Source organism: Schistocerca americana, chromosome 7, assembly GCF_021461395.2.
Source record: "Schistocerca americana isolate TAMUIC-IGC-003095 chromosome 7, iqSchAmer2.1, whole genome shotgun sequence".
Lineage (NCBI taxonomy): Eukaryota > Metazoa > Arthropoda > Insecta > Orthoptera > Acrididae > Schistocerca > Schistocerca americana.
In genome coordinates this window covers 68,840,576-68,912,664 of record NC_060125.1, presented here as the reverse complement: position 1 = coordinate 68,912,664, position 72,089 = coordinate 68,840,576, and the positions used below count along the sequence as shown (strand labels likewise).

General features: G+C 42.8%; 1 protein-coding gene across 1 annotated transcript; it reads left to right on the top strand.

The window, feature by feature from the left end:
* The first annotated feature begins 12,343 nt into the window (after nucleotides 1-12,343).
* LOC124622706 (protein enabled homolog) lies at nucleotides 12,344-67,239 on the top strand. Its single transcript, XM_047148496.1, has 3 exons — nucleotides 12,344-13,050; nucleotides 44,394-44,555; nucleotides 66,945-67,239. Exons 1-3 carry the CDS (start codon nucleotides 12,344-12,346, stop codon nucleotides 67,237-67,239), a joined length of 1,164 nt encoding a protein of 387 aa, XP_047004452.1.
* The last annotated feature ends 4,850 nt before the right edge of the window (nucleotides 67,240-72,089 follow it).

Below are 72,089 nucleotides of genomic sequence, written 5' to 3'. Positions count from 1 at the left end.
AACGAGTCCAATGATCATCCGTGTAACAATTCCATCATATGCATTCCATCAGGCTTTATTCTCCCATGAATATTGCCTCATACTTACGAGATCTGCCTGTGATAATTTATCCCAACTTCGAAGTATAACCTGTCTATGTGATGGTGACTTGTGTGCTGATTTATGGAGTTCTTGAACAGCTGTCTACGTAATTGTTAGATGATATGTTTTTCTCTAAGCTATGAAGTTATACAAAGGATTTCATTAGACTGTGCTGTATTCCCATCTGCAGACAATGCTGCGAGCATCTGTAATCATTCAAGTATTTCGTTGGGGTCTTTGTTAATAAGTCTTGTGGGGTACCCATTGTCAGTTTTCTGATTCTGAATCTTTATGATACCATTGGAAGGTTCGTCTCCTAATGACCATAACTTTTTATTTGTTTCGGTGAATAGCTATCTAGTTTTGTAGTTTTTAAGAATATTAGATACACTAAACCAGGTGTTGTTTAGAATTCCCTGCCTCCGACATGCATTATACTCTTGGTTACACTTATTGATTGAGTATACAGCACACATGCTTTTTCCTTGCTCTACCTATCCGACTATCACTGTATGTTTAATGAAATCACCAATACGCATCTACTCCCTCCTCTTTTTTAATCTTAGAGATTGTTTGAGACATTCAGTGAGAGGACTAAAGGTGTCTCTGAGAAACTGGTCTCTTTCTAAATGCCCTAACTTCAGAAATTGCAGTTTCTCTCAGATAGTGTTAAGTGCATCGATGGCTTTATATTTTGTCCACACGTTGTTACACTGCCAAAGAAGCTGGTACACTTGCCTAATATCGTGTAGGGCCCTCGAGAGCACGCAGGTGCCGCAACACGACGTGGCACGGACTCGAATAATGTCTCAAGTAGTGCTGGAGGGAACTGACAACATGAATCCTGCAGTGCACTCTATAAATCCGTAAGACTACGAGGGGGTTGAGATCCCTTCTGTTCAGCACGTTGCAAGACATACCAGATATGTTCAACAATGTCCATGTCTTGGGCGTTTGGTGCCCAGCGGAAGTGCTTAAACTCAGAACAGTGTTCCTGGAGCCACTCTGTAGCAATTCTGGACGTGTGGGGTGTCGCATTGTCCTACTGGAATTGCCGAAGTCCGTCGGAATGTTCAATGGACGTTAATGGATGCAGGTGATCAGACAGGATGCTTACGTACTTGTCACCTGTCAGAGTCGTATCTAGAAGTATCATGGGCCCCATGCCACTCCAACTGTACACGCCCTCCACCATTACAGGGCTTCCACCAGCTTGAACAGTCCCCTGCTGAGATACACGGCCCATGAATTCATGATGTTATCTTCATACCCGTACACGTCCATCCGCTCGCTACAATTTGAAACGAGTCTCGCCCGACCAGGCAACATGTTTCCAATCATCAACAATCCCATGTCCGTATTGACGGGCCCAGGCAAGGTGTAAGGCTTTGTGTCATGTAGCCATAAAGGGTACAGGAGTGGGCCTTCGGTTCCGAAAGCCCATATCGATGTTGTCTAGTTGAAAGGTTCGCACGCTGACGCTTGTTGATGGCCCAGCACTGATATCTGCAGCAATATGAGGGAGGGCTGCACTTTTGCAGTTTTCGTTGGTCCCGTTCTTGCAGTATCTTTTTCCAGCCGCAACGATATCAGGAGATTTTATGTTTTACTGGATTCCTAATATTCACGATACACTCATGAAATGGTCGTAAGGGACTAACCCCATTTTATTGGTACCTCGGAGATACTGTGACTTATCACTCGTGGGCCGATTATAACTCAATGTTCAAAACCACTTAAATCTTAATAACCTGTCTAACCGATCTAACAACTTGTCTTCCGTAGACGTCGCCGACCGTAGCACCGTATTCTGCCTGTTTACATATCTCTGTATTTGAATACGCATGCCTATAGCAGTTTCTATGACGCTTCAGTTTATATGCCTACTAAGCAGACTTTGGAACAGTTTACAACTTATATACCATCCCATTAGGTGTCTTTTCAATTTCCAGGCTGTGCCGTTATCTCACTTGTCTTCTTTTCTATTACATCAACCCTTGCAGTTAACTCATTGATTAACCTCATAATAGTTTGAGAATAAATATATAATTCCTTGATACTTCTCTTGAGCGCTTCAAGTCTTGTAGTACGACGTTTAATACTGTCATTTAGTGGCTGCATTTTCATATAAATGTACAGACGAATATTCTGCCTACCCCTGTCGGACAGGTTGTTCGTGGATGATTTCACAAAATTGTCCATACCGTAAAATATAATGACGTAATTGCTCTGTAGTTTCACTACAGACACACAAATAGTCATCTTTTAAAAACATCCTGAAACTTCCGCCCGTATCGAATATCATTCAGCCGCCTTGTTTTATCGATAACTAGAAGGCTACTCTGTGACTCATCGTGACAATCCCTACACAAAATGTAATTTCACCTAATATTATGCCAGTTCGTACATGTGGCTGTTAAATGTAATTTAAATTCTTATTATCTTTCCTGGAGGAAATAGTAGGCTTCACATCATTTCGTATCAGATGCTGTGGGTCTGGCTTAGGTAAAACATATCAAGACCTCTGTGACAGCTGAAGCAGAAGTATTTGTATATTTGATCCTCATTTTCCACTACGTCATTATTGAATTCGGTATGTTGTGCCGTTTCCCATTTAATTAGCACTGACGTTATCCAATCAGGTCGTTGATAGCGCAAATTCAAGCGCTGTGTACAAACACCAGTGGGTCCATAGTTAGCACTTGTTGTAATCCTCATTAGTAGTTGAAATTGGCCTTTTTCGGAAGTGATACATTTAAGTACGGAAACCATTTGAAGGAGAGATGAAATGTAATTGCAGTTGCGAATATGGACAACCATCAGCTGCACATTTCATGTATTTTGTAACGGCTGTAATCGCCGCATTGCCTGTTGCTTCGGATAAGCATGCTTATCCGAAGGAACATTGTATCTTAAGTCGGATTAACACAGGCACTGCAATATCTAAGAACAGGTTTGGAGATACTGCCTCTGGCAGGCAGCTGGAATTGGCGCGCTCACCGGCCTCGCTGGTTAACATCAGTGCTAATTAAATCGAAAAGACTGTATAAAATGTTTTTTTTTAATAATTATTTGTCAGCACAACCTAACTTGCAACATTCTTACAAGCTATTCAGACTGTTTCAGATAACCCGGTGTAATTGTCATCATTTGCATTTACGAGAGTTAAGATATATATATATATATATATATATATATATATATATATATATATATTTCGACCGTGGAACCCTGTTTAAAATCATGGAATTTGGGATCCACCGCAAGACACGAAAAATCACAGAACAGACACAACGGCCAAAGTGAAATTCATGGGCGAAGTATCAGAACCCTTCGAAATCAAATCTGGTGTCCGACAGGGGGACGGACTATCCCCAATCCTTTTCAATATTGTTCTAGAAAAGATAATCAGGGAATGGGAACCTCACGTAAAGGGTATCCAAATTGGTATCAAGAAAGAGAACCGAATTAGAGTCAAGTGCCTTGCTTTCGCCGACGATATTGCAATTATCACCAATAACAGAACAGAAGCGATTCACGCAGCGGAAAAACTACATGAAATTTCACAAAAAACCGGACTACAGATATCTTATGAAAAAACCCAATATATGGAAAGGCAGCCAGAAAATAAATCCCCTTTAATAACAAAATATGGTAAAATTGCACAAGTCTGCCATTTTAAATACCTCGGTGAAACTATACAGTACTCAGGATTAAACCGAATTGCCAATGAACAAAGAATCACCAAGCTCCAGAAGGCCTACAAGCTAACATGGACGCATTACAATAAGAAGTGCATTTCGACAGACGCAAAATTAAGGCACTATGCAACAGTGATTCTTCCAGAAGCAATCTATGCAGCTGAAACAATAGTGATTGATGGTAATTCAAAAATTAAGGAAATAGAAAAGCAGGAAAGAAAAATTCTCAGGAAGATTTACGGTCCAATCAACAAAAATAGCATTTGGATGAAGAGACCACAAAACGAACTCTATAGAAAGATCAACATAGTAACAGATGAAATCAGAAAGCGCCGAGCCAAATTTTATACACACATCTACAGGATGGAAGACTCCAGAACAGCAAAGAAATTATTCAATATTATAACAAGGAGTAAATGTGGCACAGAATGGCTGAAAGAAGTCCAGAGGGATCTATAGCAGATCAACATAAAAAATCTCGACGATCGCACCGAGTGCCGGCATAAAATCACAAGTGTGAAGTTTGTGGAAAGAACATCGCGTCAGCCTGCTAAAAAATGGACACAGGAACGGAAGAAGGAGCATTCTGAGAGGATGAGGGGGTTTTGGGAAGCAAAGAAGAAAAACATCCGAAGATGAAATTATGAATTCAAGTTCAATCGCTCTCCTAAAGGGGAACAATCGTTATAATAATAATAATAATTACGTGATCAAAAATATCCTAACACATCTGTGCAATGCAGAATTGACCACCAGAGGTCACGAGAGGACAGTATAAATAGAGGTGGGAAGTATTTTGTTGTCAATACAGTAACAGCAGAATGGAACCGTCAGGAAAGCTCAGTGATTTCAAACCTGGAGTAGTCATTGGATGTCACCTGAGGAACAAATCCATCTGGGACATTTCACCCCTACTAAATCTGCCCAAGTCGTTTATTGCTGATATAAGTGTGACATGTACAAAACCGGGCCAACCTCATGTACTCAGGGCAGGAACCAACGAGAGATTGCGGACAGTGGTTGGAAAAATTGCATGAAATCGTCGGAGGAATCCACTCGTATGTTCGAGCGGGCTGCCAGTAGTCTAGGTAGAACAGTTACTGTGCATAGAGAGGTAAAAAACATGGGGTACAATGGTCTAATAACTCCCCGTTAGCCTGAGGTTTCTGGGATTAGTGCTGAGCGACAGTTGATGACTGGAAAGGAGTGATGTGGAGGGATTTATCTCGCTGCTCCCTGTGGCAACCCGATGGAAGCGTTGGTTTTGGCGAATGTCTAGAGAACATTACTTGCCATCAAGTGGAGCCCTAGAAATGAAGTACGGAGGCGATGGTTTCACAATAAGGTAGTTTTTCGCGTGATTGGAATGTATCCTCCTTACTGTGCTTAAGAAAACTTTAAATACAGGAAGATGTTAACTAATTTTACAGCATTTTCCACTGAAGGAACAGTTCGGAGACGATAATTGTTTGCATCAGAGAGATAAAGTATCATATCGTAAAGCACCGTGTGTAATACAATGGACTGCGAACAGTAACACTACTGAAATCGAGTGGCCCGGCCAAAGTCCCGACCTGAACCCAGTGGAACATTCTTTTGATGATATACTCGTATAGCGACTTCGCACCTGACTCCAGCATTCAACATCACTACCTTCTCTGATTTCCATTCTTGAGGAAGAACGAGCCGTCACTCATCCACAGACATTCAGAAATGTAATAGGAAGTGTTCACACCAGAGTTGATGCTGTTACAAAGGACTGGAACATCCCATATCAATGTACACTGATAAGTGTCTGTATACTTCTGATCAGGTAGACGACAGTATATGCTACTTCATAAATATATGTATGATGACTTCTGAATAACACTTTTGCAACAGGGACATAGTTCAAGATTCCTTGTTATGTGAAGTTTCGAACATGCACTGAGGCGACAAAATTCATGGGATAGCAATATACTCAGACGGCAGCAGTATCACGTACACAAGGTGCAAAAGGACATTGCATTGGCAGAGGTGTCACACATTATTGTGGCTGCACGACAAGAATCAACAGATTTTGAACGCGGAATGGTAGTTGGAACTTGACGCATGGGACTTCCTGTTTCTGAACTCGTTAGAGAATCCAGTATTCCGAGATCCACAGTGTCAAGAGTGTGCCGAGAATACCACATTTCAGGCATTACTTCTCAGCACAGACAACTCAGTGGCCGGCGGCGTTCAGTTGACGACCGACAGCAGCGGCGTTTGCACAGAATTGTCAGTGCTACCAGACAAACAACACTGCGTGCAATAACCGCAGAAATCAATTTGGGACTTTCGACGAACGTATCTTTCAAGGCAGTACTGCAAAATTGGACGTTAATCGGCTACAACAGCAGACGACCAACGCGAGTGCAATGATAATTAAAGGAAGACCCTACGGTACCGACAGGCGTTGATATACATCAATGGGGACAGCTGAAAATGTGTGCCCCGACCGGGACTCGAAGCCGGGATCTCCTACTTACATGGCAGACGCTCTATCCATATGAGCCACCGAGGGCACAGAAAATAGTGCGAGTGCAGGGACTTATCCCTTGCACACTCGCCGTGAGGCCCACATTCCCAACTTAATGTCGACACACTACATTCGTAGTGCCCCTGCTCATTACACTCATTACTCGCGGCAGACAATCTTATGGAGTCCCGTAAGAGTTCAGACAATACGTGTGCATCCCCACAGAAGAAGAAGGTCAATGGCCTATTAGCCTTATATATGAAGATGGTATCTGTTCTTTCGGACATGTGCGAAAGATCAGATACCATCTTCATACTACGAGAGTGGCTTTGCTAACAGCACGGCATCGTCTGCAGCGGTTGGCCCTAGACGACTGAAAAACCGTAGGCTGGTCAGATAAATCCTGATTTCACTTGGGAAGAGCTAGTGGTAGTGGTGCAGACCCCAAGAAGCCATGGACCCAAAATCCCAACAGGGCACCGTGCCAAATGGACTGTGGCCTCTCATTAAAACTGAGTCGACCATTGACTGAAAATGGTTATATTCGGCTATTATGTTCGGCTAGTTAGAGACCATTTTCAGATCCAAACAACAATACGTCACATTACTGGGCTACAATTGTTTGCGAATTATCTGAAGAACGTTCTGGACAATTCGTGCGAATGACATGGCCACCCAGATCGTCCGACATGAATCCCATCGAACGTGCACAAAATCCTGCACCGGCAACACTTTCGCGGTAATTACGGACCGCTGTAGAGGCAGCTTGGCTCAACATTTCTGCAGGGGATTTTCAGCGATTTTTTCGGTCCAAGCGACGTTTAGTTGCCGCACTACGCCGGTCAAGATGAGGTCCGATACGATATTAGGAAGTATTCCATGACTTATACCACCTCAGTGTAAGTGGATTGAGCGGCCGTGTGCTGAAGGAAAATTGTGGTATTCGCCATATCCTGTTGACACCACCATTGTACTGCTCGCTCTGTGTAATAAGACCAGGGACAATAGACGTTTACGAACTGAAAAGTTGTACACATTTCAGTCTTCTAAGGTTTGGCGCGCACTGTCGAACTTCCTAAGTGAAGGAAGTACTGTTCTTAAAGTAATTAAAATAAACTATACGTTCAGCAGGATACATATGAGAAATAGACTTGTATACGAAATCAATGAATCTTATCTAACAACGAAATTCAAACTGAAAGAAAATAATAGTAATTGATGGAGAATATACTGAAGTTACGTAATCAAGCACAGAAACAAAATCAGCTCCGTGTTTTTCCAGCACGGGTTTAAAGAGGCCACCCATACGCTTAAGGAGCTGCACTTCCAGCTCTTAGCCGCCACGAAGCAACTACTTCCATTGATATTCGTATATCATGAAATTGTGCGGAAGCTCTGTTTGACAAGATGTACCGATACGCGGTACAAAATACGAACGTTGGAACTTCAATAGTGGCAACTATTTATTTACAGCTCGTACAAAACATACACGTATTTCAAAGCTTTACAGACCAACAAAGTACTCACCAGCATTATGAATAACCCGTTTCCAGCGATGTGGAAGTCGTAGGATACTCTTAGCAGTGCCAGTTGTGTTGACAATTCGAGCGACGGGATCTATTGCCAGACGAATTTGCAGCAGTTCTGAAGCGAATGCCGTGTTGTGTTTCCTTCAGCTTACAAATCGAGTTGAACTTACGAAGGCTTAAGTCAGGGGAGTGCAGTAGGTGGTATAGCACTTAGCAGCCCCATCAGTCAAAAACAAAATCAGTAACAGATTGCACTGCACGTGCTTGAGCATTGTCCTGCAAAATCATGGTCAGGTCCTGCAGAAAGTGTCTTCTATGCTGTCTCTATGCTGTTCATTTTTGGAACACAACCTACGACCAGCTTACAGCCAGAAGTTATCACACTTGTGACGTTGTCTCTATGCTGTCTCTGTGCTGTTGATTTTTGGGACACAAACTACGACCACCTTAGGGACAGAAGTGACGACACTTTCTCCAGGACCTGACCATCATTTTTCAGAAAAATGCTCAAGCATGTACAGTGCAAGTTGTTACTGATTTGTTAGACTGATGGGGCTGCTAAGTGCTGTACCACCTACTGCACTCCCCTGACTTAAGCCTTTGTGAGTTTAACTCGGCCGGCCACTGTGGCCGAGCCGTTCTAGGCGCTTCAGTCTGGAATCGCGAGACCGCTACGGTCGCATGCCACGGGCATGCATGTGTGTGATGTCCTTAGGTTAGTTAGGTGTAAGTAATTCCAAGTTCTAGGGGACTGATGACCTCAGATGTTAAGTCCCATAGTGCTCAGAGCCATTTGAACAATTTGAGTTCTACTCGATTTCTGAAGGAAACACTTCACGGCATTCGCTTCAGAACTGCTACAAATTCGTCGGGCAATAGACCGCGCCGCTCGAACTGTCAACACAACAGACACTGCTAAGAGCATCCTACGACTTCCACATCACAGGCAACGGGTTATACACAATGATGGTGACTACTTTGAAGGTCTGTAAAACTTTGAAACACGTATCTATTTTGTACGAGCTGTAAATAAATAGTTGCCACTATTAAAGTTTCAACCCTCGTATTAAATTGTGCGACGACTAATCGAACACAAAACAGAGTAAAATGAAAATTGTAAAACTTTAAAGAATTGAAAACATCACGCGCGGACTCTGAAAACGAGCGTGTAATTAACTATCAGAACGGTAATTTGTAATGAAACAAAATGATAACGAAGGAAAAGACTCTATAAAATAACTGTATAGAATGTATGTAGTAAAGCAATTGTTCTTTTACTCGCTGGTCCAAGAAACCAAGAAGACCAGCGTTATTACACACACTCTGTTCTAGCCATGAAGAAAACCCACTCTACAGCGGCCATCTCGCAAGATGAGAATTTTAAATATGGTAATTTATGCTAATTGTGCATTTTCCTCTCATGTGTTTAGTGAGCTTCATGCATAAGTAAAAATATTATTTTCAAACTTTTCAGTACGCTGGATAAACAACAACAACGTCCGAACAATCGACCATTCTCTGCAGACGCCTCGCGTAGAAATACATTGAATATAATGTCGCCGGCCGAAGTGGTCGTGCGGTTCTGGGCGCTGCAGTCTGGAACCGCGAAACCGCTACGGTCGCAGGTTCGAATCCTGCCTCGGGCATGGATGTGTGTGATGTCCTTAGGTTAGTTCGGTTTAACTAGTTCTAAGTTCTAGGGGACTAATGACCTCAGAAGTTGAGTCCAATAGTGCTCAGAGACATTTTTGAATATAATGTCATTGTGTTCCGTCATCAACGGACGCTTTAAAAGACTCGGATCACAATTAGTAAAGAAATGAAAGTCCATAAATTAATTTATCTCGTATTAAAGTGAAAACTAAGAACATTCGGTTCAGTACAGACTCTGACCGCTTCTCGGCAAAACAAAGAGTATTCACTTTAAAAAGAAAATACTTTTTTTTTAATTCAAAGGTTTCTTTTCATTAAATATCTCTACGGTAAATGTATCCTGCAGCAATATTGTTATGTGATAACACGAAATATAATCCCAGAGATTACGTTTACGTTTTTGTATCTATGAACGCTCCACATAGACATCAATTTTAACAGATTATAAAAGCGCCTCACCCAATCCTGTATTAACAAGGCGGTCAGTCGCGTGCTGGTAAATAATCAGAGCTCAGAGAACTTTTTTGCGATTCGGATCTCGCATATTATCATCACTGTTTCTTGTGTCCGCTCTATTCATGCTCTTTCCGGGTGTAAATATCAAAAAAGTTTGGCATTAACTTTTTTTTTTACTCTCTTTTCGTCACATTCGTTGAGGACACCATAAATATACACTACTGGGCATTAAAATTGATACAGCAAGAAGAAAAGCAGATGATAAACGGGTGTTCACTGGACAAATACATTGTACTAGAATTGACATGTACTTACATTTTCACGCAATATGGGTGCATAGATCCTGAGAAATCAATACCCAGAACAACCACCTCCGGCCGTAATAACAGCCTTGATACGCCTGGGAAATGAGTCAAACAGAGCTTGGATGGCGTGTACAGGTACAGCTGCCCATGCAGCTTCAACACGATACCACAGTTCATCAAGAGTAGTGACTGGTGTACTGTGACGAGCCAGTTGCTGGGCCACCATTGACCAGACGTTTTCAATTGGTGAGAGATCTGGAGAATGTGCTGGCCAGGGCAGCAGTCTAACATTTTCTGTATCCAGAAAGGCCCGTAAAGGACCTGCAACATGCGGTCGTGCATTATCCTGCTGATATGTAGGGTTTCACAGGGATCGAATGAATGTTAGAGCCACGGGTCGTAACACATCTGAAATGTAAAGTCCACTGTTCAAAGTGCCGTCAATGCGAACAAGAGGTGACCGAGGCGTGTAACCAATGGCACCCCATACCATCACGCCGGGTGATACGCCAGTATGTCGATGACGAATACACGCTTCCAACGTGCGTTCACTGCTATGTTGCCAAACACGGATTCGACCATCATGATGCTGTAAACAGAACCTGGATTCATCCGAAAAAATGACGGCCATTCGTGCACCCAGGTTCGTCTTTGAGTACACCATCGCAGGCGCTCCTGCCTGTGATGCAGCGTCAAGGGTAACCGCAACCATGGTCTCCAAGCTGTTTAGTCCATGCTGCTGCAAACGTCGTCGAACTGTTCGTACAGATGGTTGTTGTCTTGCAAACGTCTCCATCTGTTGGCTCAGGAATCGAGACGTGGCTGCACGATCCGTTACAGCCATGCGGATAAGATTCCTGTCATCTCGACTGCTAGTGATACGAGGGCGTTGGGATCCAGCACGGCGTTCCATATTACCCTCCTGAACACACCGATTCCATATTCTGCTAACAGTCATTGGATCTCGACCAACGCGAGCAGCAACGTCGCGATACGATAAACCGCAATCGCTATGGGCTACAATCCGATCTTTATCAAAGTCGGAAACGTGATGGTACGCATTTCTCCTTCTTACACGAGGCATCACAACAACGTTTCACCAGGTAACGTCGGTCAACTGCTGTATGTGTATGAGAAATCGGTTGGAAATTTTCCTCATGTCAGCACGTTGTGGGTGTCACCATCGGCGCTAGCCTTGTGTGAATGCTCTGAAAAGCTAATCATTTGCATATCGCAGCATCTTCTTTCTGTCGGTTAAATTTCGCGTTTGTAGCACATCATCTTCGTGGTGTACCAATTTTAATGGCCAGTAGTGTACTTGAGACGGTGTCCGGACCTGGGCGGTAGCGGTAAAAATGGCGCCCAACATGTGGGGCTGGAACTAAACAACTATTGCTGTTCAGTATACAACTTACAAGTCAGAAATACTGCTGTAGTGAATACAATATCTACTGAAAAATTAATAATACCAGATTATGTCTATGTATGTTTAATTACAATTTTGTAAAGTGTGTAAGTCTGTAAATGTTCTGTTCCATGTACTTGTAATAACTACAATCCATTACTGAGACGGAAAATAAATAACCGGAGCTGCTGAACTGGGATAGACTCCAGCCGCCATAATATTATTGTACAAAATAGTCGTCACAACCCTGATGTGGTTCGACGAGTAACAGAGATTGCTTACCATGGTAAGATGCAATTGCATGAGCTCCCAAGTTCTGTATTAGAATCATTATAAAAATGGGGGCATGCACAGTGCTTACTCATTAAATAAAGTGTGACATTCAGTACTTTGATTAGTGCAACCGGCTACCTAAGTTTAAGAAAGGTGTGTGATTACAGTGCTAAAGTTCAAGTATGGCAACATTCTTTCAATTGACATAGGTATTTTGTGTGATAAGCTACACAATCAGCTGTGTCACTACAGATCAGTTAAAAGTTACATTGAACAGTAATTTTAATTTTTCTTGTCAAGGTGCTACAACTGAGTTTTTCGCTGTGAGTTGGTGAGGATATAGTGTATTATTGTATGTACAGTGTATTTGTTTGTGTTAGGATAAGTGGTGTATTTTTGTGTTTTTCGTGTCTTTTGGGGTTAACAGTGTTAACACAAGCATGGTTAAGACCCGCAAAGACAGAGAATTAGGCATGAACGACACAACAGAGATTGATGACGAATTTGTTTCACCAATCCACAAAGTGGAAACTGAACAGAGTAATGTAGGGGAAGTATTGCCTGCTGCTAGCAGTCAACAGCTGGAACAACAGACAGGCGTCAGCTCAGCTGACGACTCAAACAAAACAACATCAGTTGCCGACACAGCTGATGTGCTGCCTCGGTCAGCAACGACGAATGATTTTCTAGCCGTGGTGCTGGCAAATATCGAGTTGAGAGAACGGGAAAGAGAGAAGCGCGAAAAAGAGGAACGTTTAGAAAGAGAGAAACTTGAAACAAAGGAGCGTCTCGAAATACAAAAGGCTCTAATAGCTCAAGTGAAGAGTATATGCGACGTAGAGCGTGCGGAAAATGAAAAATCGACAATTAATCAAGTTAAAACTACAGTAACCGCAGAACGCATAGAGAGGGGGGAAAGAGAAAAAGCAGAACGCTTGGAAAGGGAAAGGAAAGGAGTGGAACGTGATGAACGTTTAGCCGGTCGACTAAACCACATTTTAGACGAACGAGGTAAAGTCATCGTCTCACATCTTAAGGGAGAAATAGATGGTCTGTGGGAAGAAGTTCCTGGATTGGTGGGACAAAGCAAAGATATTCCAACGAAAGTACAGAAACTTGACGAGAAGATATCCGAACTCGACAGATCGTAACAAGCGCTGGAGGGTCAGATGAAATCGCTAGCTAAAAATCTAGATCAAATAGCTGACAGTGTAGAAACACAAATAGAACAAGAAAAAACGAGTGCGTTGCAGAGATTAAATATAGGTATTGAATGTGAGAGCCAGGACTCGAACACGCACTTAAGCCCTGAACTAAGTGGGATACAGCAGCGCACTACCACTTCAGAAAGTGCTCGTAGGGAACACGATAGCCCACCACACATTAGGACCCGGTACGCAAACGTATGTGTGGATATGTCAAACGGTGAGCGGTTGGCTTGCGATAATGCCAAGCAATATAGCCCGTGCAGTTATGGGAGTGTTGTTGGTGCGACAGATGTGGATTCAGTGCCAACTGTCGCACAAGTAAAACATGAAGAATCGCTGATTAAGCACAGGCAATTCCAAATATTCACTGTGTGGTGTCACGGCCAGACACCACATTTGCTAAGTGTTAGCCTTTAAATCGGCCGCGGTCCGTTAGTAGATGTCGGACCCGCGTGTCGCCACTATCAGTGATTGCAGACCGGGCGCCGCCACACGGCAGGTCTAATCTAGAGACTACCTAGCACTCGCCCCAGTTGTACAGCCGACTTTGCTAGCGATGGTTCACTGTCTACATACGCTCTCATTTGCCGAGACGACAGTTTAGCATAGCCTTCAGCTACGTCATTTGCTACGACCTAACAAGGCGCCATATTCAGTTACTATGTATACTGAACTGATAATATTGTGAATCATGTACCGTCAAGAGCGACGTTCATCATTCATGGATTAAAGTTAAGTATCAAACTAATTACATCCGCTTTCTGAATTCTAATTCCTTGTCATGCTCCAGACCTCACGTCAGTATAGTTCTTCCCTCCTTACGCCAGCCTGCGTGAGCTAAAACGAGTGCATTCCGGCCTCCTCTAGTAACACGGTGTTGGCTCTTCTGCCAACACAACACAATGACTAACGAAAATCTGTCCACCCAGTAACATTTATCGAGAGTTTTAGAATAGTTCTACCTCTTTCGTGGACGGAGAGACAGAAAATACAATTTATGATCTCTCTTACAAACGGAGATGCAGTTCTCTGGGCAATAGAGGCTGCAGAGAATTGTCAGGTATACTCCGACTCTGAGAAGATGTTATTAACTCGCTTCTGGTCATTATGTGTGCAAGAACGACTCAGAAAACAGGTGTATAGCCCCTAGCCCTTCAATCCCCAGGAACAGCAATTTTCGAAAATACTTTGAAACATACACTACTGGCCATTAAAATTGCTACACCACGAAGATGACGTGCTACAGACGCGAAATTTAACTGAAAGGAAGAAGATGCTGTGATATGCAAATAATTAGCTTTTCAGGGCTTTCACACAAGGTTGGCGCCGGTGGCGACACCTACAACGTACTGACATGAGGAAAGTTTCCAACCGATTTCTCATACACAAACAGCAGTTGACCGGCGTTGCCTGGTGAAACGTTGTTGTGATGCCTCGTGTAAGGAGGACAAATGCGTACAATCACGTTTCCGACTTTGATAAAGGTCGAATCGTAGCCTATCGCGATTGTGGTTTATCGTATCGGGACATTGCTGCTCGCGTTGGTCGATATCCAATTACTGTTAGCAGAATATGGAATCGATGTGTTCAGGAGGGTAATACGGAACGCCGGGCTGGATCCCAATGGCCTCGTATCACTAGCAGTCGAGATGACAGGCATATTATCCGCATGGCTGTAACGGATGGTGCAGGCACGTCTCGATCCCTGAGTCAACAGATGGGGACGTTTGCAAGACAACAACCATCGGCACGAACAGTTCGACGTTTGCAGCAGCATGGACTATCAGCTCGGAGACCATTGCTGCGGTTACCCTTGACGCTGCATCACAGGCAGGAGCGCCTGCGATGGTGTACTAAACGACGAACCTGTGTGCACAAATGGCAAAACGTCATTTTTTCGGATGAATCCAGATTCTGTTTATAGCATCATGTTGGCCGCATCCGTGTTTGGCGACATCGCGGTGAACGCACTCTTTAAGCGTGTATTCGTCATCGTCATACTGGCATATCACCCGGCGTAATGGTAAGGGGTGCCATTGGTTACACGTTTCGGTCACCTCTTGTTCGCATTGACGGCACTTTGAACCGTTGACATTACATACCAGATGTGTTACGACCCGTGGCTCTACCCTTCATTCGGTTGCAAAACCCTACATTTCAGCAGGATAATGAAAGACCGCATGTTGAAGGTCCTTTACGGGCCTTTCTGGATACAGAAAATGTTCGACTGCTGCCCTGGCCAGCACATTCTCCAGATCTCTCACCGATTGAAAACGTCTGGTCAATGTTGGCCCAGCAACTGGCTCAGCACAATACGCCAGTCACTACTCTTGATGAACTGTGGTATCTTGTTGAAGCTGCATGGGCAGCTGTACCTGCACACGCCTTCTGTTTGACTCAATTCCCAGGCGTATCAAGGCCGTTATTACGAGCAGAGGTGGTTGTTCTGTGTATTGATTTCTCAGGATCTATGCACCCAAAGTGCGTGAAAATGTAATCACATGTCAGTTCTAGTATAACATATTTGTCAAATGAATACCCGTTTATCATCTGTGTTGTGGATTGGCAAGAGAGCCAACCCACTATGAGAGGAAGCCGAAAGGCACGCGTTTTAGCTCACGCAGGCTGGCGTGAGGTCTGGAACAGGACAAGGAAGTTAGACTTTAGCAAAAAAGGACGTAGCTGTTGGAATACTTAACTTTAATCCGTAAATGGTGAACATCGCTCTTGACGGTACATGTTTTACAGCATCAATAGTAACTGCTCATGGCGCTTTGCTAGGTCGTAGCGAATGACGTAGCTGAAGGCTATGCTAACTATCGTCTCGGCAAATGAGAGCGTAATTTGATAGTGAACCATCGCTAGCAAAGTCGGCTGTACAACTGGGGCGAGTGCTAGGAAGTCTCTCTAGACCAGCCGTGTGGCGGCGCTTGGTCTGCAATCACTGATAGTGGCGACACGCGGGTCCGACGTATACTAACGGACCGCGGCCGATTTAAAGGCTACCACCTAGCAAGTGTGGTGTCTGGCGGTGACACCACAATCTGCATTTCATCTTGGTGTAGCAATTTTAATGGCCAGTAGTGTATTCAAACAAGACACGATACTGGGACGAACCCATACTTCCGAGAGATGTACTGCGTATATTAAAGGGCAAGTTACCAATTTCAATTAGGGAAAAGCTTGTGCAATATACGGACCCGAACAATTGATGGCCACCATAGATTCGTTGGATTTAATACAATAAGACGCCAGGCAAAACCAATTTGGCAACGGTGGAATATGATCGAACAGTAATAACAATAAGCAAAGGAATCCGAATTGAAACAGTCCCATAAAAGGTGGACAGAACAGAGAAAGCGATTACCACGCCGACCGCAGTAGCAACAAACAGAATAGTCACAGTGGTTCGGCTGGCTACTTACTACTTCCATTGTACAATGGAAGTAGTAAACGTTCCCCGAATAAAAGCTCAAACGGAAATACTAATAGGAACGCAGGAAGTCTTAACACTTCTTTTGCTAACAAACATATGCGACTGCAGATGAACAGCGGCACAAACCTGGCCCTGCAAATTGACAGACACGGCACGTGCCAGTGAATAACATAAATATTATACCAATGCCGCCGCCATCTAAGCAGCAGCACTGGACACCGCAACCGCAATATCTGCCAAAACAGCAACAACAAAAACAAAATGAAACACTATGCATTGTGGAAGTGGTTGAAGAGCCGCAACCCGGATGTTCGGGGGCGGTACGCTACAGCCGACCTATGTAGGCCTTCCACCTAGGGTCGGTATTTCACAGGGCGAAGGCAGGCAAAGCGTGCAAACGTACATGTTCAGATATAACGAAGGTGAAAATTTCAGGTAGGAATTAATTGCAAAACCGAGACAGACACAGCAACGAAAGGTTGAGTTAGTACAGGCTGCCTTTAAGGCTCAGATAAACGGAATACATGTATCTGTCATTACTGATATAGGTGCAAGTGCCTCAGTTATGGATCATGAATTTCATAAATGCGTAGACCAGGTTAAGAGACAGCCAATTTTACCAGTGCAAAACTGTAAAATTGTTGGGGCCGGATGCAGATCATTAAAAATCAGGTACAGGCCGCCCTGGACTTAGAAGCGACGAAATGCTCATTCTTCGTCGTTGGGGACTTAGCGGTATCCTGTATCCTAGGTTTGGATACGTTGCGTGAGAGGAACGCAAAGACAGGCCTCTCTCCTGCGACATGCACCTTGAAAAACCACAATGAGGTTACTGAACTGGCACTGATGAAGACTCCTGACACATATAATAATTACCGAAACTGAAACAAAAGATATAAGACAAGGTATTGAACTAAAGGTGCGGAATCGAGTTACCTCGACCGTAAACAAAAGAACTCACTCACCTGCTAAATAAGTACAGTCAAGTATTTTCCGAGAAACTTGGTATGATAATTGGATATTCTTACGACATGCAAATTAAACCGCATGATACGTTTTGCCGCTCCACGTATTCCGTGCCATGGGCTGAAAAGCAAGCCATATCTAAATAGATAATAGAGTGTTCATTGTCGTCCTATAGCAGCCCTCAGCTCACAGCCGCGAAAGCAGATCGAAGTATGCGGTTAGTTTCGGATGACCGAGACATTAGCAAACTCATTATCCCTGTAAGAACCGACCTAAGAAATAGTAGTGTAGGCTTATTAGTTTCAGGTTCATTCTTGTATTTTTCTTGTGTGTATTGTAAATATGTGTCTAAATGTTTATGTATATGTACATTTATGTGTCTGTGTATGAAAGCAGGATGTCTGCATGCATACATGAGAGAGTATGTAAACAATGGCCACAAAAAGTGAACTACTAGTGAGGACAGTGCCCTTAAGTAGTGTAAATTTCATAAAATCACAACGTGAGTCAGGAAATGTTGGCAGTTTGCATGATCCCTAGGTGACTAATGTGCGCCTGCAAATCATAAACCAATATCAAAGGATTTTAAAATAACCATAATGACAGAATTATCAAACATAAGTATTGATATTAAACTTCCAGCACGGTGGAAGGTATAGATCCTTCACACGTTAGATACTTGGGACTAATATGCTCGGATCCTGTTGTCAGAAAGCAAAGTAAACATAGAGAATGAGTCAGTGTTGAGAGCATCTATAATGGTAAAATATACTGAACTAAATAGACCAACTGGTCGAAATTTCTGCATGAGGGGACAGTGGCTACATGAATCATACCGAAATATAATAATAAGGGATGTTCCATGTGTGCTACATAATGTGAAAGTGCTTATAGTGTACTCTTCACGCGTACAATGTACAAACTGTGTGCGAAAAGTGCATCTTAAGTGTTGAACAATCTGGACGCTAAATTAGTGACTTGTAAAAGGTCAAAACATTTTAACAAACAAAAAGACAAATCCACGAACTGTGTAGGTGGAAAAAGCGGTGAGCACAATCACAATAAGGAATATCTGTGATACACAGGAAAGACTGTGAATCTGTAAATAGTATGTAAATTTATGGTCAAAGTCCGTAGCGTGTGGAAATGTCTAAACATTAATGTGAAGTTTCATGTACAAAATTATTATATGCAGGGTACAAAACGGTTGAAATATCATATGCCTAAAGGTGTTGGATGTACTGTCATAGTGTGGAATCCGCATACGGTCGTGAGTAACGTGAAAACACGGAACCTCTGAATGCTTGAAGTGACAGGTGGACCAACAGAAAATCCCTAACGGAACACGACGACTGTATGAACGCTACAGGAAGTAGAAATGCAGTGCGTGTGTGACGGGAGTTGTTGACAAGCTATGAGCTGTGCATTTTATTAAACAATGAGATGATTGAAGCCTAATCCTAAATGTTGTGAAGTGCTGGACTATTGACATCCAAAACAAAGTACATACACAAACAACGAGAAAGTGTCACGTGTGGCCGAAGAGTGACGGGGTCAGGGATTTTCTCTGCCTCGTGATGACTGGGTGTTGTGTGCTGTCCTTAGGTTAGTTAGGTTTAAGTAGTTCTAAGTTCTAGGGGACTGATGACCATAGATGTTAAGTCCCCTAGTGCTCAGAGCCATTTGAACCGAAGAGTGACTGTGAACTAACCAAACCATCTTTTCAGCTTATATGTGATTATTTCTTCATGATAAGGTAGCTGATGCTCGGTGAACCGCTGTTACGACAATGATGAGCAGCTGTCCAGCGTTCAGCGACGTGCGGCAGGAGACGTGTTCCCGATCGTCTGCCCATCGCTCCAGGAACATCGAACAACAGAGTCAACTGACGGTGACCATCGTAATAATTTGTTACAAATATTATGTAAAAATCCGTAACCACAAATTGTTGATATATTATGCAGTATTGACTGCGAGAGACATGAATGAAAATTTTTTGCGCTATATGTATCTCCTAAAAACTACGTTACGTATGTAAAGTGGACGTACATTGAAAGTTGGTGCACGAAAAACGTGAACAAACTCAGTAAAATCAACCTTCCATTAAATATTTTCGTATTGTATGCCCGACAAAGTGATTTCAATATGTAACTTGTAATTATTGTATAAAATTATTTACTGTGAACATGATCGTCTGCAAATCAACTTAATCAAATGATAACATAATTCGCAATCAAGACTCGATAGTAGCGGGAGTGTGAACAGTGTGAAGACTACGGGCGGGATTTTTTTTAACCCGGTTTTTTCCCCGTCGCCCGTAACCCAAATAGGGCAGTAAAGTTGTTGTTTACCGTGATTATTCAATCTTACCAAGCTGTTCTCAATAGTCGCGTGGTGTAAGAGCAGAAATAGAGCAATGCCCATAGTAGAAATAGTTGAGATCTTTTAAAAATGAAAATGTTATTTGTAACAAAACGCATGTAAATTACCAACCACTGTAAAGTGATATATACTGCTTATACACACATATGTGTAAAAAACAAAAGAAGTGACATGTGTCTATAAAAACGTACGTGCGAGGAGTAACATGTGTTATTACAAAGGTAGTATGACTGTTCGCAAACCACAGGTGTTTTTGGCCCATTCATACCAAGGGGCCCTTGTACCGATACGCGGTACAAAATATTAACTCGGAGTCCGAACCTGGACGGTAGTGGTACAAAGAAATACCTAAAGGGCAGACTCTTTTTCTCAACTGAGACAGAACCTTATAGCGCTATTGGCACAATAAAAGTACACCACAGTAATTGCTAGAAATATCGTAATTTGAAACCAGTTATTTACCACAGATGCTTCCACAGTAATTTCTCGGACGTAAATCTTATTCCCGGTATAACAAATCAATTCAGATCTGTTCTGTAGCGAAACACCATTTGAATATCTTTCATCCACTTCAAAGAAATTTCCGTACAGAATTGCAGAAAATAATCTTCTGAACAGTGGGAAAAATCAGATTTCAACCGAGGTGAAGAAAAGAGATAAATCATGTGAAATGACATTACAACCAATTGTGAAATAAAAATGTAATCTAAATTCCTTCCTCTATAAAAACAAGTTCGTACTCAGAAAATAAACACAAAGAAGCCAGTTTAAATATACCTTACTTAACCAGTATTTGACCGAAGGGAAGGACAAACTTATTGGCTGCAGCCACTATATATTCTGGATAAACGTCACCGTTGATGTAAGACAATATCGCTTCAAATTCTTGAGATCCCACAAAACTAAACTGGCCCTACATACTACGATTTTTGTTGATATGAAGGGAGAATCTACTTAGTCCAGTCCTGATATCATCAACGTCTTCTCGAAGATTCTCCAACTGATAGGTAGATGTCATTTTATTCTGATTTGGAATGTGTAGATAAATCATCTGTATGGGGTGTTCCAGACATGTTGTGACAAACTTGGGGGAGCTGTAGAGTGTCTTGAAGAACAAATCAAGTGTGGGAACCCAAGTCTGAAAACGCCATCCAACGATGCTCCAGAGCATCGAAGCTATAAAAGTCTGTGCCTCGCACTAAGCTACTCCTTCGCCATCGAACGTGACTTTGTACGCTGACGGACCATACGCAGAACGTCTTGCAATGTTGTTTGTTATTCAGTGATCGCTAGTGGTTGCCACGATCGCCAGTGCAGAAGATGGAACTAGGTGGTGGTTAGACAAGCCTTGACTGCTATAAATGTGATGCTGACAAACAGAAGACGAACAAAGCGAAAACGAGCATAAATAGAGCAACGAGAGTACCGTTCAATGACCGGCATCCAAACGGAAGGTAACAGAGAGAAGGCTGAAATACTGAATTCAGTCTTCCGAAACTGTTTCACTACAGAAGATCGTAACACGATCCCTGCTTTCAGTCATCTACGAACGTCCAGTTGCTAACACTGAGATAACCGACCGCGAATAGAAAAGTGACTTCTAGTGGAAGGCGTCTGAACCAGATGAGATACCAAACAGATTCTACAGAGATTATGCGAAAGAGATTGCTCCCCATCTGACGCCGGCCGCGGTGGTCTAGCGGTTCTAGGCGCTCAGTCCGGAGCCGCGCGACTGCTACGGTCGCAGGTTCGAATCCTGCCTCGGGCATGGATGTGTGTGATGTCCTTAGGTTAGTTAGGTTTAAGTAGTTCTAAGTTCTAGGGGACTGATGACCATAGATGTTATAAAGTCCCATAGTGCTCAGAGCCATTTGAACCATTTGAACCCCATCTGACAGCAGATAATCCTATATCACTGGAGCAACGAAATCTACATCGACTTGAAAAAAGGGCAGGTCTTTCCCGTTTTCAAGAAATGCAAATAGTTATGGGTCTATATCGTTGACGTCAGTCTGTTGTAGTATTATGAAATATATTTTATGTTACAGCGTTTCTGGTGAACGAAAATCTCCTATGTAAAGATCAACATGGGGTCGGGGAACAGAGATCTCCATTACTATACATCTACGCTATTGATGACAAATTGCTGAAAACGGTAAACACCGTAAAATACACTACTGGCCATTAGAGTTGCTACACCACGAAGTTGACGTGCTACAGATGCGAAATTTAACCGACAGGAAGAAGATGATGTGATATGCAAATGATTAGCTTTTCAGAGCATTCACACAAGGTTGACGCCGGAGGCGACACCTACAACGTGCTGACATGAGGAAAGCTTCCAATCGATTTCTCATACACAAACAGCAGTTGACCGCGTTGCCTGGTGAAACGTTGTTGTGATGCCTCGTGTAAGGAGGACAAATGCGTACCATCACGTTTCCGACTTTGATAAAGGTCGGATTGTAGCCTATCGCGATTGCGGATTATCGTATCGCGACGTTGCTGCTCGCGTTGGTCGAGATCCAATGACTGTGAAACGTCCCCTTAGAAAAATTATACAGGACTGTCCTTAAACTGACATACAATATTTTTAGCGCAACGCAATCTGACTTTCAAAAAATCCTTACGAAAGAATGGCCCTGACTAACATTAACCTATGCGTTTCACAAATCGCTTACATCACAAAAATCTTGGTTACTCGAACTACTGCAATACAGCTGGCGCCACTACTGCCAGCTAAATAAAAGATTCAAACTATGGAAGGCACTAACTACTGATAGGGATAGTTAGCAAATGAAAGATATTAATAGAGAACAAACAATGTATTTACCTTAATATCATCAAAAGTCATAATATATATAGGAGATCATGACAGTCTTACAAAATCAAAACTCCGCCATCTCTCTCCCCACATCCACCACTGCTGGCGGCTCACCTCCAACTGCGCAACGCTACCCGCTGTTCACATCCAGCTGCCGCTGCCCAACACTACAATGGCAGACAACAATGCAAACTAGCCACAGATTGCACACAGCACAGCCAGTGATTCCTACACAGAGCGCTACGTGGCGTTACCAATAAGAAAACATAAACATCCTACTTACATAGCCCCCATGCTCCACACAAAAAATTTTACAAATTGTTTTGGGCAGTGGCCAATAATGATTTGATAAAATTTTTCATAATTACAATAACAAAGATATCAAATGCACACACTTATTGATACAATGTTGGTCAAAAGCTAAAATTTTCTCACAGTCCATAAAGACAGTCCTGATCATTCATCACAGTAAAACTGCCGTTTCTTTTCTCAAAGTCTGAGCAGTAAAAGACAATGCACACAGAAGTAGTGGATTTCCATGCTGTCTTGAAGAAGTAGTGTTGTCCTTCCAATGGAAAGACAGTGCTGACTCTTGACATGCAGGCAGGTAATGGGTCACAACAGAGCAAACCCACAGCAGAGTCAGTCGAAATTTTGAAGAGTATTGGTAGGTAGGTCATCACAGAGCAGGCCCACTGTAGTCCTGGTAAAGATTACGGTATGGTGGGCCACCAGAGGTGCAGACCCACTGCAGTCCTTGTAGAAATAATGGTACTGGTGAGTCAGCAAAGGTGTAGACCCAGTGTAGTCCTTGTAGAAATAATGGTATTGGTGGGTCATCAAAGATGCAAACCCACTGTAGTCCATGTAGAGACGGCCAGCAGCCATCTGTTGCGACTGTGCAGGTGCACAATCACCATCGAAGAGTCTTGCAGAGAATATAGCAAGTCCTTAGAACCAGCAATGCTGTTATCCAGTCTCTTGCTGAATCATTAACACACGTGCAAACACTATCAGTCCCTACTTCTCACATATTGTCCATATACTATGACCAACAGAAACGTGTGCAGTGAAATGTAACTTACAAGTTGCTTAATTTGATGAACTGGTGTCAGTTACAATTTTATAACATGAGAATACAATAACAAAGGTACAAAATACATCATTAAAGAACATAACAATACAGATAACATTTGTAGTACAGGCTTTACAAAAGAATCGAACTAACATATACATCAGTGTTACAGGAATTATGACATAAGTAAATACATAAAAGATCAGAATAACTTTTGAAACATCACCGTTACACATGAGCATTAAAACAAAATAGAATAAATAATGTCTAAACATCTTTACAAAGAAAATAACATATTATTAGAAAAATTCCACAACATAACTCTTATTAGCTAAACACATTAAGACAGGAAAAACACAAATTCACATAGTGTAATAACACATAGCGGAATAATAGAAAAGGAAAGACAGGGTTCGTTTTCAGTGGAACATTTGGTACTGCAGTCCAACCCAAAACTTCATTCCATAGATCTTCTCTCTTATTTCAACATTTGTTTCCACCAAAAAAATCCTATCCAAGCATGCTTTCTGTATTTATATGTTCACATATTTCTTACCTCATTGTTTATTTCCGGTTATCTTACCTCATCATTTATTTCCAAGAAAATCCTACCTAAACCTGCTCTCCATAAACCCTACTTTTTTGTTCATCATTATTCCCAAAAAGTCCTATCTATACCTCTTTTCTGTATTCTAACCATATTTCTTTCAAAATTATTATGGCTCATTATACAATACTCATTTTGGCCCAAATCGTTTTCATATAACTTCTCAATGCATTTCTTCCAATTTATCACAACTCGTTCTCACATATAACCTACCCCATCTTAAGCTAACTTAAATGTACTGAGCTCAGATGCTAAACTAAGGGACGAGGCAATGCAGCAGCACAAAACAATTAACACAAACAGCAATGACAAATTATTCAAATTCGCAAAGCAAGCAGCAATATTACAATTAATATAAGACAATGAGCAGCAAACAAGAAAAATAAATCAGTAGTAAAATGGCTTAACAGAGTAATACAAAGTCAAATTCAGTAACATTATGCCTGGCAAACAGCAGCAGCAAATGCTATAACTAATACCTAAGCATGGCAAAGATCAAGCAGAAAAAATATTACACTAAAGACAACAATGCAGATAAGGGAAATGTTTATTCACATCTTAATATCTATATCATTAAAGTGGTGTACCACAACTATTTCTACAAAAGAAATTACCAAGTACTTGAAAAGAAAATTATATATGCAATTACTGTTATTAGTCCCTTCTTATTGTTCTTTCCATTCCAAGAGCTCCTTTTTCAAAGAATGTGTATCATAAAATAATTATTTAATAGATCTGTTGACAGAAAGTATTTGTAGTGTCGGCAGACTTGCCAACACTACGTACACTAATAGAAAGAGGCGGCCAAGATGCACGCGCTAACTCACGCAGGGTGGCGTGAGGTCTGAAACAGGATACGTAATGAATGCTAGAAAGAAAAGTACGTAGCTGCTGGAATACTTAACTTTAATCCATCATTTGTATACAGCGTTCTTGATGATACAAGTGAGACTCTCTCTAGATAAATGCAATGTAATGCTAATGGCGCCTTGCTAGGTCGTAGCCATGGGCTTAGCTGAAGGCTATTCTAACTAGCTGCTCTGCAAATGAGCGAGTCTTCTTCCGTGTAGTCGCTAGCAAAGTCGTCCGTCCAACTGAGGCGAGTGCTAGTACGTCTCTCTAGACCTGCCGTGTGGTGGCGCTCGGTCTGCTATCACTGAAAGTGGCGACACGCGGGTCCGACATGTACTAATGGACCACGGCCGATTTAAAGCTACCACCTAGCAAGTGTGGTGTCTGGCGGTGACACCACTGTATTCACATTAGCAAATGCATTTAATTTTATTTTACAAAAGCAATGATGCAACACACCTGGAAAACAGATATCAAATAAAATAAGCAACTATGTACAAAGTGAAGCATAAAAATATCATTCAGTAGTCATGAAGCATTTCATAAGTTAGTAGAAATGCTCTCAATTCTAATAGATAGACACTTGTCCTAATCAGGTGTGCAGATGTAAGAATGTTTCCAAGTAATGAGCATGTCGTATTTGCGGTGCTTTCTACAAAGGAATGTCAATAGTGAGGATAATGGCCTCCCTTTTTTTCTACCACCTAATGGCTTTTTCTCAAGGCGGCTGGCACACCTGGCCGCTCACAACGCATTACGTCACGGTCACTTACCTTTCTTACCGAAATATTTGCGACAGCAGTTTTCGCTACAGTGACAGTCTCATATAAAAATTTCACAGGTCGAAAATTTGCATTACAAATGTATAGAAACAAAATCCTGTAAATATAACAGCGTCCAAAAAATTTTCGCCAGCATTGTGATACATTCACGCATATACACACACATTTCATAACTCTTAAAGTACGATTCTTGGTTTCCAACAACCTTTTTCACAAACCAGAGTCCCTAACCACTACTCATTATTCCTTACCTTATTCGTCGACACTTCTTCAATATTTCATCATAACATACGTATCATAATCAAATAACTCATATAGCATCAGCTTACTGATCATAAACACACCGCAGCAGCATAATACACATAGTCATCGTAATAATAACATCATAACACCTCAGTCAACTCTCAAAATCGTCGTAGCTTCCTCCAATAATTTCAAAACCTAAAAAAATTCTCTGCTCATGTCAAAAGTGTCATCTGCCTCAAACGCACTTTAAAAATCATAATCCCATACCAAATACATCATTCAAAGCTCTCATAGTATCACAATGGTTCCGAAAAATATGAGCATTTCACAAAGTACAGACAAAATACAGTTTCATAAGTGTGAAGTTATCCAACTGTGTAATTACGTAAACATCTGTCACTGATGTAGTAAAAAAAGTTTCTTTCTCTGTTAAATGATCAGATAGCTGTGTAATTCTGTGTTAGAGAAATATGGTACCGATGTGTAAAGTTGTATAAGCAAATACCATATTAGCTAGGGCTCCTTGTGCTTGCCAAACACATGATACACAAAGTAAGTGTGTACCCCCCTGAGGATTAATGTAATTATACCCTCAGGTGTTACAGATTACAACAATGGAATGAAATGTATTACGGACAATCTTTGTATTTCAAAAATCTTGAAAAATAAATGGTTTAAGTACAAAATTGATCACTCAAATGTGTGTCCTGTAGCGCTAAATGTGCGTCTTGCTGTAAGATAATTCTGTGGAAGTGTCGTAGTTATCGTCCTCTGTAAGCAAAGTTCTGCTGAAGTCAATGTACTTACCTCCTCATAAACGAAAGTGAAATGCTTTGCGAATAGATATCGTAGTTATCATGTTTATTGGCGTGATGAAGAAAGTACTGCACAGTAACGTATTGTTGTGCCACGAAAAAGGCTGTCTCATTGTTGCTATACCACAAAAGTTACTACTAAAACATGTTTTACTTTCCAGAAGAATTCAGAAAAACTGTGCAGATATAAAACAGAAACACCGCAAAAGCAACAAGGTAAATTGTGTCACACATTAGTAGCGTCATGATAAAATCGTGTAGCTGTCACATAAACTAACCACTGTCTCATCTGGTATCTCACAGAAAGTACCTTAAATCCAGAATGTATTTTCAAGTAAACCAAAATGTTGCATTAAAATCTCATTAGCAGTACCAGTACATGTTCTAAGTATGTGAGCCTTATAATCGTTACGTAATCGTGCAACTAACAAGCAAGAATGTACAAATACAACACTGTGTTGTCTGTTCACTATAACAATGCAATCGTAATTTCTGTTTAAAAATGTTCCCTAGGTTCTAGACTGGATATTTAACGTCAAACATTGTTGCATGTTAACAGTTTCTTAAGTCTGACAAAGCATACTAGAAATGTGAAGTGAAAAGTTTTATAGCAAAGACTAAGTTAAATAGCAGATTATCTTTCAATAAACGGTTTTACATGTGAAATGTGGTGTAAACCTTTACTCTTCCTAGTGCACAGAGTTTCAACTTCAAATCAATTATCATGTTGTATACATCGGTAAAGAATGCTAAAATTTTTCTCAAGGCTAGCGTCTTATGTTATTCTTCTCGGAGCCAGCGGGCGCACGCGGCTGCCTGCTGTGCAAGTCATTGTCTGTCTCTTTGTTGGCGCGTGCCGTTATTGGGATTAGGTGACCTAACTTCCACAAATTCACTCTGACGAGGAGGCCCTGCCCTGTTTGAATCCCGCCAGTTCTGATGCAATTCAGCTCTGTCGTTACGAATATATCGTCTGTCGTCATGTCGGTAGTTCCTGTAGTTTCTTTCTTGTCTGTTAAGTGGTGGAGAATTTCTCCCTGAATTATCACTGCACGGTGGACCGTTGTGTCTGAAGTTATTCTGTCTCCTGTGATAATAATAGTTCTGGTTGCCATATTGTCTGTATCTATGATTGTCTCTGTTACATTCATTACTACGGAAATGCGATCTATCTCTGTAACTATTACTCTGCCAGTGGTTGTCATATGGGTGGTGTCTGTTTTGTTCACGATTTGTGTTGTGAGAATAGCCTTGTCGTGTCCAGTTATTATTTCTTTCATCGCGGAATTGCGACAGATGTGACCTGTAATTGTTGTGTTCCTGTTTTCGCGTTCCGCGATTGTCAGTGTCAATTTCTAATTCTTGTGAGAGTCCCTGAAAATCTTCAATGTCGTCTTTGCAACGTCCTGCCAAAATAATATGTCGTAAATGTTCAGGCAATTCGATTAAGCAAATGCGGATGAGTTCTGAGGGGCTGTATGGGTTTGACAGGTACTGATTCTTGTGCAACATGTCTTCAAAATATTTCACAAGACTGGAAAATTCAGATTGTTCGAAATGTTTCATCATTATGATGCCATGTTTTACTAGGTCTTGTGTGGTTTGTGACCAATATGCTGAGAGGAAGGCATGGTAAAACTCTCGTTCACTGTGGCAATCGTGAATGACCGATAGCATTCTTACAGCTGGTTCATTCTCTAAGTAGCCACACATAAATTCTAATCTGTGCTCTAATGACCAGTTGGGAGGAAAACAATGAGAGAATTGATGGAGCCACGCTTGTGGATGAATGTCGTTGCCAGAATTCTTAAATGTTTTGAATTTACGTGTAGTAATGAACAGCTTATAGTCAAAGTCATCATGTCGGCGAGTCGCATATCGGTCATTGTTACGTCGTTTCGGCGGTTCCATTTCAAAATTCGGTGCAAATTGCCAATTTCTCTCATAATTTCCGAAATGCGCTGTGTTATTATTTTGTGGCTGTTCCGTATTTCTATGTCCCTCTTCCTGTATTGGGGAGCGAGTGACCTCTGAAATACGTAATTCTTGTATTACCTGTGTCAGCTGATCTTGTACTTCCCGGATTTCTCTTTGGTGTTGAATTTGATTCTGATTTTGTTTGAATTTCCTAATTTGTTTGCACTCTTCTGTGTCATTCAGATTATCATCTACCTTCGTAGATAAATTAGTGACCTGATCCGAAAGTTCGGCTACTTTCTCCGATAGTGAACAGACGTGGCTGTACGATCCGTTACAGCCATGTGCATAAGATGCCTGTCATCTCGACTGCTAGTGTGATACGAGGCCGCTGGGATCCAGCACGGCGTTCCGTATTACCCTCCCGCACCCACCGATTCCATATTCTGCTAACAGTCATTGGATCTCGACCAACGCGAGGATAAACGTCGCGTCGCAATAGGCTACAATCCGACCTTTATCAAAGTCGGAAACGTGATGGTACGCATTTGTCCTCCTTACACGAGGCATCACAACAACGTTTCACCAGGCAACGCGGTCAACTGCTGTTTGTATATGAGAAATGGATTGGAAACCTTCCTCATGTCAGCACGTTGCAGGTGTCGCCACCTGCGTCAACCTTGTGTAAATGCTCTGTGTTGTGAATTGACAAGACAGCCAAGCCACTATGAGATAGCCGAAAGGCACGCGTTAAAGCTCACGCAGGCTGGCGTGAGATCTGGAACAGGTAAAGTAATTATACTAGCAAGAAAAGTACGTAGCTGCTGGAATACTTAACTTTAATCCATAATTGGTGAACATCGGTCTGACAGTACATGCATCACAAGATAAATAGCAATTGATAATGGCGCCTTGCTAGGTCGTTGCAAATGACGTAGCTGAAGGCTATGCTAACTATCGTCTCGGCAAATGAGAGCGTAATTTGTCAGTGAACCATGGCTAGCAAAGTCGGTTGTACAACTGGGGCGAGTGCTAGGAAGTGTCTCTAGACCTGCCGTGTGGCGGCGCTCGGTCTGCAATCACTGATAGTGGCGACACGCGGGTCCGACGTATGCTAACGGACCACGGCCGATTTAAAGGCTACCACCTAGCAAGTGTGGTGTCTGGCGGTGACACCACACTCTGAAAAGCTAATCATTTGCATATCACAGCATCTTCTTCCTGTCGGTTAAATTTCGCATCTGTAGCATGTCATCTTCGTAGTGTAGCAATTTTAATGGCCAGTAGTGTAGAACAGAACCTTAACAACGGAACACCGATACGCTGAGCTGTGTATCTACATCTATATCTACATAAGAGATCTGTTGAAAAAATTCCGGAACTTTGCCCACAAAATTTTTCGCATTTATCTTTTACTTATTGTGCATGGTTTCCTTTGAACTACTCCCCTCTACTATTGATCCACCGCTCTCAACGCCATTTTCACTTGCGGAAGCAGCCTTGTCACACCTCTTGCTGGATCGTGAATTTTCTTTTATCTCTTCTATCGTTCCAAATCTTCGTTCTTCCACCGTGGTTTTCAAATTCGGAAACAGAACCAAGTCCTCAACAGACAAGTCTGGAGAGAATGGAGGATGGGGCAGCACAATAATTTAGTTTTTCGTTTAATCGTCACGCACCAACAGGGATGAATGTGCGGGTGCGTGATGCAAGAGCCGTGAATTGTCTTGACACATTTCAGGCCGTTTCCTTCTCACATTTTCTCGCAGGCTTTGCAACCTCACGGATAGCCAGTCTTCGCTTGGCACACACAATTTCGTTGACGTTCCTGACATGAGGGTCATTGGTAGACGTCAAAGGGCATCGTGGACGAGGCTCATCTTCAGCTTCCGTCTGGCAGTTTTTAAACCATATAAACCATTCGTAGCCCCGAGTACGGCTTAAGCACTTATCACCGTAGGCTTCCAGCATCATTTGGTGTTTCTCTGGGGTTTCACGCAAAATTTAATGCAGGCACGTTGCTTCTGTAACTCTGCCATCTGGAAACTGTGCGACATGAAACTCTAATCAATACAGTGCTGAACAGTAACTAACAGATATACAACAATGAAGCTCCCGGCAGTTACAAATCAGGCACAGCCGTGTGCAGAGATGCCAATAACACTTCGCTCCAACACACCGCTGGCGTGAAATTGCGAATGTTTCGGAATTTTTTGAGCAGACCTCGGCATATTCGGCAAGCCACCGCAGGGCGCGTGGCGGAGGGTACTCTGCACCACTACTAGTTATTCCCTTTCCTGTTCCACTCAAAAACAGAGCGAGGGAAAAACGACTGTCAATATGCCTCTGTATACACCCTAATTTATCGTATCTTCGCGATCCCCACGTGAAACATACATGGCGCAGCAGAATCGTTCTTCATTCGTCTTCAAACGCCTGTTGTCCAATTTTTCTCAATAGCGTTCCTCGGAAAGAGCGTTGCGTTTCCTCCAGAGGGTCCATTTTGAGATCCCGAAGCATCTCCATAACAACTGCGTCTTCCTCGAACCTACCGGTAACAAATCTAGCAGCCAGCCTCTGAACTCCTTCGATGTCTTCCTGCAATCGGACCTGATACCGATCCCAAACACTGGAGCAGTACCCACCAATAGGTCGCACTAGAGTCTTATGTGCGGTCTCCTTCACAGATGAAACATACTTTCCCAAAATTTTCCCAATAAATAGATGTCGACCATCTGCCTTCCCCATCACAATCTTCACACGCTCGTCACACTTCATATAGCTTTGCAACTTTACTCCCAAGTATTTAAGCGACATCACTGCGTCAGAGAGGACACTACTAATGGTGGATTCAATGATTACTTTTTTTCCTATTCATCTTGCATTAATTTACATTTTTCTACGTTTAGAGCTAGATGCCATTCATCACAGCAGCTAGGAATTTCCTCAAAGTAATCTTATGTCCTCCCATAAGTCACCCACACCACGGCATCATCAGCAGACAACCGCAGATTGCTGCTCACCCTGTCCATCAGCTCGTTGATGCATATAGTAACTAACAGCGGTCCTACCACATGTCTCTGGGGCATTACTGACGATACCCTCGTCTCTGATGAACGCCGCCGTCAAGGACAACTTACTGTGTTCTATTACTTAAAAAGTTTTCGAGCAACTAACATGTGCGTGAACCTTTTCCATAAAATACGAACCTTCGTTAACATCGCCACCACATTAGCGGCGGCCAGCTGTCGGACAAGATCCCGCTGTTCAGTGTTAACGTCCATCACGTTTATAGTGTTATCTATGGAAGAACTTACAGTACTTTCCTTGTTGGCAACGACTTAAGAAAAATATAGTATTTAGTCTGTACCTAAGAACAGACGTAATGTCGTTAGATTGATCACAACCTTTCAGCTTGACCTCTCGCACAAAAAAAAAGGGAAAATGGGAATGAGGCTTTTCTGTGCTGACCCGTCGACGAGATCATTAGAGACGGACAAGGGTACACTCTCGAGTGTGGAAGAAACGGTTGCTCGATCTCCAGGGAACTGGCCCAGCATTCGACTATACGCATTTACAAATATTTAAGGTAACCCTAAAGCAGTTGGGCTCGGCACAGATCTGAACCATCGACTTGCCGAGAACGACTCCCTTGTCATATCCGAGGTCTCCGACGCTTCCGCAGCATTTCCTGTGTCACGTGGTTTGTGTACGGAAAAAGTTGATAGTATAAGGATGTTACGAAATACTTGAAGAAGAATAAAGAGTTATTGCTATTGTACTTGTTGGTTGTTTGACTGGTTGATTTGGTGGGGGGCACCAAACAGCACTGTCACTGGTGCCATCGGATTGGGGCAGGATGGGGAAGAAAGTCGGCCGTGCCCTTTCAAAGGAACCAACCAAGAATTTCCCTGAAGCGATTAAGGGAAATCACGGGAAACCGAAAACAAGATGGCCAGAAGCGGGTTTGAAATGTCGTCCTCCCGAATGCGAGTCCAGTATGCTGACTACTGCGCCACCTCTGTCAGTATTGCTATTCTTTATTTAATTTACTTATCTTTTATACGTTTGTTGTGAAAAAACAAATATTTTACTTAAAATTTTGTATTTGTGGGCCTCCACAGCCTCCAAATGCTGGATGATACATTTTATAACGCAGGTAACTGATGGTTCAAATGGCTCTGAGCACTATGGGACTCAACTGCTGTGGTCATCAGTCCCCTAGAACTTAGAACTACTTAAACCTAACTAACCTAAGGACAACACACACATCCATGCCCCAGGCAGGATTCGAACCTGCGACCGTAGCAGTCGCACGGTTCCGGACTGCTCGCCTAGAACCGCGAGACCACCGCGGCCGGCCAGGTAACTGAGCCATGCGCGGCTCGTGTTCATGCCGTATATTGCTTGACATCTTGTCATTGAGGTTATGGCATCTTGTTTCTTATTAGATTTAGTGGCGTCACTAAGTTGCTGGATTGCCCAGCCCGTGAGTGGCAGCAGCAGCGCTTATCGATACGAGTACTGTGGTACTATCTTTGGAGCGACGCTAGTATTTCCGGATCGCGTTGTGTGGAGTGGGGAGTTGCGAATGACATCAGGTCGGTTTGTGGCACAGCAGCTAGCAGGTCCGTGCAGCGCTAGGGCAAGTTGGGGCCGCTGGCGGCGTGCTGCCACTGCCGGATCAAGGAGGGGTAGATGTGAGAGCGACGACTTCGTTGCACACCGAACTCTGGACGTTTAAGTTGAGTGAAGTGTTAACTGCTATTGCAACGTCGACTATTCTGAGATCTCGCCATTGGTTGGCGGATTATTGCTCCCAGGGCCGCTGAGCCTGGCGGCAATGTGTGAAGTGTTTCGAGGTGGTGAAATAATGCAGCCGTCTTTCTCTATTTGTTATTCGTCATTGAATTTAGTATTATAAGTGAAGTGCAGCCAGCGGTATTTGCTGCCTTGTGGCCGCTAACGCCCCAGTTACCTGCCTGGGAGGTTAGCGTACCTTTCTGGCAGTGTACCTTTCCCCGTTTTGTTGATGCTGTCCGACATGGCGTGTAGTTCGACAGCCTCTTGTATTGTACTGTGCATATATATTTTTGGGAGGTCTACCTTGGTTCTAGCGTTTCCTTCGACATTGAGTGTTTTCTGAACATATAGTGCTGTCTGTCTCTTCGCCGTTGACTAAAAATGTTCCACCGTTACACCAGTGATCAGACGTTAGGCAGATTGATTAGTCGGTCGGTCGGCGCTTAAGCTGCATCTAGTTTGAGTTGCCATCCTGTTACATGAGTACAACTCTTGGCTGCCTGTTCCAGCTTATGTTTGAGTTACCTTCCCAGGCTGACCCTTGGAACACTTGCTGAAAACTGCTTGTCCTGATTCCTTAGATTGTGATGTTTGCTTTAAGGATATTTGTAATCCTCTTATTATTGTTGGTGTGGCCTTCAGCTGAGCAATAATTTCACTTCTTTGGTGATAAGGCCTTCAGCCATGTTACAGTAAGTTGTTTTTTTTTTTTTTTTTTTGTTTGTTTGTTTTCAAGCAAACTTGTTTTAAAAGCAAGGGATTTATTTTAATTTATTTTAAAAGTGCTATTTAGAATTTTTTCCTGACTTCTAATTCAGGCCTTCAGCCGTTTGATACTTGAAATTGCATGTGGCCTTCAGCCGAGTAATAATATCACTTCTTTATAATCAGGCCGTCAACCGTGTTACAGTCTGTTTTAAAACGAAGTATTTATCTTAATATGTGCTATTTGGAATTGTTCTTCTGACTGATAATTCAGGCTTTCAGCAGTTTGTTGTTTGAGGTTATTGTTGGTGGTCTTCGGCCCTAGAATTGTGGAATTTTTGTCTTGTGATAAGGCCTTCAGCCGTCATACAGTCAACTGTGTTTTTTTAAGAGATTGTTTTAAAATTTTAATTTCTTTAAATAAAGTTTACATATTTGTTGTGCAACTGAGAGTAACTGATTACGGCCCCATCCACAATTGTAACCTTATCCTGCCCCATCTTGAGAAACCAGCTATCAGTGACATTTGGTTGCCATCCTTTCATGCATTGCGTATGGGATGTAAGTTAAAAGAAAAATTGTGGGTTATTGTTCTGTAAAAGTACTCAGGGTCTGACTTCTGTGTGTCTAGAAATAGCTTTCAGACACTGATGACTTACGATACAAGGCAGTCGCTGTACCTGGCACGCCACCAACTGATGGAGTACTCCATTTCAATTACTTGTGGTACTTTGTACGTACCTCATATATATATTTTGTTAATATAATGTTTAAGATAAAAGAGTTTGTCTTGTGATATGCCACATACTGCATACAATATTTTATGTCTATTTACATACCCTTCATGTATTCTTTAGTCGCTGACTGTTTGCTACACATGACACCAACTAAGTCTGGCACGTCAGCAATATATGCCTATGATATTCGCTGTCGAGAGTCTTAAAGTCTTTGGATGAATATGTATCTGCGCACACAAATTACCTGCTGCCGTGTTACCACGTTGCTGTACATAGAGCAAAGTTCAGAATACGATCTTAAAAGGTGTCACTGTAGTGTGGAGCCTTTCGTAAAATGACGGAATATGACTACTTTTTACTCGTAATTAAGAGTAATTTGAACATGACATGAAATACAGATGTTACAAATGTAAGTGAGAAATTTGTACAGCAATGTTTATCTTAATGTGAGATATGTAAAGCGTCATTTATACATGGCGATGAATGCAGACAGTGTAGTGCTTTTCCATGTTGGTTTTATAGGTGCTTCACATTGACGCTTAGTTGAAGGTAGCTAACTGCACGATTAAATAAACATCGCATTACAGCCTACTACGAACCATGTTTACGTTTATTAAATATTTTACTGTATTAGAGCTAAATAACGAATTACCCAACTCATTACAATTTCGATGGAGAGAAATGACGTTCCTAATTCTTTAATACCTTTGCTATACTGTGACAACTGACAAATTTTGTAAATGTAATTCATTGGTACTTAAACAGTACGGAAGTTTGGTTCCGTTTTAACATTTTTATATTTCCAGTTACAGAAATCGTCGACCATTTGGAAGCATTTATATCCTGTTGATTCCCGCGAATTACTGTTGACAAGTGTTGAAGAATTCAATGCCAACAGTAAGGATGACTTTGTTACTTACTACAATTAGCAGATTGTACATATTCTGATTATCGCACAGTAAACTCTCGTACAACGCCACAGCCAGCCATTATATTACACTCAGACAATAATGCGTTTCAGAATCATTTCTGCGTGACCTTAACCATCATTTTCGTATTATGACTTCGCATAAATGTGCGCTCCTTTGTGTGTGTTTGTGTGTGTGTGTGTGTGTGTGTGTGTGTGTGTGTGTGCCTGTGACGAATAACGTCAGCATTCTTTAACAGTATTTCCACATATTTCCTACATTTTTAAATCTTCTTCACCATGTTTCAATAGAAGAACTTAGTCCGATACGGGAACCTGGTTCACAAAAAGCAAATCAAGTATACATGACAAAAGTTTCACCAAAATTTTATTTTTATACTTATAATCATGTCAGCATTTTTGTCGTCGAATTTTCTGTATTGGCTCACGTACCGAAAATTCACCACAGTTTCGCCAGAAAGAGAATAAATAAACGTGCATCGCAAACACGCTCTTTGACGGACCGAAAGCCACGCAACAGGCATTCGGAGCTGTCGAATATAACGTCGACTTCTTTGTGTTGCCCGTCCCGCATGGCAGTATGAGATAGTGGGTGGGCTATCGATTTATTGGCAAATATTGGCGAGGCGTTCATAGGCGAAAGTCTGCGAAAAAAATTTAATTAAAATCGCGCTCAAATAAAGCACGCAGGCGATATGCGAGGACAGTGCAGGCGTATTCGGTTGAAAATATTTCACGTCACGCCCGGATGCGGTCTCATACAACAGATGTGAAACATAAAACCTGGATCTGACAGACAGCGATTCATACCGCGGGACTATATCTTCTACAAGCGCCTCAGCCTCCTGGGCTATCCACCAGTACTGCAATATCTGCGGCACTTTTTTCTCACCCCTGTAATTTTCTTAAGCTATCCATTACTTTTCATTTCGTTCCCGATATTTTCGTCTTTCCCAGTACGTATCGTTCTCTTAACATGATATTTTTCCCATTGCTCCTTTCCTTATATGGTATGTCTTTAGTCTCTTTTTCGATTTGACTGCTCAAAAAAGTGGAAACCTTCTTTCTGTTTTGACATCTTCTTCTTAAGCGATTGTTTGGAGCCTCGGTTGTTTGTTACGTACATTTGACTTAGCCTATCTGTTCAGTAAGATCATTTAACACCATGTACCTCCATTTTGATTCCTTCACTATCAAACGCAGACCAGTGTAACGATGGACACTCTTCCTAACGAAATTCTGTTAAATACCACCCACAATTCCTGTCATTCATAGTCACTAATAACAGCGAAAGCTCCCCGATAAATACGTCTATGGCGATTATTTAAGCGGAAATCAAAGTATATTTTGCGTGATTATCTGTAATAAATAATTTGTTGATTTGCCCGAATTCAACAATTTTCATATAGCTTTATTTCAAAACATTAGTATTTGTAATATAATGTAATTGTATCTTTTAATATGTAATAACATAATTTTACATAATATGACAGTTGCTTCATCGTATTTGGGTAGTTTTACGTCCGGTCATCTACAGTTTGATTCAGGTTATTGGAAATTACAGCACCGGCAATGGTCCTTATCTTGGAGAATGTTGTCTATTGTTGAATTATTGGAAGTTTTCTTGGTCCGAGTTAATAGAGAAAACTTTATGATCACTATTGCTTGCGCTGGTTTTCTGTTATTGTACCGTGAGAAGGAGCCTTTTCTAGCTATCATTTTGCAACATGTCAGTGGTGCATGAGTCCACGGTTAATTTATAAGTGTGGGTACTCAATTGTACTCGCTTCTCTTGGCCTGTTGGGCCCTTTGTTATCTGAATTGTAGTAAAATGTCTAACTGATCGTCTCTGTTGTAAGGCATCTAACTGATGCGAAGAATATTCTTACAAACTACAGTTAATGTGTTCCTTTCGGGTGCAAGAAACGAAAAGTTTTGTTTTATCCAAGACACGCACACGCTACGTATAGTTGGCTGCGAGAGAAACACGATTCCTTCAGATTCACTGAGCAGTACTCGTGCTTTATTGATACCTTGCCGTAAGCTGATCTTACCAGAATCTGGAACCTTTTAAAGCTTATTGGTAAGTTTTTCTAAGTGAGTGGAACTAGTGGTACAAGAACTAAGTTGCTTTTTCTTTACCGGTTAACATTTCCGCCCCAAGACGCTTAGCTGCTTTCCTGCGAGCTTTTTTGGGTGTTCTGTCGAGAATTTTATGCTGTGGTATTGGTTTATCACTAAATCAATCGGTGTACGTATTTTTTTCTTCCCGAAATATTATTCGGTAATTTGTTTGTTGAATTATCAGAAAATTTCACTATACAAGCGCATACACATTTTCGATAAGCTGTTCATATGTCTTTAGCACACTGTACAACCCATCGGATAAGGTGATGTTGCTGGATTGTAGATCAATACGATACGTGCCTTTTCACGCTGTATTTTAGAACGTTTGGAAACACTCGTTAACATTCGAGAACATTCGTATTATATTCATGATATCTCATTTACCTTGACTTTCCTAAATAACTTCTTTTCCAGAGACAAAATGAAGAATGAATCAAGTAAATGTTTATTAGTATTCACGGGGACATGAATCAGCATGATTCTTTTTTCTGTAACTTCCTTCGTTACGAAGGCACGAGTACAAGGTCTTTTTAACGTCCATCGGTAGAAACTTCGTTGTCTGTCTGTCCGTCTGTACGTCCGACCTTTAAGACCCCATTTTCTCAGGAACGGGCAGACGATGAAATTTATGTCGCCTACTAAGTCCTACTAACCCTTAGTGGTGGAAAAAATTGAAGCTTCTAAATTTATGCAATCGAAAGATACGCCGATTTATGTCACGTATTTTGATACACGAAAAGTCACTCATAACAATCTGTAGGGTACTTCCCACTGATCTATAATCATGAAATTTGGCGAGAGGCAGTGTTTCATAGTACAACCAAAGGAAAAATGCTAAAATTGTTAATCTGTAATTATAGCACAAGAAAAAAATTTGGACGTTTGTTACTTGTTTATAAGTCTGTCCCTCCGTCTGTTACGTACCGTTTTTCTCATGAACGCGGAGTCGTATCAATTTTAAATTTATGTCACATGCTAAGGCGCCTTTGTAATAAAGGTAAGCTTATTAAGTCAAGGCAATCAAAAGATTCTGCAATTCATGTCACATACACTCCTGGAAATGGAAAAAAGAACACATTGACACCGGTGTGTCAGACCCACCATACTTGCTCCGGACACTGCGATAGGGCTGTACAAGCAATGATCACACGCACGGCACAGCGGACACACCAGGAACCGCGGTGTTGGCCGTCGAATGGCGCTAGCTGCGCAGCATTTGTACACCGCCGCCGTCAGTGTCAGCCAGTTTGCCGTGGTATACGGAGCTCCATCGCAGTCTTTAACACTGGTAGCATGCCGCGACAGCGTGGACGTGAACCGTATGTGCAGTTGACGGACTTTGAGCGAGGGCGTATAGTGGGCATGCGGGAGGCCGGGTGGACGTACCGCCGAATTGCTCAACACGTGGGGCGTGAGGTCTCCACAGTACATCGATGTTGTCGCCAGTGGTCGGCGGAAGGTGCACGTGCCCGTCGACCTGGGACCGGACCGCAGCGACGCACGGATGCAAGCCAAGACCGTAGGATCCTACGCAGTGCCGTAGGGGACCGCACCGCCACTTCCCAGCAAATTAGGGACACTGTTGCTCCTGGGGTATCGGCGAGGACCATTCGCAACCGTCTCCATGAAGCTGGGCTACGGTCCCGCACACCGTTAGGCCGTCTTCCGCTCACGCCCCAACATCGTGCAGCCCGCCTCCAGTGGTGTCGCGACAGGCGTGAATGGAGGGACGAATGGAGACGTGTCGTCTTCAGCGATGAGAGTCGCTTCTGCCTTGGTGCCAATGATGGTCGTATGCGTGTTTGGCGCCGTGCAGGTGAGCGCCACAATCAGGACTGCATACGACCGAGGCACACAGGGCCAACACCCAGCATCATGGTGTGGGGAGCGATCTCCTACACTGGCCGTACACCACTGGTGATCGTCGAGGGGACACTGAATAGTGCACGGTACATCCAAGCCGTCATCGAACCCATCGTTCTACCATTCCTAGACCGGCAAGGGAACTTGCTGTTCCAACAGGACAATGCACGTCCGCATGTATCCCGTGCCACCCAACGTGCTCTAGAAGGTGTAAGTCAACTACCCTGGCCAGCAGGATCTCCGGATCTGTCCCCCATTGAGAATGTTTGGGACTGGATGAAGCGTCGTCTCACGCGGTCTGCACGTCCAGCACGAACGCTGGTCCAACTGAGGCGCCAGGTGGAAATGGCATGGCAAGCCGTTCCACAGGACTACATCCAGCATCTCTACGATCGTTTCCATGGGAGAATAGCAGCCTGCATTGCTGCGAAAGGTGGATATACACTGTACTAGTGCCGACATTGTGCATGCTCTGTTGCCTGTGTCTATGTGCCTGTGGTTCTGTCAGTGTGATCATGTGATGTATCTGACCCCAGGAATGTGTCAATAAAGTTTCCCCTTCCTGGGACAATGAATTCACGGTGTTCTTATTTCAATTTCCAGGAGTGTATATTGACATGCGTTAACTCGGTCATCAGAACCTATAGGGTCCATCCCGTTTGCCTAGGACAATGTAATTTGGTAATAAATGACGTCTCGCAGTGAAAGTAAATGTAAAAATATCAGTAAATTGTTAATTTTTAATTATACCACCCAAAAATTATTTCTATTGTGGTTTGATATACGGCTTCAAAATTAAAATTAAAATATTCTCAGGACTGATATCTTGTCACCATCAATGTCGATAACAGGCAAAAAACGTCGACAATGTCCACTCCTGGGATGGATGAACTGTGTATATACGTAATTAAGTTTGTACGGAAACCGTAGGAAGCGAGTTCTACTCAAAAAATGGTTCAAATGGCTGTGAGCACTATGCAACTTAACTTCTGAGGTCATCAGTGGCCTAGAACTTAGAACTAATTAAACCTAACTAACCTAAGAACATCACACACATCCATGCCCGAGGCAGGATTCGAACCTGCGACCGTAGCGGTCGCTCGGTTCAGGCTGTAGCGCCTAGAACCGCACGGCCACTCCGGCAGGCAGGTCTACTCATTCATGACCAGTTTTTCAAGTACCAACCTACATATTTCATTCTGTAATCCACATCTTCTCCTCAGTACCAGTTCAGAAACGTACCACAACTTGCAGTTCACATAAACATGACGTTATTAAAAAACAAACACACGATTTCATAACACAAAACTGACTTTGATTCTCGTGTGGTAGCACATATCTTAGGTACTTGAAGTCACGTGCCTCGCCCATTTGCTGGAATTGACAGTAAGTTACTAAAAACATAAGACAAATGCATACCGGTCATGGCTACCTACAGTACTCACGGAATAGCAACTATGCCTGTTGCGAGTGACAGAGCGCTGTCGACAAGGCGCGGTGTGACGAGCGATCTACGGTCATGGGACATGGGATCAGCATGTCGCCTTATCCCTCCAGTCGTTACAGCCTGCAGATGAATCCTGGAAATGTCGCTGCTTCTTCAACTGAAAAGCTACACATTTGTCATGCGCAAAAAAAAAAAAAAAAAAAAAAAAAAAAAAAAAAAAAAAAAAAAAAAAAAAAAAAAAAAAAAAAAAAATCGAGGAGCTGTTGGGAATCGAGCCCTGATCTTTAGGCACAGAAGGCAGTCACGTTATACACGTCTACATCTACACGGATACTCTGTAAATCACATTTAAGTGCCTGGCAGAGGGTTCATCGAACCACCTTCACAATTCTCTATTATTCCAATCTCGTATAGCGCGCGGAAAGAATGAACACATATATCTTTCCGTACGAGCTCTGATTTCCCTTATTTTATCGTGGTGATCGTTCCGCCCTATGTAGGTCGGTGTCAACAAAATATTTTCGCATTCGGAGGAGAAAGTTGGTGATTGGAATTTCGTGAGAAGATTCCGTCGCAACGAAAAATTTTTAATGATTTCCAGCCCAAATCCTGTATCATTTCTGTGACACTCTCTCCCATATTTCGCGATAATACAAAACGTGCTGCCTTTCTTTGAACTTTTTCGATCTACTCCGTGAGTCCTAGCTGGTAAGGGTCCCACACTGCGCAGCAGTATTCTAAAAGAGGACGGACAAGCGTAGTGTAGGCAGTCTCCTCAGCAGGTCTGTTACATTTTCTAAAGTGTTCTGCCAAATAAAACGCAGCCTTTGGTTAGCTTTCCCCACAACATTTTCTATGTCTTCTTTCCAATTTAAGTTGTTCGTAATTGTAATACCTAGGTATTTAGTTAAATTTATGGCTTTTAGATTAGTCTGATTTATAGTGTAACCGAAGTTTAACGAGTTCCTTTTAGCACTCATGTGGATGACTTCACACTTTTCCTTATTGAGGGTCAACTTCCACTTTTCGCAACATTCAGATATTTTTTCTTAATCGTTTTGCAGTTTGTTTTGATCGTCTGATGACTTTATTAGTCGATAAACGACAGCGTCATCTGCAAACAACCGAAGACGGCTGCTCAGATTGTCTCCCAAATCGTTTATATAGATAAGGAACAGCAAAGGGCCTATAACACTACCTTAGGGAACGCCTGAAATCACTTCTATTTTACTCGATGACTTTCCGTCAATTACTACGAATTGTGACCTCTCTGACAGGAAATCGCAAATCCAGCCACATAATTGAGACTATATTCCATAAGCACGCGATTTTACTACGAGCCGCTTGTGTGGTACAGTGTCATTGCTTAATTTCATAGTTGTTAAATTTTTCATTGGCGTGACAGCCGGCTACGGAGGTCGTCATTACTGTTATGGCAAACAACATTCTCTGCAGATGTGTCTCATTTCCACCTTCTCCACGTTTGTGTACATTGTACTCACACAGAGTTTCGACTGAAGACGTCTGATTGACCATTAGAGCAAGGATTTTATGTAATTACACATACACTTTATACACTGAAGAGAAAAAAAACTGGTACACCTGCCCTGCCTAATACCATGTGGGGCACCTGCAAGTACGCAGAACTGCAGTGACGATGTGGCCAGAACTCGACTAGTGTCTGCAGTAGTGCTGGAGGGAATTGACACCACGAATGCTGCGGGGATGTCCACAAATCCGTAAGAGTGCGAGAGGGTGGAGATCTCTTCCGAACGGCGCGTAGCAAGACATCTCAGATGTACTCAATAATGTTCGTGTCTGGGGAGTGTGGTTGCCATTGTAGGCGTTCAAACTCAGAAAAGTGTTCCTGGAGCCACTCTGTACCAATTCTGGACGTGTGGGGTGTGGCATTGCCCTATTGAAATTTCCCAAGTCCATCGGAGTGCACAGTGGACATGAATGGACGTAGGTGATCAGACAGGATGCTTACGTACATGTCACCTGTCAGAGTCGTATCTAGACGTATCAGGGGTCCCATATCACTCCAACCGCACAAACCTTCACCAGCTTGAACAGTCCCCTGCTGACATGAAGGGTCAATGTATTATGAGGTAGTCTCCACACACGTACAAATCTATCCGCTCGATACAATTTGAACGGAGACTTGTCCGACCAGGCAACGTACCCCCGCTGACATGAAGGGCTCATGGATTCATGAGTTAGTCTCCGTACCAGTACACGTCTATCCACTCAATACAATTTGAAACGAGACTCATCCGACCAGGCAACATGTTTCCAGTCATCAACAGTACAATGTCGCTGTTGACAGGTGCAGGTGAGGCGTAAAGCTTTGTGTCATTCAGCCATCAAGGGTACATGAGTAAGCCTTAGGCTCCGAAAGCCCATATTGATGATGTTTCGTTGAATGATTCGTACGCTGACACTTGTTGATGGTCCAACATTGAAATCTGCGGCAGTTTGTGGAAGGGTTGCACTTTTCTCATGTTGAACGATTTTCTTCAGTCGGTGTTGGTACATTTCTTGCATGACCTTTTTCCAGCCGCAGTGATGTCAGTGATTTGATGTTGAAAGGTGGCTTTCATTTGCGACGTTCATTTCGAAGATTATTCTGCATGTTTGAAGTAAATAAACCCATATAATGGTTAATTAGTCTTATTACGTGGCGTAGAAAGAGAGATACGTGATGATTAAACAGATGTCTGAAATAATAAGGGCTTTGGTAATGATAATATTTAGTTGCATGCTGTAGGTGTAAGCAAAGTAAATTTGCCAGTGGAGGCGAGGAGTGGACGGGCGCAGACAGGGAGGCGAAGGCCGGCGAGCGCCGGAAGAGCATTGTGCAGGGGGCGGGGGTCCCAGGGGATGGGGCCACTGACCGGCAAGCATCAAAAGGAACACCGCCGGGTGCCAGGTGAGAGAGAGAGGGGAAATGTCGAGCAGACAGAGAGCGTCCAACGTACGCGCTGGCGCCGCCCGGTCGCGCTCTGTTTTAGCGGCAAATGGGCTGAGCTCTTGTTGGGCAGTTCATAAGCAAGTGCGGGAAACGCTGAGGGTCACCGCCCGCTGTTTGAACTGTGAAATTTTTGGATAGGTGGAGAAATTGTATCACTCCGCGAGGGGGATGTGGGAGGCCTTTGCAGCGTCTGCATTGGCTGATTAGAGTTTGGCGGCAAGATTGTCGCAAGAGCATCGTGCAGAGAGCGACAGGCGTGAGAGCGTCTTGTGCCGTGAAAGCGGACAGTCACAAAGTTCGGTAGCTCTGAGATAGGGACTTAGATTCTGTAGACTGTGCTGTGTATGATCTAGAGTCTGCAGCTACAGTAGGACATCAGCTTCCACGATAGGCATTGAATTGACTACTAGTATAATTGCAGTTGACTCTGCCTTATAGCTGGCAGTCGCCATTGAACGTAGTCAACCAGTGCACAGAGCTATCATACTGGTATTGCACGTTAGTACAAGACACACTGGGCTGCAGCTTAAAGGTTGCTGAGCCAGTCTTGAGAGCGTTGTATGCCATTTAGAGGAAATTTGTGGTATTAGCAGTTTCTGAGTAGTTTATTCTGCTCAAGATATTTCAGAGACTTATCTTAATTCAGCAACTTCGCAGCTGCAGTCGTCGCCCCAGCAGTATCGATGGAGCCAGCACGCTGGCAATCAGTACTGTAAAACTTGCAGCAGCGGCAGTAAAGTTCAGAAATAGTTGTTGGATCGTGTTCTTGCCATCCACTGAGCAGTTCTGCTTACGATTCGCTATTGGTCTTTTTGCATGTTGTTTGGTTTGTTTCTTGGTGGTGGTGCCCAAAGTACGAATTATTTCAGACACAAAAGAACGCAGTCAGATCGCATTTACCATTTGCTTATCCAGGGGCATAATTAAATCTAACTTTGCATCAACTTAACATTAACAGCTGTGAGCTAATCTTACCAGTGTAGTATATCTAAGAACAGTGTACAATTTCTTTAATTTGTTTTCTTCCATGATTTGTTCAATATGATCTAATTTCAATCGTGAGATAATTTACAATAAATACAAGATTTACAATATCGCTTATCATTCAGTAGTTAGTGGTAGTTAGCCATCACTGTCACATTAATATATTTTATTCATGTTTAATATCGGCCACTACCCCAATTTGTAGGCCTCCAATGTTTTACCAGATTCCTGATACTCAAGGTACACTCGTGAAATGAACGTGCGGGAAAATTCCCACTTCATAGCTACCTCAGAGATGCTGTGTCCCACAGCTCGTGCGCCGACTATAAACCACATTCAAACTCACTTAAATCTTGATAACCTGCCATTGTAGCAGGAATGACCGATCTAACAACTGCGCCAGACACTTGTTGTCTCATAGGCATTGCCGACCACAGCGCCGTATTCTGCCTGTTCACATATCACAGTATTTGAACACGCATGCCTTTACCAGTTTCTCTGGTATGTGATTACAAATTCTGTTCCTTTGTATGTTATATGTAAATTGAAGGTGGAGAGGCGAAGAAAGGAAAGAAAAGGGACGGGACATTGCTGTCAGCTGCATTGGGACATTACGCGGTATCAGTGGCGGCGGATGAAAATGTGTATCTGACCTGGATTTCCTCCTTACTACGCAGGTGCGTTAACCACTGAGCCATCCGGTACACAGCGTTATCGCAACTGGATAGACTATCACAGCACACCTCGCGGCCGATCCACGCCCCCATCGCACGCAACCTACCCGCAGTCCCTGTCCATATTCTCCATGTTTGCTCTTCGAGGGTCCAAAGAAGGTCAGCCGTATTTCTACATCCACACTAAATATAGTGGATCCATTGCCCAGCTAGTCATGTACGAAAGAAAAGACACCACGCATTCGTACAACCTTTATATGTTGTCATAAGAAAAACTAAAAGTCGACGAATTACGCTGGAATAATCCTTATTTCAAAGTTTTAAATATTTTTCAGTATAATACATTGTTGGTAGAGCACTTGCCCGCGAAAGGCAAAGGTCCCGAGTTCGAGTCTCGGTCGGGCACACAGTTTTAATCTGCCAGGAAGTTTCATATCAGCGCACACTCCGCTGCAGAGTGGAAATCTCATTCTGGAAACATCCCCCAGGCTGTGGCTAAGCCACGTCTCCGCAGTATCCTTTCTTTCAGGAGTGCTAGTTCTGCAAGGTTCGCAGGAGAGCTTCTGTAAAGTTTGGAAGGTAGGAGACGAGATACGGCCAGAAGTAAAGCTGTGAGGACTGGGCGTGAGTCGTGCTTCGGTAGCTCAGATGGTAGAGCACTTGACCGCAAAAGGCAAAGGTCCCGAGTTCGAGTCTCTGTCGGGCACACAGTTTTAATCTGCCAGGAAGTTTCATATCAGCGCACACTCCGCTGCAGAGTGAGAATCTCATTCTGGAAACATCTCCCAGGCTGTGGCTAAGCCATGTCTCCGCAGTATCCTTTCTTTCAGGAGTGCTAGTTCTGCAAGGTTCGCAGGAGAGCTTCTGTAGTTTGGAAGGTAGGAGACGAGATACTGGCAGAAGTAGAGCAGTGAGGACCGGGCGTGAGTCGTGCTTCGGTAGCTCAGTTGGTAGAGCACTTGCCCGTGAGAGGCAAAGGTCCCGAGTTCGAGTCTCGGTCGGGCACAAAGTTTTAATCTGCCAGGAAGTTTCAGTATAATACATGTTTCAGACTATTCTGTTTATTATTCTTAATTTTACATATTTTAATAGAATTGAAGAATTATCGTACTATTTCGTAAGTCCTGTACATTTTCGTTACATAGGAAGGAAGGAAAAAAATTAAGCTTTATTATTGTGTTTCTCATCTGTCATCAGACCCGATACACTCAAAGTTAAGTCGCACAAGTTAGACGTGGACAACAAGGATTCGTTGTAATCGCTTTTCTTCCTCGTCCTTAAACGCTTCACAGTGTGCAACAGTCAGCTTCGTTTAAGATAACCAAGGCACGATTAGCGTTTTCGTTGTCAAGAAAGCTGACAACATGGGTACCTGTTCAAAAAATGGTTCAAATGGCTCTGAGCACTATGGGACTTAACATCTGAGGTCATCAGTCCCCTAGAACTTAGAACTACTTAAACCTAAGGACATCACACACATCCGTGGCCGAAGCAGGATTCGAACCTGCGACCGTAGCGGTCGTGCGGTTCCAGCCTGTAGCGGCTAGAACCGCTCGGCCACTCCTGCTGGCATGGGTATCTATTGATATTATCTGTTGATAGTGCTATAACCGCTGATAGTAACACTGTCCTTTGCCAAATTTGTGATAAATGTATAGGATGTACAATGAAATCTCCGTCTGAACATTTACGAAGCAATCTACAAATTAGGAATACACTGGGGACTGCTTCAACGAAACACTTTCTACATACACCTTTGCAGGGACAGCCTATATCGACTAATAGAGAATTTTAAGAAGAACTGTTTTTGGTACTGTTAGCAGCGAACATACCATCCTCTCTCATGAAGAATTACCTGGATTCTTGCTATGTTTACATACTGGAAAAAATCAGGACAACAAATGCCGCTTTCCGTATCGTCGCAAATCTAACTGTGGGTAACTTCGATACTGAGGCTGCACAAAAAACATTTTATTTATTGCAAACGTTCGGAGGCAACAAATAGTTGAACAGCTGCTAGATTCATTAACGACGTACTGAAGGTACAATGGCCAGATGGCGTTAAGAAGATAAGGAGATATTGATGTACACAGGTATAGCTCCATACATGTTAAAAAGGCGGGAAATCGCTTTATGTATTTTATCCTAACTCAGTGCATGTTACATGAACGGACGATGCATTACAACGAGTGGCAGAGACAGTTAGACATTAATTCCCAGAAGTAAATACTCTGATATCAGCAACGAAACAGGTTTTCCTGAAATATCTACAAGCAGCAGCTATCTGACGCACCTCTGCCTCCGGAGCTAGTGGTAACATAGTGGGAAACATCGGCTGAAGGTGTGATTGTTTACAGTAAGCACTTTACAGCTGTGGAGTAAGTGATGGAGAACTTATCTTTTGATCATGCAGTGTTCGTGAGTGAATCCGTGTCAGCGTTCAGTAGTTCTGAAGTGCTCATTTCAGTTTCATACATCGCAAGAGACTTCATCTGGCTTCTCGACAGTACTCAGAAACTGGAGACTTTAAGTTTTCCAAGAGGCTGTGGGTATAATGAAAGATGCAGTTTAGAAGGTCAGTGCTGTACCAGGGTAATGGGTGATGCAGTTTCCGCTGAATAAGAGCCCTGGATACTCAGATCTCGTAATTTTGTCTCGCTTACTTGATGGTGAAGTTGTAGAACCCCCTGAGAATATTATTAATAGCACATTCCTCTGTATATGTAAGCACCGTTGACTTCTTGCGAAGATGAGTCATCTTTCTGTGTTTGTAAAGACATACTGTCAGACAAAGGAGTGTGCGTGGGAACACAACATTTGGGGAGGTATATTGTAAATAAGTGTGCATTCCACTGCTGTGTGACTCAGATGTTTGAATAGGAGGTATTACTACTTCAATATTTTGAAGCAGAATTGAAATGATTATGAATTAACATAGATATTTGACTAGCCTATACCTGTGATTTTATATTTTCTAGCAATACGTTAAAATTTTGGTTTTTACATATAACTGCTTCGTTGCTTATTTGTTTACATACTAGCTGCTCCCGGCCATGTGCTGCTGAATACGCTCCTAGTTTCCTACTCCTCCCCTCTTTATCTATCTGTTGCTCCTTCCCCCTCTGTTGGGCTATCACGTCCTCTCCTCCCACTCTGTCCACCTCCTCCACCCGCTCTCTATCTCCTTCGCCTCCTGCACCATTTCTCTCGCCTTGCCTTCCTCCATCACCTTATCTCCCCATCACCTGAGTACCCCATTCTCTTTCTCTCCCTTTCCCTCCATTGCCTTCTTCCCCCTGCCTCCTCCTCTCTCTCTGTCCATTACCTCCTCCCTCCTTTGTCTTCTCCTCCCACCTGCCTTCATCTCCTCCTGTCATATTCATCTCCTCCTTTACACTTCCCACGTTCATTGCCTGTCCATATCCTGTTCTTCCCACTCTCTGACCTTGATCCCAGTTTATTGTTACTGCAAATTCAGATTCTTTGCTGTTCCTATTCTGTACAAATGATTCAGGCTACAATATGAGCAGCCCTCTTACATTGTATGCGGATGAAGGTGTAATTTGTTGTTGTTCTTATGGTCTTCAGTCCAGAGACTGGTTTGATGCAGCTCTCCATGCTACTCTATCCTCTGCAACCTTCTTCATTCCGAATAACTACTGCAACCTACATCCATCTGAATCTGCGTAGTGTATTCATCTCTTGGTCTCCCTCTACGATTTATACACTCCACCTATCCCTCCAATACTAAATTAGTGATCCCTTGGTGCCTCAGAATGCGTCCTACCAAACCGATCCCTTCTTGTAGTCAAGTTGTGCCACAAATTCCTCTTCTCCCCAATTCTATTACGTACCTCCTCATGAGTTACTTGATCTACCCATCCGACCTTCAGCATCCTTCTGTAGCACCACATTTTAAAAGCTTCTATTCTCTTCTTCTCTAAACTAACTAGTTACCGTCCATGTTTCTCTCCTATATGTGGCTACACCCATATTTATTTAGTTATTTATTTTCTTCATCAGTCTACTGACTGGTTTGATGCGGCCCGCCACGAATTCCTTTCCTGTGCTAACCTCTTCATTTCAGAGTAGCACTTGCAACCTACGTCCTCAATTATTTGCTTGACGTATTCCAACCTCTGTCTTCCTCTACAGTTTTTGCCCTCTACAGCTCCCTCTAGTACCATGGAAGTCATTCCCTCACGTCTTAGCAGATGTCCTATCATCCTGTCCCTTCTCCTTATCAGTGTTTTCCACATATTCCTTTCCACTCCGATTCTGCGTAGAACCTCCTCATTCCTTACCTTATCAGTCCACCTAATTTTCAACATTTGTCTATAGCAATCCCAAATGCTTCGATTCTCTTCTGTTCCGGTTTTCCCACAGTCCATGTTTCACTACCATACAATGCTGTACTCCAGACGTACATCCTCAGAAATTTCTTCCTCAAATTAAGGCCGGTATTTGATATTAGTAGACTTCTCTTGGCCAGAAATGCCTTTTTTGCCATAGCGAGTCTGCTTTCGATGTCCTCCTTACTCCGTCCGTCATTGGTTATTTTACTGCCAAGGTAGCAGAATTTCTTAACTTCATTGACTTCGTGACCATCAATCCTGATGTTAAGTTTCTCGCTGTTCTCGTTTCTACTACTTCTCATTACCTTCGTCTTTATCCGATTTACTCTCAAACCATACTGTGGTCTCATTAGACTGTTCATTCCGTTCAGCAGATCATTTAATTATTCTTCACTTTCACTCAGGATAGCAATGTCATCAGCGAATCGTATCATTGATATCCTTTCACCTTGTATTTTAATTCCACTCCTGAACCTTTCTTTTATTTCCATCATTGCTTCATCGATGTACAGATTGAAGAGTAGGGGCGAAAGGTTACAGCCTTGTCTTACACCCTTCTTCATACGAGCACTTCGTTCTTGATCGTCCACTCTTATTATTCCCTCTTGGTTGTTGTGCATATTGTATATGACCCGTCTCTCCCTATGGTTTACCCCTACTTTTTTCAGAATCTCGAACAGCTTGCACCATTTTATATTGTCGAACGCTTTTTCCAGGTCGACAACTCCTATGAAAGTGTCTTGATTTTTCTTTAGCCTTGCTTCCATTATTAGCCGTAACGTCAGAATTGCCTCTCTCGTCCCTTTACTTTTCCTAAAGCCAAACTGATCGTCACCTAGCGCATTCTCAATTTTCTTTTCCATTCTTCTGTATATTATTCTTGTAAGCAGCTTCGATGCATGAGCTGTTAAGCTGATTCTGCGATAATTCTCGCACTTGTCAGCTCTTGCCGTCTTCGGAATTGTGTGGATGATGCTTTTCCGAAAGTCTGATGGTATATCGCCAGACTCATATATTCTACACACCAACGTGAATAGTCGTTTTGTTGTCACTTCCCCCAATGATTTTAGAAATTCTGATGGAATGTTATCTGTCCCTTCTGCCTTATTTGACCGTAAGTCCTCCAAAGCTCTTTTAAATTCCGATTCTAATACTGGATCCCTTATCTCTTCTAAATCGACTCCTGTTTCTTCTTCTATCACATCAGACAAATCTTCACCCTCATAGAGGCTTTCAATGTATTCTTTCCACCTATCTGCTCTCTCCTCTGCATTTAACAGTGGAATTCCCATTGCACTCTTAATGTTACCACCGTTGCTTTTAATGTCACCAAAGGTTGTTTTGACTTTCTTGTATGCTGAGTCTGTCCTTCCGACAATCATATCTTTTTCGATGTCTTCACATTTTTCCTGCAGCCGTTTCGTCTTAGCTTCCCTGCACTTCCTATTTATTTCATTCCTCAGCGACTTCTATTTCTGTATTCCTGATTTTCCCGAAACATGTTTGTACTTCCTCCTTTCATCAAAAATGTTTCAAATGGCTCTGAGCACTATGGGACTCAACTGCTGAGGTCATTAGTCCCCTAGAACTTAGAACTAGTTAAACCTAACTAACTAAGGACATCATAAACATCCATGCCCGAGGCAGGATTCGAACCTGCGACCGTAGCGATCTTGCGGTTCCAGACTGCAGCGCCTTTAACCGCACGTCCTTTCATCAATCAACTGAAGTATTTCTTCTGTTACCCATGGTTTCTTCGCAGCTACCTTCTTTGTACGTATGTTTTCCTTCCCAACTTCTGTGATGGCTCTTTTTAGAGATGTCCATTCCTCTTCAACTGTACTGCCTACTGTGCTATTCCTTATTGCTGTATCTATAGCGTTAGAGAACTTCAAACGTATCTCGTCATTCCTTAGTACTTCCGTACCCCACTTCTTTGCGTACTGATTCTTCCTGACTAATGTCTTGAACTTCAGCCTACTCTTCATCACTACTATATTGTGATCTGAGTCTATATCTGCTCTTGGGTACGCCTTACAATCCAGTATCTGATTTCGGAATCTCTGTCTGACCATGATGTAATCTAATTGAAATCTTCCCGTATCTCCCGGCCTTTTCCAAGTATACCTCCTCCTCTTGTGATTTTTGTACAGGGTATTCGCTATTACTAGCTGAAACTTGTTACAGAACTCAAATAGTGTTTCTCCTCTTTCATTCCTTGTCCCAAGCCCATATTCTCCTGTAACCTTTTTTTCTACTCCTTCCCCTACAACTGCATTCCAGTCGCCCATGACTATTAGATTTTCGTCCCCCTTTACGTACTGCATTACCCTTTCAATATCCTCATACACTTTCTCTATCTGTGCATCTTCAGCTTGCGACGTCGGCATGTATACCTGAACTATCGTTGTCGGTGTTAGTCTGCTGTCGATTCTGATTAGAACAACCTGGTCACTGAACTGTTCACAGTAACACACCCTCTGCCCTACCTTCCTATTCATAACGAATCCTACACCTGTTATACCATTTTCTGCTACTGTTGATATTACCAGATACTCATCTGACCAGAAATCCTTGTCTTCCTTCCACTTCACTTCACTGACCCCTACTATATCTAGATTGAGCCTTTGCAGTTCCCTTTTCAGATTTTTTAGTTTCCCTACCACGTTCAAGCTTCTGACATTCCACGCCCCGACTCGTAGAACGTTATCCTTTCGTTGATCATTCAATCTTTTTCTCATGGTAACTTCCCCCTTGGCAGTCCCCTCCCGGAGATCCGAATGAGGGACTATTCCGGAATCTTTTGCCAATGGAGAGATCATCATGACACTTCTTCAAATACAGGCCACATGTCCTGTGGATACACGTTACGTGTCTTTAATGCAGTGGTTTACATTGCCTTCAGCATCCTCATGTCGTTGATCATTGCTGATTCTTCCGCCTTTAGGGGCAATTTCCCACCCCTAGGACAAGAGAGTGCCCTGAACCTCTATCCGCTCCTCCACCCTCTTTGACAAGGCCGTTGGCAGAATGAGGCTGACTTCTTATGCCGGAAGTCTTCGGCTGCCAATGCTGATTATTTATCAAAATTTAGGCAGTGGCGGGGATCTAACCTGGGACCGAAGACGTTTTGATTATGAATCAAAGACGCTACCCCTAGACCACGGGCTGAACTTCTACACTCCATACAAATACTTTCAGAAAAGATTTTGTGATACTTAAATCTACATTCAATGTTATCACATTTCTCTTCTTCAGAAACGATTTCCTTGCCATTGCCTGTCTACATTTTACATCCACTCTGCTTCGACCATCATCAGTTATTTTGCTCCGAAATAGCAAAACTCTCATTTCCTAATCTAATTCCCTCAGCATCATCTAATTTAATTGGACTGCATTCCATTATCCTCAATTTTCTTTTGTTGATGTTGATCTTGCATCCTCCTTTCAAGACATTGTCCATTCCATTCAACTGCTCTTCCAAGTCCCTTACTGTCTCTGACAGAATTACAAAGTCATCTTGAAGCCTCAAAGTTTTTGTTTCTTATTATGGATTTTAATTCCTACTCCGAATTTTTCTTCTGTTCCCTTTACTGCTTGCTCAATATACAGATTGAATAACACCAGGGATAGACTACAACCCTGTGTCACTCCCTTCTCAACCACTGCTTCCCTTTTGTGCCCCTACACTCTTATAGCTGTCATCTGGTTTCTGTACAAATTTAAATGGCCTTTCGTTCCCTGTATTTGACCCAGCCTCCACTCCCCCCCCCCCCCCCCCCCCCCCCCGCCCCATCTTCAGAATTTGAAAGAGAGTATTCCACTCAACATTGTCAAAAGCTTTCTCTAAGTCTACAAATGCTAGAAACTTAGTTTTGCCTTTCCTTAGTCTAAGATAAGTCGTAGGGTCAGTATTGCCTCACGAGTTCAAACATTTCTACGTAATCCAAAATGAGCATCCCGGAGGTCGGCGTCTACAAGTTTTTACATTCGTCTGTAAAGAGTTAGTGACAGTATTTTACAACCGTGACTTATTAAACTGATAGTTCGGTAATTTTCACATCTGTCTACACCTGCTTTCTTTGGAATGGTATTAAAGGCTATCAGTAGGTCTACTGGAATGTTGTCTACTCAAAAAATGGTTCAAATGGCTCTGAGCACAATGGGACTTAACATCTGAGGTCATCAGTCCCCTAGAACTTAGAACTACCGGGTGATCAAAAAGTCAGTATAAATTTGAAAACTTATTAAACTACGGAATAATGTAGATAGAGAGGTAAAATTGACACACATGCTTGGAATGACATGGGGTTTTATTAGAAAAGAAAGAAAAAAAAGTATCAAAATGTCCTACAGTTGGCGCTGGACAGCAAAACTTCAGTGACTGCGCATGACAATCGCGTGTAAAAGGAGCTGTAATGAGAGAGAGAATCAGATGCGTCAGCAGTCGCAGAATGTTGACGTTACCTGAAAAGGCACTTGTTAGTGAAGCTGTATTATCAGAATGGGGAAAGTGCTAGTTCAGCCATGGGAAGGGGATTCGAACGGGTAAAGATCCTTTGACAAATGCAGCTGTGGCGAGAATGATTTCGAAGTTCGAAGCCACGGGTTGTTTAGACGATAGACCCCGTAGTGGCCAGCCGAGCACAAGGCGTAATGCTGTTGAGACAGTTCAGGAAGAAATGGAGACTGTAGCGGGTTCGTCTATGCACGGGGAAGTCAGCGCTCGTGCAGTCGCACGTCGCACCGGCATTCCATATACTATTGTTTGGTTGGCACTTAGGCGTACCCTCCGATGCTACCCGTACAAAATCCATCGGCATCATGAACTGTTACTTGGCGATTTAGTGAAGTGGAGGGCATTTGCGGTGTGGGCGTTTCAAAAGATGGCGGAAGATGACGATTGGTTGAGTAACGTGTTGTGGACCGACGAAGCTCATTTCACGCACCGAGGGTCTGTCAACGCCCACAACTGCAGAATTTGGGCTACCGAAAATCCTAGAACTGTCGTGGAAACTCCATTGCACGACGAGAAAGTCACGGTATGGGTTGGATTTACCACATCTACCGTTATCGGGCCTTTTTTCTTCGAGAAAATGCGTGATTCTGGATTTGTAACTGCTACCGTTACGGGTGAGAGGTACGCCGACATGTTACAGAATCGCATCATCCCCAGCCTGGCTGATAAACACCTGCTGGAACGTGCGATGTTTATACAGGATCACGCTCCACCCTATATTGCTAGACGCGTGAAAGATCTCTTTCGCGCTTCGTTTGGTGATGATTTTGTGTGTGCTCAGCCGTCACTTTCGTCATGCTTGGCCTCCCAGGTCCCCAGACCTCAGTCCGTGCGATTATTGGCTTTGGGGTTACCTGAAGTCGCAAGTGTATCGTGATCGACCGACATCTCTAGGGATGCTGAAAGACAACAACCGACGCCAATGCCTCACCGTAGCTCCGCACATGCTTTACAGTGCTGTTCACAACATGATTCCTCGACTACAGCTACTGTTGAGGAATGATGGTGGACGTATTGAGCATTTCTTGTAAAGAACATCATCTTTGATTTGTCTTACTTTGTTATGCTAATTATTGCTATTTTGATCAGATGAAGCGCCATGTGTCGGACATTTTTTGAACTTTCGTATTTTTTTGGTTCTAATAAAACCCCATGTCATTCCAAGCATGTGTGTCAATTTGTACCTCTCTATCTACATTATTCCGTGATTTATTCAGTTTTCAAATTTATACTGACTTTTTGATCACACCTAACTAACCTACAAACATCACACACAACCTTGCCGAGGCAGGATTCGAACCTGCGACCGTAGCAGTTGCGCGGTTCCGGACTGAAGCGCCTAGAACCGCTCGGCCACCGGGCCGGCTGTTGTCTACTCCCGGGGCCTTGTGTCGACTTAGGCCTTTCACTGCTCTGTCAAATTTTTCTCGCATTATCATACCACCCATTTCATCTACTGTAAGTAGGCTGTTTATGTTTTCTCTATGTAAGTAGGCTGTTTAGGTTTTTTATTGGTAACGCCACCTCTGTATGACAATCACTGGCTGTGCTGTGGGCAGTCTGTGTCTGCTTTGCATTGTTGTAATACTCGCCATTGTAGCGTTAGGCAGCTGGCTGTGAACAGCGCGTAGCGTTGCGCAGTTGGAGGTGAGCCGCCAGCAGTGGTGGATGTGGGGAGAGAGATGGCGGAGTTTTGAAATTTGTCATGAACTGATATATATATTATGACTTGTGATGATATTAAGGTAAATACACTGTTTGTTCTCTATTAATATCTTTCATTTGCTAACTATCCCTATCAGTAGTTAGTGCCTTTAGTAGTTTGAATCTTTTATTTAGCTGGCAGTAGTGGCGCTCGCTGTATTGCAGTAGCTTGAGCAGCGAAGATTTTTGTGAGGTAAGTGATTTGTGAAAGGTATAGTTTAATGTTTGTCAGGGCCATTCTTTTGTAGAGAATTCTGAAAGTCAGATTGCGTTGCGCTAAAAATATTGTGTGTTAGGTTAAGCACAGTCTTGTATAATTGCTCAAAGGGGACGTTTCATATGGCGACCCTGCCAGGATACCTCACTGGAATCTTCTGATTTTTTCTTGTAGTTTGTGTATTTAGTGTAGCTTTTGTTTATTGCTAGCGCGTAATTGTAGAGAGAATCTCCTTTGTAGTTGTAGTTTTCATTGTTGTAGAGTAAAACAGTTGTGGCATGCATGTAGATTTGCACCAAGTATTTCGCAGCTGCAATTAACCAGACATTATTTCCATTGCTACGTTATTTTATTTTGCTCTTCAAATTGTGTTTTTCTGTGTTGTCGTGTGAAATACTGTGACAATAATGGCGTGTGAAAAACGTAATACTAGGCTCCAAAGTAAACTGAGAAATGACAGTGAAGACGAAGGCAGTGTGTTAGCGCCGCAGAGTAATGAATTAACTGATGTTCAAAGTAGTAATTTGGTAATCGTGCATAGGGAAATGGAGCGGGCGGCAAACAATGGCACGGTCAGTGAAACAATTAGTGAAGAGGGAAGCATTATCGATCGATCGGTCGGCAACAGCTCGCCTCAGGAATCCGAAATGACAGGACACAATTTCGCAAATACTGTAGATTCAGGTTTTGGGTCATCACCGTTTTCTCAAATAAGTCAAGACACATTTTCTGCTTGTCAAAATGTGAATGTTGTCGGTGCAAATGCACTGCCGAAAAGCGTAGAGAAACAGATTCCAGACACTAATACATTATTATTGCAATTAATGCAACAAATGGAACAAAATCAGAGACAAACACAGCAAAAGCTTGAAAAGTTAGACACAATGGAACAAAATCAGAGACAAACACAGCAAAAGCTTCAAAAGTTAGACACAATGGAACAAAATCAGAGACAAACACAGCAAAAGCTTCAAAAGTTAGACTCATTGGAGCAAACTCTTGAACGAACACGTGAGGATTTAACTGCTGAGTTACATCACATTGAATCGAAATGTCAAAAAGTCTGTAACGACGTAAAAACACAAATTTGTGAGCATTTCCAACCTATTTTTTCGCGTCATGAAAATGCATTACAGAATCACGAAGCAGCCATAAAAGAACTGCAAACTATTGTTCATGAAAATCACAACACCTTGCAAGCTAAAATTGACGCAGTTGCATCTACCGATTCGGTTATGCAACTCGCAAAAAGTCAAGAAAACTTAAAAGACACAGTAGACACGATTGCAACACAAATGGACACTCTGAAACTTGGTTCAGAAAAACATACAGAGGAAATGATTTCACTATCGGATAAAGTAGCCGAACTTTCAGATCAGTTCACTAACTTATCTACAAAGGTAGATGATGATCTGAATGACACAACACCTGTAGCCTTCACTGACACAGAAGAGTACGAACAAATTAGAAAATTCAAACAAAATCAAAATCAAATCAATACACAGTTCAAAAGAGAAATCCGGGAAGTGCAAGATCAGTTGGCACAAGTAGTACAAGAATTACGTATTTCAGAGGACACTCGCGCCCCAATACGGGAAGAGGGACATACAAATACGGAACAGACACAAAATAACACAGGGCATTTCGGAAGTAATGAAAGAAATTGGGAATGTGCACCGAATTTTGAGAGGGAACGGCCGACACGACCTAACAATGACCGATATGCGACTCGCCGACATGATGATTTTGACTATAAGCTGTTCATTACTACACGTAAATTCAAAACATTTAAGAATTCTGGGAACGACATTCATCCACAAGCATGGCTCCATCAATTCTCTCATTGTTTTCCTCCCAACTGGTCGTTAGAACACAGATTAGAATTTATGTGTGGCTACTTAGAGAATGAACCAGCTGTAAGAATGCGATCGGTAATTCACGATTGCCACAGTGAAGGAGATTTTTATCATGCCTTCCTCTCAGCGTATTGGTCTCAAGCCACACAAGACCGTGTAAAACATAGTATCATAATGATGAAACATTTCGAACAATCTGAATTCTCCAGTCTTGTGAAATATTTTGAAGACATGTTGCACAAGAATCAGTACCTGTCAAACCCATACAGCCCCTCAGAACTCATCCGCATTTGCTTAATCAAATTACCTGAACATTTACGACATATTATTTTGGCAGGACGTTGCAAAGACGACATTGAAGCATTTCAGGGACTGTTACAAGAACTGGAAATTGACACAGACCGTCGCGGGATGCGAAAACAGGAAAACAATCACTACAGGTCACATCTGTCACAATTCCACGATGAAAGAAATAATAACTGGACACGACAAGGCTATTCTCACAACACATATCGTGACCAAAACAGACACCACCCATATGACAACCACTGGCAGAGTAATAATAGTTACAGAGAAAGATCGCATTTCCGTAGTAATGACTATCACAGAGACAATCAGAGAAACAGACAATATGGGAACCAAAACAAGTATTATCAAGGGAGGCAGAATATCTTCAGACGCAACAGTTCGGCGCAGAGTTACGATTCAGGGAGAAATTCTCCACCACATGACCGACAAACAAGAAACTATGTAAACTACCGACAAAACGACAGACGTGAATTTCATCAGAACTGGCGGGATTCTAACAGAGCTGGGCCCTCTCGGCAAGGCGAATTTGTAGAAGTTAGGTCTCTTAATCCCAATAACGGCGCGCGCCAACAAAGAAACAGACAATGACTCGCACCGCAGGAAGCCACCAGCGCCGGCTGGCTCAAGGAAAAATAACATAGACACTAACCTTGAGAAAAAAAATTTCAGTATTCTTTACCGACGTATACCAAATGACAATTGCATTCAAGTTCAAACTCTGAGTACTATGAAGAGTAAAGGTTTACACCACATTTCACATGTAAAACCATTTATTGAGAGATAATCTGCTTTTTAACTTCGTCTTTGCCATAAAACTTTTCACTTCACATTTCTAGTATGCTTTGTCAGACTTAGAATCTGTTAACATACAACAATGTTTGAAGTTAAATATCCAATCAAGAACCAAGAGAACTTATTTAAACAGAAATGACGAATGCATTGTTATAGTAAACAGACGTCACAGTGTTATTGTGTGTGTACATTCTTGCTTGTTTGTTACACGATTACGTAACGACTATAAGGCTCACATACTTAGAACATTTACCAGTACTGCTAATGAGATTTTAATGCAACATTTTGGTTTATTTGAAAATACATTCTGAATTTAAAGTGCTTTCTGAGAGATACCAGATGACACAGAGGTTAGTTTATGTGACAGCTACACGATTTTTATCACGACGCTACTAATGAGTGACAATTTACAATGTTGCTTTTGCGGTGTATCTGTTTTATATCTGCACAGTTTTCTGAATTCTTCTGGAAATCAAAACATGTTTTATTAGTAACTTTTGTGGTATAGCTACAAGGAGACAGCCTTTTCCATAGCACAACAATACGTTACAGCACAGTACTTTCATCATCACAACAATAAGCGTAATAACTAAGATATCTCTACGCAAAGCATTTCACTTTTGTTTATCATGAGGTAAGTACATTGGCTTCTGCAGAACTTAGCTTTTGGAGGAAAATAACTACGACACTTTCACAGAGATTATACACATTTAGCGCTACAGGACACGCATTTCAGTGATTAATTTTGTACTTAAAACATTTATTTTTAAAGATTTTTGAATTACAAAGAAAGTTTTCCGTGATATATTTCATTTCATTGCTGTAATCTGTAACACCTGAGGGTATAATTACATAAATCCTCAGGGGGGTACACGCTTACTTTGTGTACCATGTGTGTGGCAACCACAAGGAACCCTAGCTAATATGGTATTTGCTTATACAACTTTACACATCGGTACCATATTTCTCTAACACACAAATTACACAGCTATCTGATCATGTAACTGAGAGATAAACTTTTTACTACGTCAGTGACACATGTTTACGTAATTACACCGTTGGATAACTTCACACTTATGAAACTGTATTTTGTCTGTACTTTGTAAACTGTTCATATTTTTCGGAACCATTGTGATACTATGAGAGCTTTAAATGATGTATTTGGTATGAGATCATGATTTTTAAAGTACGTTTGAGGCAGCTGACACTTTTGAAATGAGCAGAGAATTTTTTTAGGCTTAGAAATTATTGGAGGAAGTTACGACGATTTTGAGATTTGACTGAGGTGTTATGATGTTATTTGTACGACGACGATGTGTATTATGCTGCTGAGGTATGTTTATGATAAATAAGCTGATGCTATATGAGGAATCTGATTATGCTATGTAGCTATTATGATGAAATATTGAAGATGTGTTAATGAATATGAATATGTATATGTGTAATAAGGTAAGGAATAAGGAGTAGGGGTTAGGGACTCTGATTTATGAAAAGGTTGTTGGAAACCAAGAATCGTACTTTAAGAGTTATGAAATGTGTGTGTATATGCATGAATGTATTACAATGCAGACGAAAATTTTTTGGACACTGTTATATCAATAGCATTTTGTTTCTACAGATTTGCAACGCTAATTCTTGACCTGTGAAATATTTCTATGTGAGACGGTAGCAGAAACTGCTGTCGTAAATATTTCCGTACGAAAGTTAAGTGACCACCTGCACATAATGCGTCGTGGGCACCCAGGTGTGTCAGACACCTGGAGAACAAGCCATTAGTGTGAGTGCCTCGTCAGAAGCACAGGTAAAAAAACAGAAAGGGAAGGCCATTGTCCGCGCTACTGACATCTCCTTGTTGAAAGCATACTGTGGAGCTCGTAATTTATGATATTTTACTGAAATGCCTAATGAAACGATGAGAAACATTTCACAGCTATTGTCTTGCTAGTTAAGAAAAATGCCAGATGGCTTGCTTTATGTATTTATTTACACATTTTGTTTAATATCAAGTTTCTAGCTGCACTGCAGCATTGGTTAAAATAAAATTTAATATATGTACTAATATAGTTATTTTATGCCTACAGATCCAGTCAATAAGAAATTTATGATCTACTTACAAGAAAACGAGGGCACATAAATAGACATTTCTCTTCACAGGAATTGCATAAATAATTTCTTTACCATTTGGTAACTTATCTGCTAGTGTAAGTTCTCGTGATGCATCACTCTAATGTTAAGATGTGACATAGGTATTAGACATGGCCATTTTAGTTTAATATTTTTTCTGCTTGCGCTATGTCATGTTTAGGTATAAGTTGCTGCTGTTTGCCAGGCATAGTGTTATTGAATTTGACTTTTACTAATTTATACTGTAGCTTGCTTTGCAATTTTCCATTTTTTTATTGCTGTTTATAATAATTGTTTTACGTGCTGCTGCATTGCCTCATCCCTTAGTTTAGCATCTGAGCTCAGTAGATTTAAGTTAGCTTAAGAGGGGGTAGACTATATGAGAAACTGACTATGGAGAATAGGTAAAGAATGCATTGCGAAGTTATATAAAAAAGATTTGGGCCCAAATGAGTATTGTACAATCAGAAATAATTATTTTGAAAGAAATATGAACGGAATACAGAAAGCATGCTTGGATAAGATTTTTTTGGTGGAAGCAAAGGTTGAAATAAGACGAAAGATCTATAGTATGAAGTTTTGGGTTGGACTGCAGTACCACATGTTACACTGAAAACGAACCCTGTCCTTTCCTATTGGTGTTATCCCACTGTGTGTTTGTGTACCCTTGTGTATTTGTTTTCTTCCTGTCTCTGTGTAGTTTCATAGAATTTTTTTTTCTTTTAATATTAAGCTACATTCACTATGATGAGGAATACTGTTATCCTCAAATATAAGTTGCATTAATAATATGTTATTTTCTTTGTAAAGTTGTTTACAATTCTGTTCTGTTTCAATGTTCATGTGTGAAATTAATGTTTCGAAAACTATTCTCATTATTTTATGTATGTACTTATGTCACTATTTTTGTAACACACACGTATATGTTTATTTCTATTCTTTTGTAAAGCCTGTACTACAAATGTTATCTGTATTATTATGTTTTTAATGATGTATTTTGTACCTTTGTAATTGTATTCTTATGTTATAAAATTGTAATTGTCACCAGTTCATGACATTATTAACTTGTTAGTTACATTTCACTGCACACGTTTCTGTTGGTCATAGTATGTGGACAATGTGTGAGAAGTAGGGACTGTTAGTGTTTGCATGTGTGTTAATAACTCAGCAAGGGACTGGATAACAGCATTGCTGGTTCTAAGGACAATTTCAAAAACTTTGTGAGTGCACAAGTGGTGGTTTATGGACTTGCTATATTCTCTGCAAGACTCTTTGATGGTGAATGTGCACCTGCACAATCGCAACAGATGGCTGCTGGCCATCTCTACAAGGACTGCAGTGGGTCTGCACCTCTGGTGGCCCACCAATACCATTATCTCTACAAGGACTACAGTGGGTCTACATCTTTGATGATCCATCAATACCATTATTTCTACAGGGACTGCAGTGGGTCTGCACCTCTGGTGGCCCACCAATACCGTAATCTCTACCAGGACTACAGTGGGTCTGCTCTGTGATGACCTACCTACCAATATTCGTCAGAACTTCGAATGACTCTGCTGTGGGTTTGCTATGTTGTGGCCCATTATCTGTCAGCATATCAAGAGTCAGCACTGTCTTTCCATTGGAAGGACAACACTACTTCTTCAAGACTGCATGGAAATCCACTACTTCTATGTGCATTTTCTTTTACTGCTTGGACTTTGAGAAAAACTCTGCATTTTTACTGTGATGAACAATGTGGACTGTCTTTATGGACTGTGAGAAATTTTGATCTTTTGACCAACATAATATTAATAAGTGTGTGCATTTTATATCTTTGTTACTGTAATTGTGAAAAATTTTTGTCAAATCTGTATTGGCCAGTGCCCAACACCATTTGTAAAAATTTTTGTGGGGAGCATGGGGGCTATGTAAGTAGGCTGTTTATGTTTTCTCTATGTAAGTAGGCTGTTTAGGTTTTTTATTGGTAACGCCACCTCTGTATGACAATCACTGGCTGTGCTGTGGGCAGTCTGTGTCTGCTTTGCATTGTTGTAATACTCGCCATTGTAGCGTTAGGCAGCTGGCTGTGAACAGCGCGTAGCGTTGCGCAGTTGGAGGTGAGCCGCCAGCAGTGGTGGATGTGGGGAGAGAGATGGCGGAGTTTTGAAATTTGTCATGAACTGATATATATATTATGACTTGTGATGATATTAAGGTAAATACACTGTTTGTTCTCTATTAATATCTTTCATTTGCTAACTATCCCTATCAGTAGTTAGTGCCTTTAGTAGTTTGAATCTTTTATTTAGCTGGCAGTAGTGGCGCTCGCTGTATTGCAGTAGCTTGAGCAGCGAAGATTTTTGTGAGGTAAGTGATTTGTGAAAGGTATAGTTTAATGTTTGTCAGGGCCATTCTTTTGTAGAGAATTCTGAAAGTCAGATTGCGTTGCGCTAAAAATATTGTGTGTTAGGTTAAGCACAGTCTTGTATAATTGCTCAAAGGGGACGTTTCACTACGTCCTCTTCCATTTCCATAATATTCCCCTCAAGTACATCGCCCTTGTATAGATCCTCTATATACTCCTTCCACCTTTCTGCTTTCCCTTATTTGCTTAGAACTGGTTTTCCATCTGAGCTCTTGCCATTCATATGGGTGGTTCCCTTTTTTTTCCAAAGGTCTCTTTAATTTTCCTCTAGGCAGTATCTATCTTACTTCTAGTGATATATGCCTCTATCCATCTCTGCTTAGCCATTTTGCACTTCCTGTCGATCTCATTTTTGAGACGTTTGTATTCCTTTTCGCCTGCTTCATGTACTGCATTTTTATATTATCTCCTTCCACCAGTTAAATTGAGTATCACCTTCTGTTAGTCATGATTTCTACTAGCCCTCGTCTTTTTACCTACTTGATCCTCTGCTGCCTTTACTATTTCATGTCTCAGAGCTACCAATTCTTCTTCTACTGTATTTCTTTCATCTGTTCTTGTCAATCGCTCTCTAATGCTCTCTCTGAAACTCTCTACAATCTCCGGTATTTTCATTTTATCCGCGTTCCATCTCCTTAAATTCCCACCTTTTTGCAGTTTCTTCAGTTTTAGTGTACAGTTCATAACCAATAAATTGTGGTCAGAGTCCACATCTGCCTCTGGAAATGTCGTACAATTTAAAACGTGGTTCCTAAATATTACCGTTACATAATATATCTGAAACCTTTCAGTGTCTCCAGGCCTCTTCCACGTATACAACCTTCTATCATGATTCTGAAAGCAAGTATTAGCTATGATTAAGTTATGTTCTGTGCAAAATTCTACCAGGCGACTTCCTCTTTCATTCCTTGGTGTGTCATTTACTGCCTTGTAACGTCATCAGACGGTCAAAATCAACTGCAAAATGATTTCACTAGCTGGTGCGAAAAGTGGCAGTCGACTGTAAATGAAAAATGTGAAGTCATCCACATGAGCACTAAAAGAAATACGCTAAATCTCGGTAACACGATGAATCACAAAAATCTAAACGCTGTAAGTTTAACTTAATACTTAGAGACTACAGTTATGAATAACTTAGATTAGAACTATCACGTAGATAATGTTGTGGGCAAAGCTAACCGAAGAACGATTAGAATGTGCGACAGGTCTACTGAAGAAATTCCTCACACCACGCTTGTCCGCCCTCTTCCGGAGTACTGCTGCGCGGTGTGGGATGTGTATGAGATGGGACTGACGGAGGACACCGAGAAAGTTCAAAGAAGGGCAGCTCGTTTTGTGCTATACTGAAATAGGGCAGAGAGTGCCAAGCACACAATAGTTGAATTGGGGTCGTAATCAAACATTAGCCGGCCGCACTGGCTGAGCGGTTCTAGGCCCTTCAGTCTGGTACCGCGCGATCGCTACTGTCGCGGGTTCGAATCCTGGCTCGGGCATGGATGTGTGTGATGTCCTTAGGTTAGTTAGTTTTAAGTAGTTCTAAGTTCTAGGGGACTGATGACGTCAGCTGTTAAGTCCAATAGTGCTCAGAGTCACTTGAACCATCATCAAAACATGGGAGCAGGATTTTCTCTCGAAATTTCAATCACCAACTTTCTCCTCCGATTGCGAAAACATTCTTTTGGCGTTCACCTACATAGAGAGGAATGGTCATCATGATGAAATAAAAGAAATCCTCGCACAAAAAGTTAACTGAGTGGTTGGCTGTGCCAGCCACTAAAATAACACGTAAAATTCTGAGATAAATTAGTCCGAAACTTCGCAATACTTTCGGTAATACTGTTTCTCTTTATATGTTATGTATTTGTTTATGAGTTACATATGCTAAAAACGGGTAAATTAAAACACATTCTTATTGAAATGCAACGTTACGTCAAAATTTCAAAGCAGCCGGCGAAGAAATTCGGACATGTATGATTTTAAACGAAGGAACATTTAAAATTTTGTTTTGTAGATTACACCAGTTTTGGCTACATATTTATAAACATATTTCTTAATTTGGTGTTACGTAAAATCTGGACTCTACTGGCCAACTTTCTCATGTACGAGCAATTGTAAAGGGCAGAGATGCAACTTTGTTGCGTTCTGTGCGCCTCTCGTATAGACGCGCTTCAGAGGAGTGAATTATTACGCAACGTAACAAGCAGCTGCTCGTCCCCGTATCATATTGAGCCACCTCGCATCTGGGAGACCTATTACTGTTGGTTCAAAGGGCTGCCAGTTGGCTGCGCGCGCCTCGCGAGGTCACTCACGGGACGGGCCCTTACGAATTCATCAGAGGCGCCCCTGTGTCCGCCACAAAGGCGTGCCTTCGCGCGATCCAGCCGGGGCCTGGGGCTGTCCCAGGCGCTTCCCGCTGTCACAGCTCGTCACCGCGCGGCCAGAGAGAGCCACGTCCGCAGCCGGCCGACACAATCTCTCGCAGAAATTGCTTCCGGCGGCGGCGCCGACAAAGAGCCGAATGGACGGCGCGCCTCTGACGCCCGGTGGCTCTGCTGACCGAGCGGCGCGCCGCAAAGTGTCGCATTGTCCGCCACCGCTGCCGTCGCCGCCGCCGCCGTCGCCGCCGTCTTCTGCCCGCCAGGAGCCTTTTGTGCGCCCCGGATGGAAATACCCTCATTGCCGCGAGCCCTCGAGATAAATAGCCCGGCTGGATAAATATGGCCGAGCTACGGAACGGCACTCTTCGCTCCTGCTGTCGCGGAGATATCTGCGGAGAAAGTGCTCGTGAAATATTTCCCACTGGGCGCGAAGAAAAGTCCGACGAGTGCTTCTAGACTCTGTAGGTGGTCGCCCGAAGGGAGGGAGAATTCTGTAAGGACAGAAGATACATAGGCTATTTCAAAAAAAAGTTCTGCACCATCTCCGTCCCGAGAGTTCCGGAAGCTGTACTGAAATTTGGAATAGAGATCAACATAAACATCATTTGCGCCATTTTTATTGCTCGTGAAAACCACACATTACATGTTGTACCAGCATACAGCGAGACCTTCAAAGACGGGGGTCCACATTGCTGTACACATCGATATCTCTAATACCCAGTAGCACGTCCTCTTGCATTGATGCATGCCTTTGTTCGTCCTAGCATACTATCCACAAGTTCATCAAGGCACTGTTGGTCCAGATTGTCCCACTCCTCAACGACTATTCGACGTAGAGCCCTTAGAGTGGTTTGCGGTACAAATTGCTCTGAGCACTGTGGGACTTAAAATCTGAGGTAATCAGTCCCCTAGAACTTAGAACTACTTAAATCTAGCTAACCTAAGGACATCACACACATCCATGCCCGAGGCAGGATTCGAACCTGCGACCGTAGCGGTCGCGCGGTTCTAGACTGAAGTGCCTACAACTGCTCTGCCACCGTAGCCGGCAGTGGTTGGTGGGTAATATCGTCCATAAAGAGCCATTTTCAAACTATCTCACGCATGTTCAATAGGGTTCATGTTTGGTGAACATGCTGGCCACTCTAGTCGAGCGATGTCGTTAGCCTGAAGGAAGTGATTCACAGGATGTGCTCTACCGACACCAACGCGATTGCAGAGCAGTTTGCTGAGCACTGCCTCTGCGTTGGAGAACTATCCCACAGCCTTTCGCACCCGCAAATGGCGGATGGAAGGGAAACTCGTTCACTACACGCCATAGTGAACCCTATAACGCTCCATTTACAGAGTGGGAGCTCCTCAGTGCCCTTGCACATTGACCCGACACCGCTCCTGGGCCGAATCGGATCCACAGTCAGATGGTTAAACATCTCTCATCCGAGTACAAGTGACATCTCCTCATCATCTCCAACTGGATCTGGTGTGATGGCCTCTTTCCATTGCAATGGCGGGAGAGCACCATCAATCCAGTGCTCAAACCCGAGAAAAACCCGCTTGAAGTAGATAACTATCAGCCCATCAGCCTCACCAACGTTCTTCATAAGCTGCGGTTAGTTTGGGTCCTCGAGTCACGTGGCCTACTGGCTCCATGCCAAGGTGGTTTCCGCGAGAGTCGCTCTACCACTGATAATCTTGTGTCACTCGAGTCTGCCATTCCAACCGCCTTTACCAGGCGCCAACACCCGGCTGACATCTTTTTTGTTTTACTGAAAGCGTGTGACACAACGTGGTGTCATCATATCCTTGCAACTATACATGAGTGGGGTCTCCAGGGCCCCCTACCGATTTCTATCCAAAACTTCCTGTCACTCCGTACTTTCCATGTCCAAGTTAGTGCCTACCATAGTTCCCCCCATATCTGTGAGAATGGAGTTCTGCAGGGGACTGTATTGTATCTCTATTTTTAGTAGACATAAACGGTCAGGCAGCAGCTGTAGGGCCTTCGGTCTCACCTTCTCTGTATGCAGAAGACTTCTGCATTTCGTACTGCTCCTCCAGTACTTGTGTTGATGAGCGGTGCCTACAGGGAGCCATCCACAAGGCGCACTCATGGGCTGTAGCCCACGGCTTCCAGTTTTCAGCCGTGTCATGTGTCACGCACTGCTGTCGGCGTCGTACCGTTCATCCGGAACCAAAACTTTATCTTCATGACGATGAACTCACGGTAGTGGAGGCATATCGATTCTTAGGACTGGTTTTCGACGCTCGATTGACTTGGCTTCCTCATCTTTGTCAGCTTAAGTGGAAGTGCTGGCAGCATCTCAATGCTCGCCGCTGTTTCAGCAACACCAAGTGGGGTGCAGATCGCTCTACGCTGCTGCAGCTCTACAGAGTCCTTGTTCAGCCCCGCCTTGACAATGGGAGTGTGGTTTACGGTTCGGTGGTGCTCTCAGCGTTGCGTTAACTCGACTGCACCACTGTGGAGTTCGACTAGTGACAGGAGCGTTTAGGACGAGTCCGGTGACCAGCGTACTGGTGGACGCTGGAGTTCCTCCACTGCAGACGAGAGGTGCACAACTGCTCGCCAGTTACGTTCCACTCATTCGTAGTACTCCTGAGCATCAGAATTACCATCTCAACCACGCCGTTTCAACTCGGCCGCTTGGGTCAGAACTTGCGATTGCGGTTGGCATCCAGTTCTTTCTGTCTGGAGTCCTCCCCTTTTCCACCTCCAAGTCCATTCACGTATACGTAGGCGGAAGCTTCACCTGGACCTCTCCCATGGCCCTAAGGGCTCAGTTAACCCAGCGGCTCTCCGCTGTCCCTTTATCTCGATTCTTGACATGCACCGGGGCCTTGAAGTGGTTTACACCGATGTCTCGCTGACTGATGGTCACGTTGGCTTCGCGTATGTTCATGGAGTACGTATTGAATAGCACTGCTTGCTCGATGGCGGCAGTGTTTTCACTGCAGAGCTGGCGGCCATACCTCGCGCTCTTGAGTACATCCGCCCATGCTCTGGCGCGTCATTTCTTCTCTGTACTGATTCCTTGAGCAGCCTCCAAGCTACTGACCAGTGCTACCCTCGCCATCATTTGGTAGCGACCATCCAGGAGTCCATCTATGTCCTGGAACGGTTCAGTCGTTCAGTGGTGTGTGTCCGGGCCCTAGGTCACGTCGGAATTCCAGGAAATGAACTTGCCGACAGGCTGGCCAGACACACAGAAACACAGAAACTGTTTCTGGAGATCAGTATCCCCGTAAGTGACGTGCGTTCGTTATTACCCTGCAAGGTTTTTCAGCTTTGGGAGACGGCATGTCATAATTTCAGTACTCACAACAAACGCGTTCCATTAAGGAGACTACGAATGTGTGGAAGTCCTCGACTAGGGCCTCTCGCACGGTCTCTGTGGTTCTCTGTAGGCTCCGCACTTGCCACGCTTGGGCGACCCACGGCTGCCTCCTGCGTCGTGAAGATCCACGTCAGTGCCGATGCGGCTCGCGCTTGACAGAGGCCCACATGCGTTTAAGCTGCCCTTCTTTGGCTGGCCTCCGCCATGAACTTCGTTTGCCAAACTCATTACAGCTAATTTGAGCAGACAACGCCTTATCGGCTGATCTAGTGTTACGTTTTATACATGAGCGTGGGTATTATCCTATAACTTTTAACGCTTGTCGTTTGTCCCTCTCTTTTCTCACCGCTACTGCTTTTATGTTGGAGGTTTTAATGTGTTGCGGAGTGGCTCGCTTTTATTTTTTATTCTCGTGGTCGGGCAACCAAGGTAATCTGCTTTCTTGCTTTTTTATTCCAGTCTCTGATCACAAATGAATTCTTTAGATGATGACCGGTTTCAGTCTGTAATGACCATCTTCAGATCTTTTTTACACCATGTCCTAAAGTAAGGTAAAGATCTGAAGATGGTCATTACAGACTGAAACCGGTCATCATCTAAAGAATTCATTTGTGATCAGAGACTGGAATAAAAAAGCATTTTACAGTATTGGATCACTGTTTGTACACGCGATTATGTCGCAGTTGGTGAATCTGCTTTCTTGTTTTAATCTCTTCCAACTGTTCCTTGCGTCACTCTGTTTCGTCCTCTTTTGTTGCTTATAGTGTTTGTTGCCTTTCCTTCGTTCTTGTGGTTTTTTCCATTCTTTCAGTATTGTGCTGTACGCGTCTTTTGTTTTCTTCTTTCCCTTGTGGAATTGTTTATCAGGAAGTAGGGACCGATGACCAAGCAGTTTGGTCACTTTACCCCTTCTCTTAAACCAACCAACCAGCTAACCAACACGATGGGGGCGCGAATTGTCCTCCACGAAGACGAATGCCTCGCCAATATGCTGCCTATATGGTTGCACTACCGGTCGGAGGATGGCACTCGCGTATCGTACAGCGCCTTCCATGACCACCAGCGGCGTACGTCGATCCCACATAATGCCACCCCAGAACATCAGGGAACCTCCACCTTGCTGCACTCGCTGGACAGTGTGACTAAGGCGTTCAACCTGACCGGATTGCCTTCAAACACGTCTCAACGATTGTCTGGTTGAAGGCATAAGCGACACCCAGCGTTGAAGAGAACGTGATGCCAATCCTGAACGGTCCATTCGGCATGTTCTTGGGCCCATCTGTAGCGCACTGCATGGTGTCGTGCTTGCAAAGATGGGCCTCGCCATGGACGTTGGGAATGAAGTCGCGCATCATGCAGCCTACTGCGCACAGTTTGAGTCGTAATGCGACGTCCTGTGGCTGCACGAAAAGCATTATTCAACATGTTGGCGTTGCTGTCAGGGTTCCTCCGAGCGATAATCTGTAGCGGCCTGAGCGAGGCATGTCACCTTCAGTTCCTGTCTTTCTGTATATCCTCCATATCCGAACAACATCGCTTTGGTTCACTCCGAGGCGCCTGGACACTTCCCTTGTTGAGAGTCCTTCCTGGCACAAAGTAACAATGAGTACGCTATCGAACCGCGTTGTTGACCGTCTAGGCATTGTTGAACTACAGACAACACGCGCCGTGTACCTCCTTCCTGGTGGAAAAACTCTAACTGATCGACTGTCGGACACCCACCGTCTAATAGGCGCTATTCATACATGGTTGTTTACATCTTTGGGCATGTTTAGTGACATCTCTGAACAGTGAAAGGTACTGTGTCTGCGAGACAA

What these genes read in the sequence shown, in the direction of transcription:
- LOC124622706 (XM_047148496.1), top strand. Translation starts at nt 12,344, where the DNA reads ATGGTTAAGACCCGCAAAGACAGAGAATTAGGCATGAACGACACAACA. An exon ending in ATATCCGAACTCGACAGATC is followed by an intron (nt 13,051 to 44,393) that starts GTAACAAGCGCT and finishes TGCATGCTGTAG; the next exon opens with GTGTAAGCAAAGTAAATTTG. An exon ending in GGAACACCGCCGGGTGCCAG is followed by an intron (nt 44,556 to 66,944) that starts GTGAGAGAGAGA and finishes GGGCTGTCCCAG; the next exon opens with GCGCTTCCCGCTGTCACAGC.